The sequence below is a fragment of the Hippopotamus amphibius genome, chromosome 8 (genome assembly GCF_030028045.1).
Source record: "Hippopotamus amphibius kiboko isolate mHipAmp2 chromosome 8, mHipAmp2.hap2, whole genome shotgun sequence".
In the NCBI taxonomy this organism is placed as follows: domain Eukaryota; kingdom Metazoa; phylum Chordata; class Mammalia; order Artiodactyla; family Hippopotamidae; genus Hippopotamus; species Hippopotamus amphibius.
In genome coordinates this window covers 118,706,555-118,778,643 of record NC_080193.1, presented here as the reverse complement: position 1 = coordinate 118,778,643, position 72,089 = coordinate 118,706,555, and positions in this window count along the sequence as shown.

Here is a 72,089-nt window from a genome sequence, read left to right as displayed (position 1 = left end):
ATATCTTCTTTAGTGTGGAGCTAGCATTTGTTGGGTAATGTCAGGTGTAGGTACAAAGAAGTCTAATATTTTTTCTGAAGAATGGTTCCTAGAGTGTGTGGTTCCATTCCAGATATTAGTTCAGTATCAGAGATGATACAGAAATGCTAAGAGGTAGCTGGGCAGGTGGGCAGGTGAGGAAAGCACATTCTACGAGTATTCAGTATTAAGTGACATAGACAGATGGTTGCTTGTCCACAGACTGTTCTTTCTGCTGCTGAACTTGAATTCAGGAGTTGTAATTAGTTTTAAAATTTGCAATAGCAAGACAGAGTCCTGGTATGAGAAGAAGTGGAATATTGGGTACATATTTAAAATAGGGTTTCCTGGGCAAAAAGATGGGCACTGAATTATTGGAGCTTGGATATATTTCTGTAATGTGAGATCAAATTAGAACTGGAAATATCAGTTGACTTAATGCTGAATCATCTAAACTAAAGTTTCTCTTTTAAAAGACATGCTAAATCTAAAGCCTGGGGCATGACTAAGTGGGGATCAAATATCTCCAGCTGTGAATAGAGGAAAGATGTAGGGACCAGGGTACCTGAAAGAGTTCTCATACATCATTATTTATATATCTCACATGTCTAAACCTTGCATGAAAACACTAGAAGAGAAAACCAAACCAACGTAATGAAATAAATCCTACCTCACTGTCTGCATACTTTGAAAGAGATCTGAGAGCATTACAAATTTCCATTTGCCCCTGATTAAGTTAAACAATTTGCTTAACAGAAACTATTCATTTCCTTTAAAAGTGATCAGCTTTCTGCGAGGTGATTTTTGGTGTATTAGACAGAATTCCTGTTTGCAGTATAGATGTGGAGACTAAAATGATACAGGGAACAATAATAGAATAAAGTAACATGATATAGTAGTTTTTGTCATTTATCTGTAAATGTATCTGTCATTTATCTGTAAAGCATTAGTTCCTGAATTGGTTTTAGCATTTAAATGATTGTATTTATAAGGTGGCATGTACACACAGTCATACATGCACATACACTGACACTCATGAAGGCAATAGCTGTTTGTGGAGCTAAACAGTAGCTTTTATCTTAAGAGTTACAGCTTAATTTATTCTGCTTAGGTGGGGGGAATTATGTGTTCTGAGAAGTGAGTTCATTGGTTTGATGCTATTTAATTACTTTATTTTTTAATAAAGAAATAAATGCTATAAAATAAGTCTAGGTAACAAACATAGTTGATTATACCAAATGTGAAAAAAGTAACAAAGAATTTAGAAGGTCAGAAGACTGAGTATAATTTTCAAGAGAAAATGACAAGGACAGGTAGCTAATAAAGATCATAGGTCCCTCCTTCCCACATTCAGCACCCTAAAATTACCTAGGAAGCCTCATTCTAAGGAGACAAAAGACATATATTGTTTGGCCAGAAGAGAAAATGCAGTTTATTGGGAGTCTTTCCTTTCTTTACTCTGTGATAAACTCCTTTCCCAAGATTTTCTGTCATACCATCTCCTGACAAAAGACATATATTGTTTGGCCAGAAGAGAAAATGCAGTTTATTGGGAGTCTTTCCTTTCTTTACTCTGTGATAAACTCCTTTCCCAAGATTTTCTGTCATACCATCTCCTGAGTCAGCCTCTAGAGCACAAATGAAGAGAAGCAGCTGTATTAGCACTGTCACCCTGAGAGGTGAATGGGCTGCCATTTTCAATATTGTTGCCACTAACTTATGTAGCTGAGTGCCAAGATCCATGGGCATCGTCATTCAATGACAGGATTATATACTGCCATGAAGAGACTCGTAATGATGGCGCATGGTAATCTCTTCAAGATTAGGTTTCTGTCAAGACCATAATTCTTACAAAATTGGCCTGAAGAATTATAGTCCACTAAGTTCTAGATAAAGTAATAATTAATTATAGTCAGTAGAGTATATAGAAAAGTGACAGCATTATTGCTGAATACACACAAAAAAGGGAACTTGTTTAATTAGGTGACAGGCGAAGAAATCATGTTTGGAATTTTAATGAGAACTACGATTGAAAACTTTTGGCCTTTGGCCACCTCAGGTAAAGGCAAAACTTGAAGACTTATTTTTAGAGATGAAAGCAGAAGAATTTAGTAATGAGGTAGAAGAAACTGAAAGGGGCAAAAACGACTCATATTTTTAAATGAGGTAGGCTGTATTCTTTTTTTATCTTTTTTCCTTCCTTCCTTCCTTTATTTTGAGTCAATAACAAAGACATCTCAATGATTGCATTGACTCTGTAAGTGCAAAACAGGCTAAAAATTATGCTTGGAGCTATATTCCTTGATCAACTTACTAGACAGTGTAGAGGTATCAATGGCTTAGGTTATGCTGAAGTAATAAGCAACTACCCTCCCCGCCCCCCATATATAGCTTCATATAATGTTTTTCCCCTTTATTATTAGTGCAAGTCCACTATGGGTTTGGGTGACCCTCCGAGCAAGTTTTCCTGCATACTTGGTAATCCAGGCTTTCACTTTTCGGCTTCACCATCTCATGTGAAGTCAAGTGGATACTTCCATTTGGAAATGATGTGTGCCACATACGCTTATATTTCCTGATGAGTCACATGTCCACACCTAATATCTTGGAGGAGGGGAAGAACAGCCTTTCTGTTACTGGGAGGAAGAGATGCAAATTGTTTATTAGGGAACGGTTTTAGTGCTCACACTGGGCGTTTGTTGGATAGGATTGGTGATCTCCTATAAAGGAGATGACTATTGCTCACACTGGGCACTTGAATTATCTTCCTTGAAAGAGAATGTAACGCCGAGATTCTCCATTCATTTCCTCAGGTGTCTATGTAGGATAGTGGGAACTCTGGTTTCCCACAGGATATAATATAAACTACTTCTTTTCAAAAGTCTGGAATCAGAAAAAGTTTAAAGTAAAATTGGAAGAAGTCATCACAGAGATTTACTATCTTGCATATAGAAAAGTAAATAGAGAATTATTATAATTTAAAGAACTACTTAAAATGAGTAAATCTTTCTTTCTTTCTTTCTTTCTTTCTTTCTTTCTTTCTTTCTTTCTTTCTTTCTTTCTTTCTTTCTTTCTTTCTTTCTTTCCTTCCTTCCTTCCTTCCTTCCTTCCTTCCTTCCTTCCTTCCTTCCTTCTCTCTCTCTCCCTCTCTCTCTCTCTCTCTCTCTCTCTTTCTTTCTTTCTTTCTTTCTTTCCTTGTTGCGTTGCGTCTTCATTGCTACACACGGGCTTTCTGTAGTTGTGGTGAGTGGGGGCTACTCTTCATTGTGGTGCATGGGCTCCTCATTGCAGTGGCTTCTCTTGTGGAGCACAGAGTCAATAGTTGTGGCGCACGGGCTCTAGGGCGCAGGCTCAATAGTTGTGGCACACGGGCTTAGTTGCTCTGCAGCATGTGGGATCTTCCTGGAGCAGGCATGGAACCCATGTCCCCTGCATTGGCAGGCAGATTTCCAACCACTGTGCCACCTAGGAAGTCCTTACTATTATTCTTTTAGATACTGTATCAATTTTATAATCAAGGTTGTGCTAAAGTAACAACCCCCAAATTCTCAACAACTTAAGACAACAAACATTTTTTTTAACTTTTTTAATCTTTAATTTCTTTTAATGTTTTATAGTTTTATGTTTAAAGAGTGTATATTTTTCACTTTTTTTTTTTTGTTAAATTTACTCCTAAGTTTTTCATTTATTCTTTTGGATGCATTCAAAACAAAAGTTTATTTTGAAGATATGTAGCTATGAAAAAACCTGAGGATAGGTAGTTTGGGAGAAAAAAAAAACTGATAAAAGAAATTTGTATAACATAAAGTTATATACTGTTGTGGCTTCATTACATTAATATTGGTTAAGTAGAGCTTTGGAGTGTCAAATGGTTTAACAAAAGACTACAAGGGACTTGAAATAGCAAAATACTTATAGGTCCTAGACAGAATACACTGTATGTCTCCAGGGGCCCCACAGGGAGGTCAAAGGAGGATGCAAGCAGAAAGAGTGGCAGGACCTGGGACGTATGGCCTTGTTATGGTCTGTGGGGAGAGTGTTTTGGGGTTCCTGGGGTAAGGCTGGACTGGTCAATTCAAAACCAAACGAGTGGTATTTTGGGAAGCTCTCTGGGCAGCACAAGGGAAAGGCCCTGGGAGGCAGGGAGACTGTATATCACCAGGGCTTTTGAAGAAGTCATACCAGAAATATACATTTACTCATGACTCTACAGGCTTTAGTTAGGACATGCAATTGCATGAGAAGCTAATGTTAGCTTAAGGCCCTGGTGGCTCTCTTGGCCTTATAAACTGGAAGCTAAGGCAGCAATACCATGGAGTAGCTTAGCTAAATTCTCAACACATGCTTAATTCTTCTCCTTCACATTCTATTTACTGATTTTAACAGTTTTTGTTTTTCATGGCAAAAATAATTTGTAACTCAAATTCTTGATATAAAAGCTTAGGCATCCTAGATTCATTTTAGGATTATTTATTTAGTCAAATTCTAAGGCTTTACTTACCAGTTAACATTTTTTTCATGTGTTCTTTCCTTTTAATAAGCATTAGTTTTTAAACACTGATCATTGCAGCATGAATAGTAGTCATTTTCTGAGAAAATGGATATGATGCAGATATTGACTTTTGTTGCAGTGAACATAGAGATTTATTGACCTGGAAGATAAGGTCAATATTTGCCTTGAGGGACAATAAATCTAGGTGTTCAACAAAATATAAAGTCAATATTTATATTAATACCTATGTTTTGAATACCTGTCCAAAATCTCTGGAAATTTCTTTATATAGTAGTGGAATTTCTTGATCCTTGAAAAGTGTGCAATTGTAAACAGACCTTGAAAAGTTATCACAAAGATTGAAACTAAGACCGAAATAAACCAGCGAAGATGTCAAAAGTAGACTGCATGAATTTTGTATCAGTCTTTTTTGCAAAAGAATGGTATTTTCTTTAAAATGTGTAAACTTGAAAGATATGTGATTCATTAGTGTGCAATTTGTTTAGTTAACAGCATTGAACTGAAGTACATTTTAATAGTTACAAGGTATATGTAACAGACCTAGAACTCTAGACTGCATAAATAAAATGTTGCTTCTCCTAGATTCTGATTGCCAAAGTCTTCTGTCTCTTTAGACTTCTAGGGCATTTCTTTGGAATATATCACTGGCTTTTTAAGCACAATACAGTGCTCATAATGTTATTACATTGTTTGTTCCCTTAGGCGCAGCCATTTTATTATCCCAGCCACACGATCGATTAGAGTGCTTCCTCCATTAAGCGACCTGTTACGTGTAGACTGCATGGTATTGATTTCAGAGGCAACCTTTCTAGAAAGGATTTGCAGTCATCAAAACAAAACCAGGTATCTTCCACCAAATACCGTCCCTGTCATCTTTCCTGTCTACCTTCCAAATTTCCTGGACTAAACATGGCAGGATTCATTGACCTTTTTTCTGTCTTTTATCTTCCACATTTAATTTATAATGAATGTCTGAGCCCATGTACTTTATCCTCTCCCTCTGCCATTGAAATAGGCAATGCATATTTTAATAGGAACAAAATAGAACTGGAATCTAACATTAGAAACAAGGCAAGGAAACTCAAAATAACAGGGACTGAAGACAAAGCGAGGCCATGGACAATTAGTATGAGCAAATGTTGAGCTTGCAAATACTTTTGAAAAGTACACTGCTGCCATAGTCCATAAGGAATGAAATTTCTGTGAGATCAGCACTCCTAGCTTATATTTGTCATGGAGGATGTGCTGAGTAAAGTGAAGACACTGCTCCAAAAGGTTTCTGAGGTAGGTGGACATGCTGGTTCAGAAAAGTCTATCCCAGCCAGCTTTCAGAAAAATGATTTAGTATAGCAGCTGAGCTCTGCTTCTTACTACTTGCCATGGCAACTAGACCTGTTACCTTGCAAATTATAGTTTTAAAAGCCAAAAAACTTTTCTTTTTAAATCTGAGTCTGATTGTTCTTTCAGATAATGTTCATGTTTTATCTTAACATCCCAAAGCAGACATGCATTGATCACCCTCTGCTTGTAGTGAACTAAGAAAAAATTTTACACATTTGAGACTCAAAAGATGAAACCAAAGTTAGGGTTCTAAATTATCACAACACAACAGTTATGTAAGTAATGGAGAAAACTTAAATCATCTCTAACTTATAAATGCTACTTGAGAGGTATTTATTCCATCTGATATCAGAAAATATTGCTTTTAGATGGAGAAATAGATTTCTGAATTTAAAACCTCACCACTATCACTACTGCTCTGAATGCTATAATTTATATGTGAGAGACTCAAAAACAAGTAACTTAGAACTGTTAAAGGTGAAAAGGCAAGCAAAAATGTCAGGTTACTGCAATAAACAGGAAATATCAGTGGCAATATAACCTTCAGATAAAATGACATTCAAGGGCAAAAGCATTAAATGAGGCAAGGATAACAGTGGTGATCAACATAGATTTCATAATTCCATCATTATAATCAATCATTTTCTCATATCTTCAAATCTTTTGTCGCTTTCTCTTTCTCTGTTACTGGATTTAACTTCAACCCTGGTTAAATACAGTCTATTCCAGGCCTGAAAACTCACTGCAAGAAAAGCAACATAAAAATATTGTCTGATCTCATGTTAAATTAATAACCACAGACATCAAGGCAGCTCTTTAACACTGCCACAGAATAACCTACTTTGCTCTAGTCGGCTCCTTGTCCTGTTCTCCCAAAGGACTTTTTTCATACCTTTTCCTTGCTTCTCATATCTTCATCACTTCCTCCTCTCTCCTTAGTATCTGCTAATGACCTCACTTCTTATTTTGCCATGAACAAGGAGGCAATTAGAAGAGAATTTCTACTTCAAGTGTGGTGACTTTTCTGTCTGATTCCATGTCTATATACTCTGCATGCTCTCCTGCTTTTGTGGAGTTACCATCTATGATCCTATATAAAGTAGTGATCCCTCCAATTAAGCTTATCTCTAATTCTGGAGTTTAAAGGAGAAGACCAGTGGAGAAATATACATTTGAGAGTTGTCAACATATAAATGGTATTTAAAATTTAAAAAATAATATAGTGGTAGGAATGTTACATAGGGATTATAATATACCATATTCTTTTGTGAGTACTTTGTGTATATTAACTCATTTAATACTGACGACAGCTTTATGAGATAGGTGGTATTATCATCATTTTGCAATGACGAGCCTTGACATGAACATCAAGAGAGGGTGGTGTAAAGAAAAGATATCCAAAGATTGAGATCTGGTATACTCCTCTGTAGAGGTCAGGGAGGTCTAAAGAATGAGAAAAAAGGCCGATGAGGGTAAGCCAGTGAGACTGAGATAGAAAAAAACAGAGTGTATAGTCTGGAAGCGAACTGAAAAGGTGCTTCAATGATGACTATTCTGTCAAATACTGAGGACTGAAAATAGACCCTAGCAAATTGATAATAATTGGTGATATTGAAGAAAGCCATTTTGGTGGAGTGATGAAGTATAAATTGATGTAGGTTCAAAATAGAATGGAAGGTAAGAAATTGGAGACAATGAATGTTTTAGTCTGCTCAGGCTGTAGTAATAAAATGCCATAGACTAGGTAGCTTCTTCAACAGAAGTTTATTTTCTCACAGTTTTGGAGGTTACAAGTTAAGATCAAAGTTGGAAGCAATTTGGTTTCTGGTGAGAACTGTCATCTTGGCTTGTAGACAGTTGCTTTCTTGCTGTGTCCTCACATGGCCTTCTCTTGGTGCATGGGAAGGAGGTAGAAGAGAGGGAAGAAGCAAGCTGTCTGATATCTCTTCTTATAAGCACATCAGTTGCATTGGATCAGGATTCCACTCTTATGATCCCACTGAACCTTAATTGCCTCTTAAATGCCCTGTGTTATATTGGGGTTTAGGGCTTCAAAATATGAACTTTGGGGGAGGGGACATGATATAGTCTGTAGTAATGAGTATAGACAACTGTGTATCATGTTGACAACTCTATTATGTAGAGAATATATCATAGAGGATGAAAGTTAATGCAGGGGTGAGGCTATTACTTTGAGTCTAATTGTGGTATGGGGTCATATGGTGGTATGGGCTTGGGTATTAGCACTGGAAATGGACTCTAGATTGATGAAGGATATATTTTGGAGAACGGGAAAACGCTTTTTCTTAAGGATTAAGTGTTTTCTAAGAAAAACACTTTTTCCTAAGGATGTGTTTTGGAGGCTGGGAAAACACTTTCTCTTAAGGACTAAGTGTGGACAATGGTAGGTTTCACTTTTCAAAGATGGTCACATCATTTCCCATCATACATACTCTTTTGCAATGTACTCGTGCCACTCCCACATCAAGAACTGGCATCTGTTCTGTACTGCTTTACATCTGAATTTTCACTGTGATTGCTTCTATTTAGAGAATATGGGAGAAATGATGCTGTGAAAGCTCTAGGGATAGCCCTTAAATGGCCTCTCAACTTTGGCTTCCTGCTTCATGAAAGCCAGCTACAATATAAGACCATGATTCTGTGAGAAAAGCAAGCTGCTTCATGAAGTAGCCTTGGAGGATGAAAAACCATAGGATGAGACTGGGGTGGGGAGAGTTGTTGCAGAAAGGCGGAGAGAGGCCAAATAGCACCAAGGCATCAGACGTGAAACTAAAGAAACCATTTTGGATTATTTAGTGCTGTCAAGTCTTCTTCACGTTAGTCCTAGCTGCTATCTGGCTGTAATCACATGAAATATCCCAAGTGCACCCTGCTCAGCCCAGCCTAGTCAACCTACAGAATATTGAGAAATAATAAATTTTTTTTTGGGGGGGGGGGGGTTTGTCATGCATTAGTTAATAACCGAAATGGGAGTGGGTGGTGGTAAAGGAATGTAAAATCCAAGAGAGTATCTGTGTTTGGCCTTGAGTAACTGGGTGAATAGTGCTGGGGGCACCTGAGAAGGAAAAATTGTGAGAACAGATTTGAAAGTGAAAACCAGGAGTTACATTTTGACTGCTTGAAGGCTGAAATCATTGTTACTTATCTCTGTGGAGATGTCAAGTATGGGGATGAAAGGAAGGAGTGGTAAACTATGTCAAAACTTTCTGACAGGTTGAATGAGAAAATAACAGTGTTCATTGGATTGATCAATATGGACATTATTGAACTTTGTATAGGTTTCTTTCTCCTCATTCCTGTAATCTCTACACCAATCAAGAGAATCTCAGTATCTCATATCAAGAGCAGCTCTGATCATCTTCCATTCTCCACTCACTCTCACTATTTCTAAGCTATATTTTCCCCAAAATTACTTTTATCATTTCACACTGGTGCTATAGAGTCTGTCATTTTCATGTAAGATAAAATTCTTCATCTTCATTAGTAGATAGCACCAAACTATATGTTTATTCTATCTACCCACTTTATCTACTATATTAAGGGAATATATCTCCAGCCATGGTAGTACTCTCTTTTTACTCTAACCAAATTCTACCTGTTCCTTCTGTCTCAAGTGCCCATCTCATCTTTTCTCCTATCCAGATCCTTTAATATCTAGGCAAAGGCCTTCTTCCATGATGCTTTACACACTTCTCTGGAGCAATGATTTTAAACAATAGTTTGAGATCTGTAGTGGGCCATGAAATCAATTTACTACATCCTGCCTTCATTTAAAAAATCAAATAGGACAAAGAGAAAATGATAGGAAAGAAAATAAAATTTAGTGAAGATTAGTATTGCTTCATGACGTTTTTGTTTCTGGTTGTATGTGTTTGTGTGCTTTTGGGTGTGTGTGGGTGTATACATGTGTTTGTGCATGAATATATGCATTATGCATATATGATCAGGACAAAAAATGTTTCTGTTGTGGGTCACATTAAAAAAATTTAAAAGCAACTTATCTGGTGTATATAACTCTCTTTACCTACTCTCCTATTGGCCTTTTTAAATCTAGTTCATTTTAATAGTTTACAGTATGCTGAATAATAAATTGTTATTTAATTATTTTAAATGTATATATTCCTGGAGAATATTCACTCATCATTTCTCACTGAAAAATATGCATTTATTTCCTGTTATGAGTCATTTTTGTGCTTTTCTCTGGGTCTGTAATGATATGTTTGGTAGACCCTACCTCATGAAGCATATAAAGGGAAAGACATCAATAAAGCCAACAGACAAAGCCATCATTGATAAGATGCAGTGAAATTAGATGAGGAAAACACATAGGGTCTTTTTTTTTTTATAAATGTATTTAATTTATTTATTGGCTGCATTGGGTCTTCCTTGTTGCACATGGGTTTTCTCTAGTTGCTATGAGCCGGGGCTACTCTTCATTGTAGTGTGTAGGCTCCTCATTGTAGCGGGTTGTGGAGCACAGGCTCTAGGTGCATGGACTTCAATAGTTGAGGCACACGGGCTCAGTAGTTGTGGCTCACAGGCTCTAGAGCACATGCTCAGTAGTTGTGGTGCGTGGGTTTAGTTGCTCCGTGACATGTGGAATCTTCCCAGAGCAGGGCTTGAACCCATGTTCCCTGCATTGGCAGGCGGATTCTTAACCACTGTCCACCTAGGAAGTCCACATAGGGTCTTTAGAGCATCTAATGTGGCAACTTGGGCTTACCTGGAAAAGTGATATTAGAACTGACATCTGAAAAATAATTACAAATTAGGTAGGAAGAAGAAGTGAGCTGGGAAAGAGTATTACAAGAAGAATAAATATATCATTTAAGACCCTGAGGTAGAGAGAACAGCTAATTAGAGAAACTGAAAGAAGTGCCCTTTGGCTGGAGCAAAGTGAGTGAGGAAAGAAAGATTGACAGGGAGACTAGGGATGCAGACGGAGAAAATCATCCATAATGTCCCCATAGGTTGTGTAGTTTTTTTCCTTTGTTCTAAAAACAGTGATAAACCTCTAAAGCATTTTAATCTGAGGAGTAACATGGTTAATTCTGCATATTTGACAAACATACTCTGTGGAGAATGGGTTAGAGGGAAGCAAGAGTGGTGGTGGAGACCTAAGGTAGGAGGCTGATGCTCTACACACGCTGGAGATTATAATAAGTTGGGTTGGGATGGTGATAGTGATAGTGGAGATGGAGAAAAGTTGATGGCTTGGAGGGATATTTAGGAAATAAAATTGATATGCTTTAATGGTTTATTGGAATGGAAGGTAAACGAGAGGGATATGCCAAGGGACGACTCCCTAGTTGTCCTTTGGATGGTCTAGATGGTGGACTAATTTAGAAGAAACGAGCATGAGTACTTTTGGATATGTGGAATTTGGGGTTGATTTGAGATGTTTAAGTGTTGGTGGATATTTGATACATGGGTTGATACTCAGGGAACTGTTTTGGGCTGGGGATAAAAATGTGGATTAGAACAACCAAAAAGGAAGAGTAGATTAAGAACAAGCTTTGAAAAATTTAAACTTTTAAAGCCTAAGTTTAAGAAGATGATTTGGTAAAATAAATTGAAAAGAGTGGATGAAAAAGAGGAGGAAATTTTCCCATTGGATTTAGCACCCTGGAGGTTATTGATGAACTTACAGTGATTTATTTGAAAACATAGTGGCGGGGGAGGCATTAACGAGTTGGAAGAGTAAATGGAACATGAGAGAGTAGAAACAGTAAATGTGAATAACTCTTTGAGAAAGTTGGGATGTTCTGCTGAAGATTAGGGGGCATGTGCATTTTGTAGATGCTCAACAAATTCTTGCTGGATGAGAAAATGAACAACTGTTTTTTTTACACAATTTTCTTCAAATGATTAATGTTGGAAGAAGGAATTGACATTGCATTCTTGCAATTTAGTACGACTTTCATTTAATCCTTCTTAGTCCATCCTGTAAGATAGGTGCTATTTTTTTTTAAAAAATCAGAGATTCAGAGAAGTTATGCAGTTGTGCAAGTTCACACAGCTAAGAAGTGGCAGAGCAGGAATATCAACCAGTTTATCTCAGAATCTGTTCTCTCCTAGAAAATGGCAACTTATTTGACCACAAAAGTCTATTTTTCCATAACTAGAGGAAGTCCTAGTAATATACTGTTTGGAGCTAGCTTTCTCTGGCCTAATAGACTATGTGAAGGTCCACTTTAGATCAAAGATTCTCAACCATGGCTGAGCATTCATTCATCTGGAATGCTTTTCAAAAAGAAGGATGCCTAAGTCCCACCTCAGGAATATCTGAGAGTGGTACCAGGGAATCAATATTTGTAAAAAGTTATTCTAATGTGCCATTGGAATTGAGAAAAAATAGATTGTCATCAAGTTACTAATTCATAAAAGCCTATGAGCTAAATAAGATGTTTATTCCGATGGTATTTTGCTAGTTTTGACTCTGAGTAAGTATAAAATTTGGGGAAGTCATGGAAGACACATCAACTGGACACAGATGAACACATCTGGCAGTAACTGCTAAGAATCAGGATGACACCAAAGGCCTCATAAATCTTGGTGCCTCCTTTATGGACCATTTTGATGCAGTAGAAGCATGTCTTCTGGCCCTATTGGTACACTCATGTTCAAGACCTGCTGATAGAGCTGCTTCTCACCTTTCTCACCTGCAGTAAGGAGAAAAGACCCAGTCCTAGCAGAAATGTAGGCTGTTGAGTTGAGCAACTACTGAACCACCCCCCGCCCCAGCCTCTTATTCCCATTAGTGTGCATGAACCCTTGGAGGGGCAAGATTGTGGGCATTCCTGTGGACAGAGATGTTCATTTCTTCTCCTGATTGCCTGAAGCATGATAGAAGTTGGCAGTAAAATATTTCTGTGGTGTTTAACCTGAAAATTTATGTATTTGTATTTTCCTAATTATTAGACAAAAGTTAAAAGTAACCGAAGATAAACTTCAATATCAAGACACAAAATATTTTCTATCTTAGTTCAGAATTCATTTACCATGAAGGAAAAATTCTCATTGGGTTACGCAGGACAGATTAAAGATTTTCCATTTTCAGTTGCCATTCTCTCTCACACTGCTGTGCACTGCAGTGGCTGCTTTGGGACTAGAAGCTACAAAGTTTTACACTTTTCAAAAGATGAAATGTATCTGACATCATAACACAGCAACCACTGTTAAAAATGGTAACTTGTCATCATTCTTTCTTCCAGTTTCAGTAGATTTGAATTATAACCCACGGTGAGCTTGGTAAGAAGATGATGCATACATAATTCACTTTTAATAGCAAATATATCTTTGATTTCCTTCTCCTTATCATTAGGTTCTTAATATACTGTGCATGTACCTTTTGAAGTAGCTGCTACTCTATTGTCAAGAGAATTTTTTCTGTTCTCAGGGACCAGCCAAAAATAGTGCTCATTTCTTTCTTTTTTCTTTTCTTTTTCTTTTTTTTATTATATATTGGCTTCATTCTATTGTAAATCATGGACTAAATGAATCCTGTACTTGGAGGTGGGAAGGTTCAGAAAAGTCTGATTTATATGTTCGTGTAACCATTAAGTTTTTAGCTCTACCACTAAACTTTACAAAGGTTTAATGCATATGAAAGAAAAAGTAGCATTTTGTCTTAAAATTACTTTAGATAGGTAAAACCACATAAATAAAGGACAGTTGCAGAGTATTTATTTGAAATTATACCTTACAAATGAAACCAAGTTAAGGATTTTTTTCAGGATGAGAATTGTCAATGGTAAAATAAGCAAAGAATAAAAAACAAAAATCATTTGGCCTTTATGAGTAGAGGTATTTGGAGCTAAATGAATTTTTGAAAATTGTATGTTTTTTCTTCCCCCTCCACTTTTCTCAGAGGATAGTAAAGAATGCTTAACAGAGTGTTTCCATTTCTGTACAGCAATACGGATTTTTATATGCCCTATATTCCATATTACATATTTTCGTTCAGTGATTAGATAATATCTGTCCTATTGAACTAAGTTCTTTCCTCTAAACTTTTCATCTAATATGTGAATCCATACATTGGCATTATTACAGTAATATGCCAAATCATTCTTAATTAGAGCCACGTTGTTTAAAGCCTCAGAAATTTGGCTGAGTAGGAAATCCCAATCTTAGTTTTAGTAGTTGAGGTTCCTGGAGTCACTGCTACAGCAAATCATTTGATAAAAAAGGAAAGAATTACACAAGGGCTTCTGACTACTGCTTTGATTTCCCTTGTACTGCACCACTACAGTGCTCCTAGATTTTGAATGTTGCCTTTCCTGGTGGCCTTGATTTCCTTGGCAGCCATCCTGTCCTCTGCTAGCATTGCTGACCATAGCTACTGGTGTCACTCTTATTGCTCCACGGACCGTATTTCCTATTGTTTTTCAAACCGATGGATTTTTTTCCTGCTCAGCCAGCCTCAGAATCCTGACATCTAGGTAGTTAAAGGTCTTTTGATTCTCAACTGGTAGGTGGATTTTCTAATGTAAATCATTCATCAAGATTTTTCCTATATAATTTATTTTAAACATTTTATAGTTTTATATTTTACAATTATGTCCTTGTTAAAATTTTAGATAATTTTTATACAAGATGGGAGTTTTAGATTGAGATTCATTTCATTTCTGTATGGATATTGTATAGTTCTAACATCATTTGTTGAAAAGTCTATAGCACAATTGAATGTTTTTGCAGCTTTGGAAAAAAGTAGCTTTATTAATATGGATCTATTTCTGAATTCTTCTTCCATTATCTGTCTATCCCTTTGCCAACACCACATTGTCTTAATTACTGCTGTTAGTGCTTCCAACTTTCTTTTTCTTTTTCAAAATTGTTTTGGCTAGCCTACCTCCTTTGACTTTGCACATAAATTTCAAAGTCAGCTTGTATGTATTTACAAAAAGACAAAAGACTTGTTTGTACTTTGATTGGATTTGCATTCCATCTATAACTCCATTTGAGGAGAACTGACATCTTTACTACACTTGAGTCTTCCAATACTTAATTCATTTATGTCTTTGATTTCTTTCATTAGCATTTTATAGATCACACACACACATTTTGCTATATTTATTATTACTTAAATAATAAGTAGTTTATTTTTAAAAACCATTGTAAATATTATATATATATAATATATATATAGATGTGTATATACATCTGTACGCATATACACACACATATACACTCAATTTCTTGTTATCTTGTATTGTGTAACCCTGTCACCTTGCTAAAACTCATTTATTAGTTCCAGAAGCTTTTTTTAGATTACTTGACATTTCTTATGCAGACAATCATTTCTTTCTATCAATAGGGAGAGTTTTTATTTTTTCCTTTCCAGTCTGGATGCCTTTTAATTCTTATATATATATTATATATATAATATATGAATATATAATATATAAACTGAATTTGTAATTACAGTTGACCCTTGAACAACATAGCAGTTAGTGGGGACAGACCACTGCACAGTCGAAAATCCATGTATAAGTTTATAGTTGGCTCTTCTTATTTATGGTTCTGCATCTGCAGAATCAACCACCTCTGGATTGGTAGTAGTGTAATAGTATTTATTGAAAAAATTCCATGTATTAGTGGACCCATGCAGCTCAAACCAGTCTTGTTTAAGGGTCAACTGTATATATGTTCCCACAAAGAAAACGCCACAACCAAATGGCTTCACTGGAGAGTTCTTTGAAACAATTAAAAAAGAATATCCATTGTATAGAAATCTTTCCAACTATATAGGAGAAGAGAATGTATCCTGGATTATGAAGCTAACATACCTTATAATCTGATACCAAAACCAGACAAAAACACTAAAAAGAAAGGAAAACTATGGATCGGTATAGTTCATGAAAAAATACAATAATTCTTATTAAAGACTAGCAAATCAAACTCAGAAATATATAATGGATATAAACACGCCAAAATCTGGGATTTGCATGAAAAATGCAAGATTTTAATATTAAAAATTAATTGATTTCATTCATCACAACAACAGAATAAGAGGAAATTCTGTATGAGCATCTTAAAGGATGAAAATCTGTTTCACAGTCAAACACACATTCATATTAAAAACTCTCAGCAAACTAGCAGAAAAAGGCCATTTTCTCAACATGATTAAAAATAAAAAACTTCCATGCAAAACCTATAGCTAACAATGTATTTAATGGAAAGGCTCAGTGTTCTTCTCTAAGGCTGGAAACATTCCAATGTTGTCTGCTATCACTTCTTTTCTGTGTTGTGGAAGTTCTGGTCAGGGCAATTATATGAATAAATAAAATAACTAAATAAATTACAAGACTGTGTACATCTAAGGAATCTACAATAAAGCTATTAGGATAAATAAATTAGGAAGTTTGCAGGATACAAGGTCAATATACAAAATCAGCTGTAGTTCTATATGTTAGTGATGCAAATGGGACATTGAGTTAAAATACTTTAAAAGTAGCGTTCATATTTATGAATTAATTAGGAATAAATTTAATAAGATATATGTCAGATCTATATCCTAAAAACTGCCAAACGGTGTGGCAAAAAATTACAGTAGACTTAATAAATAATCGAAGATATAAATCACATTCATTGATCAGAAGGCTCAATATTGTCAACCCTCCACAGATTAGTCAACATATTTACTGTAATCCCAATCAAAATCTCATCAGAGTTTGCTGTATAAATTGAGAAGCTTATTCTAAAATTTCTATGGAAATGCAAAGGACCTAAAATGGCCAAAACAGTTTTAGAAAGGAAGAACAAACTTGGAGGGTGTATTACATGATTTTACATCTTACTATAGGCTACAAAAATCAAGACAGTGTTATATAGGCATAAGGTTGCTACATGACTCAATAGAACAGAATAAAAAGCCAAGACAAATAAAGTGATCATCAACAGAGGTGCCAAGATAATTCTATGAGGAAAGGATTGCTGGACCAAATGTATCTATATGGCGGGGTAGGGGAGGGTAGAACCTTGCCCCCTGTATCTCACTATATACACACATACAAAAATCTTGAAATGGATCATAGGCCTAAATGTAAAAGCAAACTGTAAAATGTTAAGAAAACATAGTTAAGGTTGAGTAACATTCTATTGTATGCATATACCACATCATTTTTTTTTTTTTCCCACAGTCCAGGTCTTTAATTTTCTTTACACCCATCATGCCATGAATTCATAGGGAATGGTTTCCAACAGTACAGGCTCCTTTCCATTGGTTGTCACGAAGTGTGCTTCTTTGGATGGAGCAGGCTGGCACTTTAGCTGAACACAAGTACCTTTCTCTTTGGCTTGCTTCTTTTTCTGTTAATTTTCCTTCACATGGTTCAGGAAGGTATCTTGGCTCTGGGAGTGCTTAATGTACTCAATAGGCACATTAATTGCCTTGGCAAGAATCTTACCTTACCTTGTTTGTTTACAATGATGCCAACAGCATGCTGGGTAACATTATAGACTCTTCCAGTTTTGCCATGGTAACATGTGTGGGGCATTCCTCATTGAACAGTGCCCATTCCCTTGATAGCTACAATATCACCTTTCTTGTCGATTTGCATGTGTGTGGCCAAGGGAACAACTCCATGTTTTCTTAAAGGCCTAGAGAACATATAACAAGTACCCCTCCTCTTTCCCTTTGTGTCGGTCATTTTGGTAAGTTATTGGAAGATGACGGTTGCAGCCGAAAGGCCAGATGGTAGTTCATTGTACTATGAACTTGTAGTACTTGGTTGGTATACACTTTTGTTACACTATTTTTAGTGCGTTATTTGTCAGTATAAACCTCTTCATGAAAAGTAATATGCTTTATCATCATCTTTGTAGCCCTGATCTTAGCTCAATGATTGCACATACTCAGTAAAATGAATGAAATGCTTATCATCTTTACACATTCATCTGTTGATAGACACAGGTTGCTTCCATGTCCTAGCTATTGTAAATGGTGCTGCTATGAACATAGGGGTGCATGTATCTTTTCGAATTAGAGTTTTCGTCTTTTCTGGATATATGCCCAGGAGTGGATTGCTGAATAATAAGTTAACTCTATTTTTAGTTTTCTTTGGAACCTGCACACTGTTTTCCATAGTGGTTGCATTAATATACATTCTCACCAACAGTGTAGGAGAGTTCCCTTTTCTCCACACCCTCTCCAGCAATTATTATTTGTAGACATTTTTTTAAGCTCTTTATTGGAATGTAATTGTTTTACACTGTTGTCCCAGTTTCAGCTGTAGAACAAAGTGAATCTGCTGCATTTATACTTATATCCCCATATCCCCTCCCTCCCGTGTCTCCCTCCCACCCTCCCTACCCCAACCATCTAAGTCATCACCCATCATTGAGTTGATCTCCCTGTGTTATGCAGCAGCTTCCCACTAGCTATCTATTTTATATTTGGTAGTGTATATATGTCAATGCTACTCTCTCACATCGTCCCAGCTTCCCCTCTGCCCCCCATCCCATGTCCTCAAGTTCGTTCTCTACATCTGCGTCTTTATTCTTGCCCTGTCACTGGATTCATCAGTACCATTTTTTTAGATTCCATATATATATTTGGTATTTGTTTTTCTCTTTCTGACTTTGCTCTGTATGACAGACTCTAGGTCCATCGACCTCACTACAATTATTTGTAGAGTTTTTGATGTTGGTCATCCTGACTGGTGTGAGGTGATATTTCATTGTAGTTTTGATTTGCATTTCTCTAATAATTAGTGATGTTGAGCATCTCTTCATCTGTCTGTTGGCTATCTATATGTATTCTTTGGAGAGATGTCTGTCTAAGCCTTCTGTCCATTTTTTGATTGGGGTGTTTGTTTTTTGATGTTGAGTTGTATGAGCTATTTGTATAGTTTGGAAATTGAGCCCTGTTTGTCACATCATTTGCAAATATTTTCTCCCAATCCGTAGGTTGTCTTTTCATTTTGTTTATGATTTCCTTTGCCATGCAAAAGATTATGAATTTGATTAGGTCCCATTTGTTTATTTTTGCTTTTATTTATTTTACCTTGGATATTGACATTTGTAGCAACCAGGATGGACCTAGAGATTATCATACTAAATGAAGGAAGTCAAACAGAGAAAGACAAACATAATGTGATATCACTTATAAGTAGAATCTAAAAAAAAATACAAATGAACTTATTTACAAAACAGAAGCAGACTCACAGACAGAAAATAAACTTATGGTTACTAAAGGGGAAGTGGGGGAAGGGATAAATTAGGGGTATGTGATTAACAGACATACACTACTACGTATAAAATAGATAAACAACAATGTATAGGACAGGAAACTATACTTGTATCTTCTAATAACTTATAATGGAGAAGAATCTGAAAAAGAATATGTGTATATATGTATAGCTGAATCACTTTGTTGTACATTTGAAACTAACACAGTATTGTAAATCAATTATAGTTCAATTAAAAAAAAGCATACTTAAAAAAATTCCTTTGACCTTAGGATAGGCAAAGACTACCTAGATAATGACAAAAGTTAACTATAAAATTTAAAAAAGATAAATTAAACCTCATAAAAATTAAAATTTTCCCTTCTTCAAAAAACACTGTTAAGAGTAAAGTTTCGGAATATGTATGATGAATACATAAAGAACTCTAACTCTAAAATAAGGAGACAACCTGGTTAAAAAACTGACGAAGGCTTTGAACTGATACTTAACAAAAGATGATATACAAAGACCAATAAGCATACAATTAATCTATGTATAATTCCATATTGTAGACTTAAGGAGGTGATGCCTTAAGCATCAAATTAAACACTGCTAGGAACAGCAAATGAGAACTTTTCTGAACTTGAAAAAGATAAGAATTTTCAGATTCAAGAAACACAGTAAGTCCTAAACAGAATAAAGGAAATTAAAAAAAAAAAATCTACAGATAACTTTTCAAGAGAGTCCAGATAGGTAACAGCATAATCACCATATAATATTCAGTAATAATTTTTCCCACCCACCATAAGAATTGGAAAAGTTAAGTTAAAAAAAATTTGATGATGGCTACATGTATCTCTCTACATTTATCTATCTTATCTATCTAATCTATAATGTATGAATAAATAATAATGTAGGAATAAATTCAACATCAGATTTATAAGATCTTTATAAAAATTTTTTAAATATTTGTGAGTCATAAATAAATAATGGAGGGGCCAATATGAAGAGAGATGAATTTTACCGAAAATTGTCTACTAAATCATTTTCAATTCTAGTAAAATTCTTTATAAGCTCATTTGCAACTTATATAAAGCAGGAAAATATACAATATAACAATATACAAAATAATGTGCCACACTAGATATTAATATTTTAAAAATTGTAGTGAATTCCACAGTGTAATGTGGCACAAGTATAGACAGTGGTACCAGCAGAACAGAATGGTAAGCCCAGAATGTATCACTACAAAAAGACTGTGAAAGGCTTGACTAACCAATTAATTTGCTAGGACAATTGATTATATGTTTGATAATAGAAAATTAGATTCCTACTTCAAAATATTTATGAAAATAGGCTCCATCTTAAAGGTTTAAATATAAAAAGCAAACTAACTTTTATGGAAAAGCAATGATTTAAACCTCAAATTCAAGCTAAAACCAAAAATATTACAACTCACATTTTAGTTATAAGGAAATGCAAATTTGTTTAACATCTGAAAATATAATGATCCTCAACAAATCCATAAGAAAAAGTTAAAAATCCTCTAAAAACGGAGCAATGGATATAGTCATAATCATGGAATTTAGTAGTATTAAAGGAATAGTACATTAAAACAAAGTTAAAAGTAAATTAAAATGGAGATGTCATTTTATACCCACAAAGTTGACAAAAATTTAAGAGACTGATTGTCAAGGATGTGGAAAAATGGAAATTCTCATCATTACTGACGGCGTTGTAAATGTTACAGTCACTTTAGAGGAATTTAGCAACTTCTGGAGAAGACGATGTTTGAAGTATGACTATGAAAGTCATCATCTTTGACCCTCAGATTTCATTCAGAAGTAAATCTTCTAGAGAAACTCTAGAGTATCACACAAATAGACCTCTGTTAGGAGATTCATTTCAGCTTTGTTTTTCATGATTTAAAACTGAAAACAACTGAAATGCCCATCAACAGAGAATGGGTAAATATGTGGTGGTATATTTTCAGTGAAATATTACACAGAAGTTAAGAATATTTGAATTATAGCTGCATGTATCAATAAGGATAAATGTCTATGTTTTGAACAAAAATGCAAATTACATATATGTACAGTATTATTTATATAAACTTTAAAAACTAGTAAGCAAAATTGTATATTATCTATGTGTAGATGTATATGTATAGAAAGATAAAATTATTGTATCTTGGGAAGGTTATGCCCTTACTTTAGGGTAGATACTTCTGAGGAAAAAGGGTGAGGAAGAAGATTTGGGAGGAAGTGAGTAGTTAGGCTTTGATATTCTAGTAACATTTATTTTTTACAAAACATATTATAGAAAAATATAGAGAGATGCTGAATATTTTAAAATCTGGTTGATAGGCACGAGCATTTTCATTATTATTCTTTACAACTTTTTATATGGTTAAAATATTTCATAATGTGTTTCATACGAGAAAAAGCGTTATGTATTACTCCAAAGGAAAATGATTTTAAGACACTGCAGAATTTTCAAGTAAATGTGCGATATCTTTCATTCATTTTAATTATTAATGGAACATTAAGCTTGAAACTACTAAAATAACTACAAGGGAGTAATTTTTAAAAATCAGCCTGCACTAGTAGAAAGGTAAGAAAAATCTTCATTATAAATGTAGCTTTTAGCTTTTGGAAAAGTTTCATTTGTGATAGCTGCTGCCTTTACTGAGTTTTACATGGTAAGCAAGATAATAAAAGTGAAATCTTCAGTGTCCTGAGCATATGGAAGTGAGGGTTAAACATAAATAAAGTGCAATCCATCTTGTTCGCGATGATATATAATACTATTTTTACTATTTGATTCTATTTTTTTTGTATTCTTTGAATAGTCTCTTCCCATACTGCTGATATACTTTTCCTTTCATTCTTTATTAGAAAGTTGTAATTTAAAAAGTACGTAGCAACTAAACTTCTTCCCTTTTTTTTGACTTTTCACTTTTATTTTTACAAGATTCGCTAATGACAGTACAGTTTGACACTGAATCTATGTCATATATATCTAAACGTATGTAATTTAGCATTATTTCATGTTGATTTTAGAATATGTATGTTTTGTTTCCTCCTAAATGATAAACAAAATTGCATTACTGTGCCATAAAATAAGAAAATAACGCTGTGCCCATTTTAAGATGTTTGGAAACAAACTGCAAAGGGCATATTAAGAATGAAAAGCACAAGGTTTATAAAAGAGAAATTTGTAGAAATTGTTAGCAAAACAGGAAGAACCTCAATTAATTATGAAACAATTTTTTGTTAACATATTTTCATGAATAAAAACAACACAGAGTGGAAAATGAATATTTCATGGATAAACATTACTTTTCTTAAATATGAGGAAAACTATAACAGTTGTGTTGAGTGTTTATGCCAGACACATGTACCAAATATTTCATCTTCTCTTCGAATTAGGTATTGTTATTATCCCCATTTTACAGTTCAGAAAACAGGCACAATTGATCTCATTAATTTTACCCAGTTTGAAGAGCTTAACAGTAGTAGAAATAGGACTTGGGCTTGGCAATTTGTTTTGAATCCACATTTTACCATTATATTAAGGAAAAAGGGGGTAAGCCCTTCCATCTTCCTTGATGTAAGTTGACTTGTCTTCACTGAATTGTCTCTTGCACATGGTGAAATAGAAACGTTCTGACTGATCAATATTTTGAATTTGATCCCTTTCATTTTCTTGCTGCTGAAAGTATTGCTCTTGTATATCCTCATCAGCCTCTTATATTGTATATTTCAACAGCAAGTATCTGATTTTCATAAGAGATACACAATAACCACTTAATCACTGGTAAATTCCAAACATGAAATACCATTCTTGATTCCAATACATTGAAATATAAATATTCAGCTTGTTTTCTGTTTCAGAGAGTTGAAAAATGTTAATCACTCTTTGCGAAAAAAGGGTACTACAGAGGCCTGATAGAGTCCTACAGATGTTTCAGAACTATTATAGGCATAGTTCTGAATCCTCTCCCTGCTTCAGTAAACTGCCAAGAGCTGACTTTTTCTCTTTAAGACTGAATGTGTGGCCATACATTGTATGATGGATTTCCTACTGTTTGTTTATTTTACCTGTTGCTCTGATAATTGCATATAAGGCACCTATCAGTTCATTTATTCAGACGTTCAACAACTGTTTATTGATCGCGTACTTTGTACCAGTCACAGTGGTGATAACTGGAGAATATAAACTGGGGATACTGTAATGAACAAGGGTGGATATGGGAAAATGTATTATCTCCTACATCTCCTCCATTCTCACCTATTTCTCCAGTGGAAATTAGCTCAATTAAGATACAAATTTTAAATAAACCTTTAACAGCAAATGGTGGCTTTTACCTGAATATTGTAATTCTTGGAAATACCTATGGCAAGAGATCTCCTTGAAAGATAATGTTAGAAACCTTCTGCTTGACCATTTTTTATGTGGGTTGCCATGATGCTGAGAGAATAATAAAATTTAAAAATAAATTAAGGGAAGAATTTTTACTGTTTGGCTTCTAAAAAACTTGGAGGATAAGTGTGGCATAAACCAATTTTCCCTGCTCTTTCTCACTAAGAACAAGTGTGAACTTTAGTAATAACACAAAAGACAACCAAAGGGGACTCTGAAAAGTGGTAGGAAAAGGACGAGGTAGTTTGGGACACTCAGGACTGGAGGAACAACACAGTGGCAGGACATCTAATGTCACTGCCCCACTGAACAGAAGTATGCTATCCAGACATGGCATTTCTTGACCCCCAAACTCATTATGGAAGGTAGCCTAGGAATGTAAAAGTAATGGAAATATGCTCAATAAAAGAGAAAATTTTATGTAGACTGAAAGCTGTATTTGCAGCTCATTTATTTTACAAAATATTTTAAGGTGTGCACATTGTATGTTTTATAGCACAGAGTGAATTATATATACTTTGTTGAACAACTCTATATTCTCACTGTATGTTAAGGAATAAACTGATTGTATGGACGTTTACCAGTGACTCTGGTTTATGGGGGGGTTTAAGGTACAAAATGGAAAGCTACATGGATTATCATCTTCAATTTGAGTATAAGCTTTAGTAAAGCTACCATTTCTCTCATATGTATACTTTCAGACTAGTCTATTTTGATACAGTAAGCTTCTGTTATATTTATTTTTGATAATATTCCATTTTTACTGAAAATTTCAAACTATAAATGTCACTGTGATTGATTTTAAGCTAAAGCTTAATTTTTTTAAATTTATTGCTTCTACATCATGCTCATCACACATAAATTTATACTTTGCTTGTTCATAATGTATGGATTCTAATGAGATGTGAAGTTTATGTAAATTTTGTCTAATGTTTAATTTTTGTGAGAGACATAAGGGTGCTTTAAAGATTTTGAAAGCATTTTTCTTTTTGCATTCTTAACCAAAATTTTTTATATTGCTTACCTTCCCTAATATTTTTTTTAAGAACTTTTATTGAAATATAATTGACATATAATAAACTGCATATATTTAAAGTGTACAATTTGATATTTTTTTCTTATCAGTAGCATATATATGGCAATCCCAATCTCCCAATCCATCCCACTCCTACCCCCCCACCCCAATGTTTTATTTTTCTATTTTTAAATTAATTAATTAATTAATTAATTGGCTGCATTGGGTCTTCGTTGCTGTGCACCAGCTTTCTCTAGGTGCAGTGAGCAGGGGCTACTCTTCATTGTGGTGTGCGGGCTCCTTTTTGTAGTGGCTTCTCTTATTGCGGAGCATGGGCTATAGGCGTGTGGGCTTCAGTAGTTGTGGCACATGGGCTCAATAGTTGTGGCTTGTGGGCTCTAAGTTCAGGCTCAATAGTTGTGGAGCACGGGCTTAGTTGCTCTGCAGCATGTGGGATCTTCCTGGAGCAGGGCTCGAACACATGTCCCCCGCATTGGCAGGCAGATTCCTAACCACTGTGCCACCTAGGAAGTGCCCCTAATGTTTTAATATATAATTTCTAGAAGTAAATTTGTTACTGAAATTTATTCATCCCATTATATGATTGAAGAACTGGAAAGATGAATTCAAAGCTTGATTAAAAATCTTAAAGATAACAGAGAAGTGATTCTCAGAAGAAACCTTAGGAGCATGGGCTTTTCTCACAATTTTTGGTAATTCTTCTTGGTATTTGAACACCTTAATTTGAAATTCATTTTCAAAGGAATCAAATTAGTTTAGAAAAAGATGGAACGCCTAGGGGATTTTTTTGTGCATCATTATTATCAAAGCACAAGAAGAATGTGGACACATTCACATTGAATTTAAAGTACGTTCTTACTTAGATTGTTTGCTCTCCACTAACCCATGCACAGTTAAACAGCATGAGATGGGACAGCTGGCAGAAAACATGGGCCTTTCTCATCCTTTGCCTTGATGCCCCAATTCCTTGCATTCCCTCCATTAATTGGGTTAATGTTAAGTTAAAAGGAAAATTGGTCTCTGAGATAATACAATATGTAATGACTGATTCAGGGATCTTTTTGTAATCCTGAAAAGCTGAGAGAGCTGTTGGTTGTGGCGTGTCTTGGAAAACGTTAATTTGTGTATATGGAAGAATCTCACGCTAACCTGAGATTTGTCCCTAAATCAAATTCTGTCTTGAAAGAACTTGAAAGGATTGCTGAGAGAGGAACAAAGCAGGCAAGTGACTTTCTGCTTTATTATTCCCATGGCTAGATTTTCTCTGCTTTAAACAGGATTTTTCCATCTTCTTTTTAGAAGGGCATTCCTCAATAAACAGAGCGTGCTGAGCATAATTTACCTTTTTCTTGATGACTCAGGCTCATCATAATGAACATTGGTTAGCACACTCAACTGTATTAGAAAGATGCCCCTAAGAGCTATTAAGATATGCAGTACTGTTTGTTCCGACTAAACTAACTGCTCCCAGATGACCTAAATGTTCCAGACTGCGGTAGCTTCTCGGTACAATGTACACTAAATAGAAAATATGTTTTTGTGGACTGCAGGGAGATATCTGTGCTGTGGGGCTAGATCTGAGCACAATGCTGTTATGCCTGCCTCCGTTCTTTGAAGTAAAGACCCTCCCCAAATTTTACCTGCTGCGTGAAGCTCTGTGTTACCATTCCAAATTTATTGGGCTAGGCGTCAATGACCATTGCCATGTACAATAATAAGATAATTGGGTTTGAAGACCAAATTTAATATATCCAGTGGGACAGGATCACCAAGATGAAGGACCTAGTGCTCGCAGCTTAAAGGGCACTCCACAATGAATCTCTGCTTCCCCAAATTGTAATCTTGATTGGAAATTTAGTTCTTCATTGTGACATATTGTCTGAGAAAGTAGTTGTCGAAAGTCCTCCTTAAAAAAGCAGACATTAAATGAAGGGTTAAAAGTCTGTCATTTACTATTATGAAGTAGATTAATTGAATTATTTTCATACTGATGCCTTCTGAAGTCCAACTGTATGAAGGGACTAGGATTTTTGATGGATGGCAAAGATCAGGGGAAGAGAGAGTTCATTTTGAGAGTTCAAATATTTTGGGAAGGGGATAATTTAAAAAGAGATGTCGCAGTGGAAGACTTTGGACTTCCATTAGAAGGTGCCGTGAGGACATTGGCACTTGAGAAACAAGAGGAGTAGAGACATAGGAAGGAGGAAGCAAGAAAAAAAAAGTGAAACCTTAGTGTAGTCTTTTTTTCAATTTATGAAATAGACATATTTCAGAGTATACAATTTTTATGTAAAGTATATGCACATTGCAATTGAATAAAATAGGTCATATTTGAATACATTAAAAGAATTCTTTGAAGGATCTCCACATTTAATTTTTATAATTCAATAATAATTTATTATCTAATTAAAGAAGTTTTCTTTGGAATATCAATGTAGGAAGTTTTTTCAAATGATGGTACTTTATATACCTATTTCAAAAAAGTTATATATCTTTATTAAAGTGGTCAAGATATTCTAACTTTCAAATTGGTTACTATTATAGGCTTTTCTGATTAGTCTTTAATTTTTCTAATGCATTTGTGCCATTAGTTAGAAATAAGTACCTTGATATCATGTTGAATTTTTAAAATGTTGAGAAAAGATAATTAAAACAGTGGTTAATGTCCTGAATGAAAATAATAACAAAAACAACAGATCATTGAGAACACAATTCAACAAAATCTTACATTTGTATAACAGTTTATAGTTTTGAATGTGAATTTACAAAATATGTCTTTTGATTTTCATAAAACCTTGGGATGTGGGAAAGGAAAACCTTATTTCTCCCATTTTTATGGGAAAAGGTAACTGGGCCAAGAAAACCAAGTTTTTGTTAAAGGTGACACAAGTAGTGAATTGTACATTTAGAACTATAGTTTAATTCTTACTTTTAGAACACTGATCTTTTATTAGAGATGAATCAAAAGACTTGGTCTCTGGATGCTTTTATCTGTACCCTAGTGCATGTTGCTACTCCTAAAGCCAGTAACATTAGTACATAATTTGTAGAGCTTTAAATGTGAAGAAAAAGTTTAAATACAAAAGTGTGCAGTGTAAGAAAAGGTGGGAGGAATATTACTCATCTGTTGTTAAAAATACAAACTGATTGTTACTATTCTGTTTGCTAATTACTCTAAATATTTTAGGTAGCTTTACATTTGACACATCTATTAACGGCAATAAATCATTGTTTTTATGTTTGATGGAAAAAAGTAATTATTCTGTTCACATGCTATTTATGTTGCTTCTTTTAAATCTGTTTCTAGCTCAATGCCTAGAAACAATGGTGTTAACTGTCATTGTGATGCTAGTAAATAGATTGGTCTATTGATATTCATTCCAGATGTCTACTTATTATTCATTCATATCCCAATAACATATATTCTTCAAAGAATTATACAGTCAGTATAATTTGAGTGCTTTTGACATAACTAAACGCCTCCCCCCGAAAACTTGAAAATTTATTTAAAACTAAATCTAAATCTATGTTGTCTACAAGAGACCACAGCAAAAGACTAAAGTAACTTAATATGGCTAAAAGTAATAGGATGAAAAATGATCTGACAAACAAATATAAATAGAAACCAAAGAATGTAGACAGAAAATTCAAGCAAGAATAGTTAAAAGGGCAAGGTTTGTCATTTTTGTATGTTTATTCAGTCCTTTTATACTTCTGAGGAAGAGATTTTCATGCAGTGTACAATTGTTCTAGAACACGAGTTGGCAAACTGTGGCTTGTGGGCTACTTGTATTTGTAAATAATTCCTTGGAATGCAGTCACACCTGTTTATCTGCATATGTACTGTCTATGACTGCTTTAGCCCTCCAGTGACACAGTTGAGTAGTATGACAGAAAACAGGACAAGTAGTCCTAAAATATTTACTTTCTGGTTCTTTAAGGAAAAGAGCTTAGAGGACTAAGGGACTTTTTGTATTAAGAAGTTATATATCTGATAAGAAAATCTAGTCAAAGTGACATTTAAAAGGTATAGACCAAAGCAGACAGTAATTCATGGCTGGCCAGCATCTTTGCATGTCTTTGTTTTCTGTCTATTTCTCACAAGGGTGAGAAATAGACAGAATAGCTGAAGTCTTACTTTCAGCTATTCATTTCAGCTATCCATTTTACCAATTCAGTTAGACTAGTGTGAGAGCTGAATGTGAAAGAACTTTCCTTTGTAACTAAGGGCACTAATTGATAAATAAAGCAATCATATTTATGAACATAAAGGAAAAATTCTAAAGCAAATATGATTCAGCATATTGTTAATGAATAATTACAATTTGATCAAGTATTACAGAAATCAAGTATGGTAAGATCAAATGTCTCCAAAAATCCAAAGATATTTTAATATCAGTACGAACAAGAGAAGGACATGACTTCAATATGATCAAGAATATACCTCGGGAGGGGGGGTGGATCTACTTTGTAATGAAACTCTGGAGGCATCTCTACCATGATCACTAAGGCTGTAAGAATTAACGTTATTCTTACACTTTAATAAACTAATATGAGAATAAAATAACAGGTGCATACATTGGAAAGGAGGGACTGAACTATCAAAGCTGATGATGATATGTTTCCAAGAGAAAACCAACTGAGACATCAATAGAATGGTTACAAAGTTTAATAAAGCAGGAGGTCAAAATGCAAAATTTTTAAAAAATTATATTGTGTATGTATCAGTACATCAGTGAGAATTCTATCAGGAAAATAGAACCATTACAATTACAGGAAGACAATGTTTAATTTAGGAATTAGAGTTTACATGATGTGGGAGAGATGGAAGAGGATGGAGTGGGTGGGGGAGGGATTAGAGGAACAGCAGCTAATCACAACCCCCTTGTCGACTATAAATTGGCACTCGCCATCTCCCTCTACTACAATGATTAAATCACACGGGCTGCTGCAGCTGCTGACCTTCAACATCCCCCTGAAGGGAGTTCAGGATGGAGACCAGGAGTGAGGCACTCTGTGCTTTGGAAAATGGGCGTAACAGATCTTCGGATAACAGATGCTTTCAGGAGCTGATTTGATGAGCCCAAACCTTTCATCTCCTCATATCTAGAAAAGCGCTAAATCCCTACATAGTGACGTCTGCTCCTCCTGACTAGCAGAAACCCCCTACAAAAAAATGTATTTGATTGCATGTACTCCTCCTTTACCAAGGATACATATATACTAATCTTCCCCCCTGCTTCTTTGGAACAGTTTCTCAGAGCTATCTGGGGTGCTGTCTTCTGGGCTGCAGTCCTAGTTTTGCCCCAAATAAACTCAACTTGCGACTCTTACGTTGCACTTTTTTTTGTCAACACCTTTCAGCACTAGCATGAAAGAGTAAGTGAGAGCTTAGGGAAAATCTGAGAAGTTGTGTGTGACTGGACACCAAAGTGGATCGGCCAAAGGGGAACTTTTACGGAGGTCTAGGAACAGCTGCCTGCATAGAAGTTGTTGTCTCTTTAAACCATCTGTCTCTGGAGGAACCAGTGCTTCTCTGTGGGATGTGTCCTCTCTCTGTGGGCTTGTGTAGGGTAGTAAACATGGGTGGTTGGCCAGGCAAGCAGTTGGAAAGATGAGAAGGGAAGAGAGCAAAGACAAACTATGTCTTTCAATGAGCAGTCATCACTGTGTCTGTCAACCATGATCTGTCAGTGAATAAAGGCCCGTGCTTCCGTTCAGCTTTCAAATCTCATACACAATCTTGTCTTTAGAAAATTTTACTTGGAATAATATAAGGAAGGGGTCTGGGGATTGGGTTTCCCAGACTTATTTTGAAACAATAATGCCAGTTTGACAACAAGCAATCCAGCAGAGTCAGCAATAACACAATAGAAAGTATAATGAAACGAATTTTTCTTCCTACAGAGAGAATTGCTGGTCCAGATGGCTTTACTGGTGATTGATGTAAAATATTTTTAAGTGATGTAAGAGCAGTACATAAAAACTTTCAGACGATAGAGAAGGAGTTGATACTTCCCAAATTCATTTTATGAGTCATTAGCCTGATACCAATACCAGACATAGATATTACAGGGAAGAAGGGGACCCCTATAATCCAATAACTATCATGAACAGAGGCACAAAAATCTTTAACATATTAACAAGTTCAACCCAGCACTATATAAAAAAGATAATACATTGTGCCCACATAAGGTTTTTTCTTCCAGGAGAGCAAGACTGGTGTAACATTCCCATTCAAGCAAAGTAATTCACCATATTAACATAGGCCATTTATATGATCATCTTAATAAATTCAGAAAAACACTTCTCAAAATTCAACACCCATTTATGTTTAAGAAAAAAAAAAACCTCTGCAAAATAGGAATAGTAAAAAACTTTTTCAACCTGATTAAAAACATCTATAGAAAACATTTTTTTTTTACTTCATCCTGTAGGATAATGAGTACCATATGCTTCACTACTTTTATTTCAAAATTGTACTAAAATCCTAGTTGGTGTAAAAAGGCAAGAAGAAATGAGAGGTATACAAATTAGAAAGGAAAGAGAACTGTCTTTATTCATAGGTGGATAGTTATATATATAGAAAATTCTAAAGAATGTATAAAATTATTAGAACTAATAAATTAGCAAGGTTTCAGGCTATGAGATCATTATAAAAAGTCAATTTATCTATACCTAGCAATAACACTTGAAAATTAGATAAAATACCATTTACATAAGCATCGCAAATACTTAGAATTATACTTCGTAAAGTATTTGTATAACCTATACACTAAAAATGGAAAAGCTTTGATGAAAGAAATTTTAAAAGACCTAAGTAAGTGGAGAGAGAGAGTATTTTCATGGATTAGAACACTCAGTATTGTTCAGCTGTTACAATCTCCAAATTGATATGACTTAATTCCATTCAAGATCTCGGCAAACTTGTAGAAACTGCCAAGCTGGTAATAAAATATCTGGTAATGTTAAGGGTCTTAATAGCCAAATAATTTTGGGGAAAAAAAATCAGTTTGGAGGACCTACACTACCTATTTGCAAATTTATTATAAAGCTATGATAATAATATTGTATTCTCATAAAGATAGACTTGCACGTAGTTCAGGGAAACAGAACAGAGATTTTAAAAATTATGCACATATAGTTAATTGATTTTTGTTAGTGTCACTGAAGCAATTCAGTGGGGAAAGGGAAAGTCTTTTCAAAAAACTCTCCTAAAAAAGCAATCATGCGAGGCGGGAAATAACTTGACCTCTGTCTCAAGTTATAAACTGTATTTATTAAAGATGAATCATAAAAATTCAAAGTATAAATTTTCTAAAAGTATAGGATTATATCTTAATAACTTTGGAGTGGTCAAAGGGTTCTTGGGATACACATGCACATAAAATATTAAACACAAAAGAAAAAACTTAGATTTCGTGATAATTAAAAACTTCTGCTTATCAGAAGACACACTTAAGAAAATAAGCCCACCACAAATTGGAAGAATTGAATAGGGCAGCCACAAACTTGTAGTTTAGACTCTCATACGTTGCTAATGGGGATGTTGCAGTTGTAGAATGTTTTTCAAAACTGTTTTGTCAGATGCTTTTAAAAGCAAATTTTAAACATTGCTTTTAAATGTGTTTTCTCTGTAACCCAGAGTACAGTAGGAAGAAACTACACAGTGATTTGAAGAGGGAAAGCTTAATAATGGGCTTGGAGCAATGGCGTTTGGCTGGTGAGAGGTAAAGAAAATGTTAAAGAGTACAGGAATAGCAGATACATGGAACAGCTGTTTCCCCTAAGGCTGAGGTAACACCAGAGAACCCCTGTCCCCTCCCACACCCCCCAGCTGAGATCCTGACTTCACTGGGGAGCACAGCCCTGGCTCACAGGATGGCAAGAGACATTTGCCGAGGTACTATGCCAGGGGAAATCACTAGAAATATGCCCTTTGGAGCACCAGGAGGAGCCTTCCGCAGAGAGGTCCTGTGTTTTGGAAGTATGCTGGGAAGACTTTGCAGAGAGTGCTAGGGGAAGCTGTGTGCCCGTTGTCACTGCGCACTGCGGAAGCCACGTGCTCTGCAGGTGCCAGACGACAGGTGCTCGCGGGAACCATGGAGAGAAACCTTTTCTTCAGTATCCTCTACTGACACACTTAACTTGGTGCCAGCTGGCAAAGGACCAAATATTTGCAGGGTCCTGCTACGTTATTGCAGACTTGGAAATGAAGGACAGTAGGAGCTGAGCGGCAATAAATTGATAACTGGCACAACAGCCATTTTACTCCTAGATAGTTATCGAAGAGAAATTTTAAAAAATGACTTTACAAAGATGACTTATAGAAGAATGTTTGTATCAACTTTATTCTGAATGCTCCCAGATTAGAAATGTCATACGGTAGAAAACGACATAGAAATAAAAGGGAATAAAATTCCACTTCTCAACATGGATAAATCTTGAAAATATTATGTTGAATTGAAGTGACCAGACATAAAGGATACAGACTATATGATAAAAATTTCAAGTATAGAAGAGGCAAAAATTTATCTATGGTGTGCAGTTGGTGAAATGGATTTCCCATTTATTGAGATAGGAAACACTGAAGAAGAGAATTCAGGGGGAAAATCAAGAAATACAGATAAGAATATGACATCTGGGTAAGAGTATTTTCATGGCAAGAATGCTGTGGAAGAAATTATGGAGGAAAATATTGGTAGGATTTTACTACATTTCTGAATTATTTTAGGAAAACACATTTCTTTGAATTTTGTTGGATCAAAAATAGTAGGCACATATTTTGAGAACTTTCTTGCTGTGCTCTTTCTTTAGGACTTATATGTGTGTGGGGGTGAGTGTGAGTATACACATGTGCATACTTTTCTTATACATCAAAAACTGAGATATTGTAGTAAAGATCATGTTCCACTTACAGCAGTGCATTTAACAAATGTCTTCTTACTTAATGAAAGCATTTCAGTATCTTTGCAAGAGCATACTACTACAGCATAGTAACTTGATATTTGGTGAACAGCACAAATAATTGTTCCTGCAGTGAGAGCTTTTCTTCAGCTTTCTTTGTAGAATATGTGGTAAAGTAGTCCTATGACTTCACCCATCTGAAATATGCCAGCCCAGTCCAGAGCCTTAAACAGAGATCTTTTCTCTGAGCTGGTTTCTTGTTTAATGATCTGTAAATGAAACTGTTATTGCTTCTTTGCCTCTCATTTATGAGCACCATTATTTCTCACAGTGCGTTGTCTTTGTCAGACAATAAAGGTAGAAAAAGTTTTTAAGCTTGTCAGGGGATTTATTGATATAAATGAGAGAGAAGTTCGGTCAAAATTAATGACAGTGGTTTTCCATGTAGGGAAAGGAGAACACTTTTTTAAAATGACAGCTCTTTTTAAGATATATGACTCTGCCTTGGAACAATATCTTCCTTCTATTACTGTACTCTGGGTTTCAAGTTTTCACATTCATTTACTGCAGTTTTTGGCTATCTGTAAGACAAGTAATAAGATTTTGAGTACATAAACAAGCAAAGGCCATCTATCTTGAAATTCAGCATTTAAAGAATTTTGTAGGTGGTATTCTATGATCATCAAAACATAGTATTTGGATTAAAAATATCTTGTTCATTATCAAGATGAACGGTGGTGGAAGGCATGGGCACGATAAAATGAGCGATTATCAGAAACCAATCAGGTTTGCATTGTTCATAGTAATTTTAGCAAATACTCCGTTTGAAGGCTTATTGCTCCCTTGTCTCTCATCATCAGAAGAGAAGGAAATTGAATCTGCAGAAAACATAAGTTTATTTGATACCTCAAATTTTAAAAAGCCCCTTTGGAGTAATTTAGGTGATAATAACCAAATTTCTCTAATTGAAGAAAAATCACCACTTGTATAGCTAATTAGTCTGAGAAATATTGTTGATGTTTGAGTTGAAGCAGCAAATATTGACTGGGAGAACTGTGTATCTGCTAACACAGAAATACTATAATCTCTGGCATATTAAATCAGTTTGTGACCTACATTCATATTTCTTTTCATTGTTACTCGTGTGATCAAATTCTAAGTTATTTACTTTTATCTATGTTCTTCATTTTCCTTGTTTATAGAAAAACTTTTTGATCCAGACTTTATAACTGATAGCATTATGGCATAATGCTTTAATAGCTTTCAAAATAAGAAAGAGAGGAATAAAAGTAGAGTAAAATGCATTGTTGGTTGAAATGCCACTTTGGAAGATGGAGTTTGATTTATTTCAAGGATAGATTTAGTGAGAGTAAGGGAAAGTAGGCTTAAGAGCTAAAACTATTGTAATGATTCTTTAGCAACTCCTGGGTTTTTTTTTTTTTTTTTTTTAGTGGGAGGGTGGTTCTCAGGAAGTGATTGCATGCTGAGAATTTTGATGGCTGATCTTGCCATGGCAAACTTTGCAAATTTGAGGGCCTAGAATTTACCTTTTTCCCTAGCTGCTGCAGTTGCTGTCTCTCACTTAGCATCCACTCTGGTGTTTCTCATCAGTATTGACAAACGTGTTTATGAGACAGAGTGTTGAGTGCAGCTTAGATAACTCACACAAAAAACTATAATACTTTACTTTCGTGCTGTGTGACTACTGACTTACATTTCCAAGATAATTAACTTCAAGAAAAGGTAAATATCAATGTGCAATTTGTTTTGAATTTTTGTTCAACTAATATAATTAACCAGTGAAGTGTTAAAAGTGCTGAAAGATAGATTTTTAAAACAGAAGTTAAGCTATTTTAAAAGCTAATTTGATGCCTTGTAAAAAAAATTAACGCCTAAGTTTGTGGTAGAAGAAAAAAATGAGATTCTTTATTATGCAAAGTATAAAAACCAAGGAGCCAATTTCTGAAGTTTTATCCAGTGAACTGTGTACATGCAGTAGCCATAAGCAATTGTTCATATGTGGTTTGTGTCACCTGTACTGTTGGCAAAATTGATTTTTATTAGCTGACCTCCAGACCTTTAACATAAATTTGATAACTTCATTTTACTGTTAGGAAAAGGATAGTGTGATTACACTAGAATTATAACATATTTGTTATTGCTAACAAAGAACAATGAAGAAGTCAGTAGCAGTTGCTGAATTTTTATACTTTGTAGAAACATGAGTTCTGAGTTCTGCCTTGGGTAGTTTTCACAAAGTAAAATTAGGTAATACATACTGTGGTTTTCAGACTGGAAAGCTGTACTGATTGATGAGATGCTCCAAGTATTTGGGAGAAAATTGAATGTCCTGATGATTTTAATCCAAAATATCAGTTCAGAGTCTCTACCTCTGACTCCAAACCCCTTTTTATTCCCCCAAAGCCTTCTTTGCACAAATAGATGTCTCTGCTTGGAATTACTAAATTCTCATGTGGCAGTGAAGACTCCAGATGAGGATAAATGAAGAAATCCTATTAAGTTAGAGATTTCAGCTATTGAGTTTCCCATGAAATTCCGTTCCAGGTGTTTTTGAATTCCCTTCTTTTAGTTTTGATAATTGAATATAGTTTTAGCAATCTACTACAACAAAATATTATTTTAAATGTATGTTAATATGTATAAATTTGCCTTGTTATCAAATGGCTGTATTTTTCTGTTCATCTCTTTTCTCTTCCTGGTTTTACATTTCTTATGTTACAGGAATGGCTCACTTCACTATAAAATTCTGTTTAACCAGAGAATATCATTATTAATTTTGAACAAGATTGTTATAAGAACCTGAACATTTTAGACTTTAGTGGCAGGTATGCAAGTGTGGGAGTAAGTTACATTTTAAAACAATGGAGTCTTCTTTAAAAGCTCCAGATGGAAACAAAGACATATATGTATGATTTTTTAATTTTTGTTATGCATTATATCCTAAACAAAAGGCACTTCTCTCCCTTTAAAAATATCATTTTTTTATCAAACTTTAAAAAGTTTACATGTGTATTTTAGTAAAACTGAGACATATGAGAAACGAAGAACACAAAATCATCCATAAATGTAAGGAGTTTAAAGTTTGATGTGTCTTTGTGAGTCCTTGTGTATGTTCATACACATAACTGAGCATACATTTTTATGAGGCTGAGCCTGTATAATGTGTATTATGCTTTTTTCACGTTATGAATATTTACTAATTTAAAGTCCCAAACCTATGAGCATTTTGATAACTAAGAATACACTTTGCCAAGTCAACCAAAAAAAAAAAAGAAACGTAATCCTGTCTTTTATAGAAACAGAAGTTTCATAAAGACAAAAATAGCAACAGGCCTCTGGATAAAGATGGTAGAATTACATTAAAATACTGCATTCCCTTAATGCTCAATTTAAAATGTAACATAAAGCAATAGAATACAACAGGTATAATCCTTCTGAGAGAATTCATTATCAGATCTAGAAATTAAATATTATTAAATATAATAAATATAATAAATATATTATTTAATATATTTAATATATTAAAATATTAGCAAGAAAGGGTTTCCATCAAGTTATTTGAAAGTGTATTACAACCATAAGGGATACATTCATGCATTAATGGGTGTAATCAAATTATAAACATGAACACAATTGCATAATCCCTTTCCTTGTACTTCTAGCTCTCTGCTGCCAGCCCAGTGAATAAGCCCTGAACTATCTACTGAGCTGGTTTAACAATTCTTTGTTCAAGATGCTTCTTTCTCTATATAACAGTATTACAATTATAACAAAAGATATTTAGAAATTGGTTGATCCACAAACGCTTTTTCTTGTTCATTGCCACCTTAAGAAATCTAAAACTATTAGATGTAAATAAGGACTGCACATTGTCCATAACAAACGTAGCTATTTTAGAAGATACCTGTACAGAGAACTGTGGTCTATATTGGCTTATAGATATGAATATGCTAGCAAAGAGCTATTCCCTTCACCTTTCTTCTTCCTCCTTCACTATCCAAATGACTAACTATAGAAATATGTCCCACTTCAAGAGATTGATTAGCAAAGAGTATTTCCAGAAAAACAATCTTTTCTATCAATGAACAAAAATATATTTATAAAAGGGTTATTTCACTACCTTTGCTTTTGGTCGCTTAGGACGTGTCTGTGTTATACATACACAGCAATATTAACTAAAATACACATAAAGACTATGGCTAGACATCTAATCTTGTCAACTCCTGAACACAGAACTCTTCCCTCCTCACTTCTTTCCCTTCCTTCGTGCCTGCCACTCAGTGAAGTCACTGTGCTGCTCCCAGAGATCAAATTCAACAGTCCCATTCCCAAACGATAATCATCCTGTGGATCCTTAAGAAAAATATGTGTTCTTTTACATCTTCTACTTTTAGCATGTGTTGTGTACTTCTAAGCAGCTAGGAAGACTAGGTATTTAAGTAGGACTTAAGTTTGTCCACTACACATATTGTAGCGTTGATAAACTGTACACATGGAATAAAGACTATAATACTAAAACATCTGGTAAATAGGAACATTCTGACTTAGATGCCTTCTTCTTGCTCCTAACAATCCACTGCACAAGTATAAGCATCTGTAATGCTCAGAGGTGATTTTAATAATTTCACTTCTACAAGTTGTTTTCAAGAAAATGAATTTTAACACAACGTATTAGTTTACTTTTGTTATTTGGTGGCAAACTCTTAAACACCTAGAAAGCCCGGGTGTCGTAAAATTAGGTCTCATTTTTCTGTTACATTTTTCTATGTATATAGCAAGTACACAGGCATAGGGGACAGTGGTTAATCTTGCCTCCTGGGAACACAGTGGCATAGAGCTTTTGCATTCCCTTCTCCTCCCACCTCCCCTGAAACCCGTGCACAAATACAATGTACCTCTAACAGGTGGTTGGCCCATTCCTTTTCCAAAAGGTAGTATTTCACATGAATTTTAAAAGAGTATTTATAAAATTGCTATATTACTATCTCCACTTTTAATATAATCTGTGTACTTCTAAACATCTAGAAAGACTATATGTTTCAAATAATTACTTACAAATGTAGTTATTCAACACTACAATATGCCTGGTAGTGTTGAATCAACTGCACACGTGTGATTATTGATTATAGTTATATCTGAAAGTGTCTTCTAAATAGGAATATTCTAGTCTAGTACCATTCACTTCAATTCTTTCTTTCACCCACCATCCCCAGTGGTTGAGTATAGGGACATGTGTCACATAAATGTGGTTTTACAATTTTATTTTTAAAAGTCATTTTCAGAAGACAGCCTTTTGGTGAATTTGAATACAAAGTGCACAGAATGTATTAGTTTACCAACTCTACTTCGGTCTTATATTGGCTACCTCTTTAATACCGAGAGACTACATACTATAAATTTAAGACTCATTTGTGTAGTGTGTACATCATATATACAGTATAGAAAAGTTAAAAAATCATAATTTATGACATTGAATAATCAGAAAATTTATAGTATGTACTAGAAAAAGAACTTCTGCAATTTCTTCCCTCCCACCTTCTCCAACCCAATGAACAAGTAGAGACAATATACTACTCAAAAAGGTAGTTAACAATTCCATTTCCAAAAATAATTACTTATCAATTTAAAAAATCTATTTATAAAATGTTATTTTACTACCTTCACGTTTATTTATTAAAAAAGATTATTGATGTATAGTTGGTGTACAATATTATATAATTTGCAGGGGTACAATATAGTGATTCACAATTTTAAAGGTTATACTTCATTTATAGTTATTATAAAATATTGGCTATATTCCCCATGTTGTACAATATATCCTTGTAGCTTAATTTACATGTAAGAATTTGTACTTTTTAATCCTCCACCCCTTTATTACTCCTCCCCCTCCCCTTTCTCTACTGGTAACCATTAGTTTGTTTTCTATATCTCTGAATCCGCTTCTTTTTTATTCACTAGTTTGTTGTATTTTTTAGATTCTACATATAAGTAATATCATACAGTATTTGTCTTTGTCTAACTTACTTCACTTAGCATAATACCCTCTAAGTCCATTCATGTTGCTGTCAATGGCAAAATTCCATTCCTTTTTATGGCTAATATTCCATTGTATATACACACATAAGATGTGAGATATATATGATATTCATATATATCAACCATTCATCTGTTGACGGACACGTAAGTTGCTTCCATGTCTTGGCAATTGTATGCTGCTATGAACATTAGGGTGCATGCATCTTTTTGAATTAGTGTTTTTGTTTTTTTCAGATATATAGCCCAAAGTGGAATTCCTGGGTCATATGGTAGTTCTATTTTCAGTGTTTTGAGAAACCTCTATACTGTTTTCCACAGTGGCTGTACTAATTTACATTCCCACCAACAGTGTACAAGGGTTCTCTTTGCTCCACACCCTCCCCGGCATTTGTTGTTTGTGGTCTTTTTGATGATAGCCATTCTGACGGGTAGGTAAGGTGGTAGCTCATTGTGGTTTTGATTTGCATTTCCCTGATGATGTTAGCAATGTTGAGCATCTTTTCATGTGCCTGTTGCAACTTTACTTTTTAAAATACATTTTGCACTAGTAAACATCTGGAAAAATTAGGTATTTCGAATAGGAACTTGTTTACTCTCTAAGCAGTACTATTAAATAAAACTACACACATAGCAATGGGTCTAACTGGCCATATCTTTTACATACTCCCTCACTTCCTTCTTTCTACCACCAACACAGTAAACAAGTCCAGACATCTGTAATGCTTACAGGTAATTGAGCAAATTCATTTCCAAAAGTCAGTTACAGGAGGAGGTAACTTTCCTATAAAGTTCAAAACAAAGTGCGCAAAATGTGTTCATTTTTACTAAATCTATTTTGTAATATATCGGTAACGTTTTTTAATATCTAGTGGCTACATGTTCCAAAATTAGGACTCATTTGTCCACCGTACATACTACAAACACACCAAAAAAGATGTATATAACATACAGAAAAAATGGTTTATATGAAACTCTCCATCTATAAACACACTGGCAAATTATCTTTTGTAATTTTTTTCCTCTCCAAACCATTGAACAATATCAATTGTAGTATACTGCTCCTTTAAGTGGTTTAGCAATTCCAAGACATTTTCTACACATTTTGGCAAAGAGATATTTATAGTGATGTTTTTCTACATCTGTTTTTAACATAGACTAGCTATTTGAAATAAGAACTTCGTTTGTTCTATCTCTGTGTATGTATATATTTATATATAAAATAATCTTGAATAAACTGCACATATGTAATAATAGTTATAATCTGCAAATGCCCTTTAAATGTGCACATTCTGGCTTAGGACCCTCCCCTTCTGTCTCTCCTCTACCAATGCAATGGTCTATATGGCTCAAATTTTCAGAAAACAGTCTTTCCTGTGAATTTTAACACAAAATGTGCTAGTTTTCCAATTCTTCTTTTGTCATATGCTGATGAACTCCTTAACCATCTAGAAAGACCCAGATATTGTAAAATTAGGACTCATTTGTCCATTACACACACTGCATAAACAGCCAACTAGAACCCAATGCACAAACATATGGGACGGCGTTCACTCTAAACACACTGGTGTGGAGCCCTTCATGCCTCATTTTCCTCCCTCCTCCCTGGACAGCGGTATTCAGGTGAAACGTGTACTGCTCCAAGAGGGGGTTTGAGCATTCAGTTTAACAGCAGTATTTTGAAGAACTTTAATAAAAAATACTTTTAAAATGTTTATTTTACTACATACTTTTGATATACATTTTAGAACATCTAGAAAAACTAGCTACTTCAAAAAGTGCTTTGCCCCATTAACTACGTGTAAAGTAGTGAGGAATAAAACACACTGCAGAAAGATGGTTATAATGTAAATATGACTTCGGAATACGAGCAGTCTGGCATAGAATCTTTTTCCCTCCTCATAGCAGAATCATCTCTGAAGAGTCTCATTTCGTTTATGTGTTTGGGTAATACCAGAATATATATTTTTCTTCTGTGGTGTTTATAATTATATAGATTTTTATGAACCTAGGTATTATACTAGCTTTTAGCTCCCTTACATATGAATTGAGTATACTAGGCATCCTTTCTCCTAAGTCAACATACACCAATTATAGATGAAAAATGCCTTCAGTTTTCTAATCAGCCTCTTCACGGCCTTCTGCCCTAACCCATTGATCAAATGTGGAAATGCCACTTATGGAGATGGTCTAACACTTCCATTTCCAAAAGACATTCCCAGAAGGTACTTCTTTTCTATGCTTAAGTTTTTCTTTCCTTTCTTTCCTTGTACAAAAGAATATTTACAAGCCAGGTGATTTTTAACTCTGCTTTATTGTATGCAGTTGACTTTACATCTATAAGGCCTAGATGTAGAAAAATAAGTTGAACTTTAGAAGGTTGGCAGGCAAAGTTGAGAGCAGCTTTTTTTTTCATATTATATACACAAGACTGCTATAAAGAGCAATGAATCTTCCCAAGCAGTGGTGTGAACTTTCTGTTGGCCAAACATGGCCCATTATTCTTTCCTGTCGCTCTTCCAATACCAAGGTCTAGCTGACCATCCCCCAACTTCCCCTCATCTTTCAGGGCTCCACACACCTGCTGGGCTGCAAAGCCTTTGCCTGTCATTGTCAGGATGGGCTAGCATCTCTGCCAGGTGGGACACAGGTTCCTAGGTCTGGAGGATTCTGGCCTGGGGCAGCCAAGTTCTTCTTCATGCCAGCTGACTTTCTTAGCCCGAGATGCCCCAGGCTTTCAGAGGCTGCCGTTCTTCTTGCCTCTCCATCCCATTGCCATCTGGTCCTAGAAAGGGTATTGAAGGCTGCCTGGGCAAGGCTGCTGATGGCTGTGGAAGGCTCAAGTCTGGCCTTTACTCACCCACTCGGAGTGGGAGGCATGGGTTAGAGCTGCTCTTACTGAATTTCTCTTCCTTTTCTTGTTATTGAAGTTTCTTTCTTTTCCCCCCAGCTTTATTGAGGAATAAGTGACAAATAAAAAATATACTACCAACTGTAAAATAGATAGTCAGTGGGAAGTTGTTGTATAACAAAGGGAGTCCAACTCGAGGATGGAAGATGCCTTAGAGGACTGGGGCGGGGAGGGTGGGGGGGACTCGAGGGGGGGGAGTCGAGGGGGGGGAGTCAATGAAGGGAGGGAATACGGGGATATGTGTATAAAAACAGTTGATTGAACTTGGTGTAACCGCCCAAAAATAATAAATAAATAAATAAAATAAAAAAAATTGTATATGTATATGACGTACAGTGTGATGGTTTGATATATGTATCGTGGTAAAATGATTACTAGAGTCAAGTTAATTCACACATTCATCACCTCACATAGTTACCTTTTTTGAAGGTGGGTTGTGGTGAGAACGCTTAAGATCTAGTCTTAGCAAATTTCAAGTATACAATAGAGTATTTTTATTTTTTTCAGCTTTATTGAGGTATAATTGACAAAATGTAAGATTTAAAGTGTACATTGTGTTGATTTGATATATATATGTACTGTGAAAGGATTCTGCCTACCCCACTGAGTTAATTCACACATCCATCACCTCACGTATTTACTTTTCTTGTGCGAGAATATTTAAGTTCCACTTCCTTAGCAAATTTCAGTTATGTAATACAGTGTTCTCAACTACAATCATCACATTGTACTTTAGGTCCTCAGACTTTATTCATCTTATAACTGAAATTTTGTACCTTTTTATTAACCTCTCTCTATTTCCCTACCACCCAGGCCCTAGCAACCACTTTTCTATTGTCTGTTTCTATGAGTTTGACTTTTTTTTTTTTTAAGATCCCGCATAGTATAAATTATACCACAGTGAAGTATTTGTTTTTCTCTCTTTGGCTTATTTCACTTAGCATAGTGCCCTCCAGCTTTGTCCATGTTGTCACAAATGATAGGACTTCCTTCTTTTTGTGGTTGAATAATATTCCTTGTGTGTGTCTGTCTATATTTGTGTGTGTGTGTGCGCGCGCGCGCGCGCACACACACACACACACACACACTTTCTTAATCCATTCATTCGTTGACTTAGGTTGTTGCCGTACCTTGACTATCATCAATAATGCTACAGTGAATGGGGGAGTACACATAATCTCTTCGAAATAATGACTTCTTTGCTTTGAATACATGCTCAGAAGTGGAGTTGGTGGATTATGTTGTAGTTCCATTTTTAATTTTTTGAGGAACCTTCATACTGTTTTCCAGAGTGGCTGTACCAATTTATATTTCATTAACAGCATACAAGGATTCCCTTTTCTCCACATCCTGACCAATGTTTGTTATTTCTTATCTTTTTGATAATAGCGATTGAAATAGCTGTGAGGTGATATCTCACTGTGGTTTTGATTTTCATTGCCCTGATGACTAGTGATGTTGAATGCCTTTTCCTATGTGTGTTGGCCTTTGTATGTCTTCTTTAGAAAAATGTCTTTTCATGTCCTTTGTTCATTTTTTAATCAGGTTGTTTATTTTTTTGCTATTGAGTTAGATGAGTTCCTTATATATTTTGGATATTAACCCCTTATGGGATATATTGTTTACAGATATTTTTCCCATTCCATATGTTGCTTTTTTATTTGGTTGTTTCCTTTGCTGCGGTATTTTCCTTTTTAAATAAATATGTTAGGCATGCAGGTATCTATTTAGTAGAATTCTCCAAATAATAGATACATTAAAATTGAGACATTTAAAAAGCCTAAGCCTTTTTATGTTTTTCTACTTATTCACAATCTTATATTAATTTTATAAGGCTAAAGAAATTGCTTAAAGCCTTGGAGAATTTCATGAGAACTATTCATTTAAGAAATCATTAATAAACTATGCATTAGAAAAATATGATGAAATATTTTTAAGCTTGAACATAACAACCTTTTGATATTTTGTAAAGTAAAATTTAGTCTCTAAAAATATGTGATTCAATATTATATCCAGATGACTTAATTTCTTTATAGTTCTATTGTAAGTAAACCAAGTTTCTATGATATCAATGAAGCTGCATGATCAACGTACCTGGGAAGCTAGACATAAGAGTCTACAGTACAGTGTCTAAAGTTTCGTTATTAAGATTTTTGAAAATATTCATATACTAGTGACATTTGAAGAATCTATAAATTTGTCCTCAACAATGGGGCAGTATCAATGGCCCTGCCAGGCATCTATCAATTATTCCAAAGAACTTAACAGAAAGCATAAAGATTATTTAGTCCTTGAATAACATTCATCACCACCTTAGTAGCAAGCTCTTATTTAATGTCAGCTTAGAATATTTATTTCATTACAGTGGAATGCAGCGAAGATAGTATTGGTGTGGATTAGGGGGATGGGAATAGAGAAAATTAGTTCATTTTGTCCTGAAGATAGGTTGGAAATAATAATAATAATAATAATAATAATAATAATAATAATAATAATAATAGATGGAGTAAATATTGGATGCACAGAGAAGCAGCAGCCAGATCTTGTAGGGAACAATTTTGTATCCTGTGACTTTACCTAATTCATTGATGAGTTCTAGTAGTTTTCTGGTAGCATCTTTAGGATTTTCTATGTATAGTATCTGTAAACAGTGATGGTTTTACTTCTTCTTTTCCAGTTTGGATTCCTTTTCTTTCTTTTTTGTTTTTCCTCTGATAGCTGTGGCTAGCACTTGCAAAACTATGTTGAATAAAAGTGATGGGAGTGGACTTCCGTGTCTTGTTCCTGATCTTAGAGGAAATGCTTTCAGCTTTTCACCGTTGAGTATCATCTTAGCTGTGGGTTTGTCATGTATAGCCTTTATCATATTGAGGTAGATTCCCTCTTTGCCCACTTTCTGAAGAGTTTTTATCATAAATGGATGCTTAATTTTATCAAAAGCTTTTTTCTGCATCTATTGAGATGATCATATAGTTTTTATTCTTCAGTTTGTTACTGTGGTGTATCTCATTGATTGATTAGTAGACATCGAAGAATCCTTGCATCCCTGGGATAAATCCCACTTGGTCATGGTGTATGATTTTTTTTAATGTATTGTTAGATTCGGTTTGCTAGCATTTCGTTGAGGATCTTGGGAATCTATATGTTCATCAGTGATATTGACCTGTAGTTTTCTTTTTTCATGGTATCTTTTTCTAGTTTTGGTATCAGGGTGATGGTGGCCTCAAAAGGACTGCTTTCCAGAATGGGTGCTTCCTGCCACAGCAAGATTTGAAGATGGGTAGGAGATGGCTTGACCGAAAAGAGGATAAATTCTTAGGGAAGAGGGCAGTTTGAGAAAGGTTAGAGTGTGGGAAAAAATTCCTGGAACAGTAATATGTCTTGAGAGTCCAGAAAGAAAGATGCATGTTGGGAGTTACCTAAAATAAGTGTGATTTTTGTGTTAATGAAGTATACAATGAAATTGGTCTGAAATGATAGAGAAGTATTAATTAAATGAGAATATAAAAGCTTCATTTTTTTAAGCTGTGATTGAAGCTATAAAGGAAGCATCCCCATTTTGAGGTGCTATAAAATATAAAGCAATTGCAGTCACAAGCCCTGGATGTCAGAAGTTTTAAGGGCAAGGGGTAGACATCAGGACTCCTCCTGGCAGCTCTGCACGCCGCAATTTGGCTTCCACTTAGAACGGACCCCATAGTGCTTCTCTGGAAATCCCAAGGCAAGTCTTTTCATGTTCTGAAAAGATCTCGTGGCTGTCTTTGGCCTTTATTGACACTGTATATATTGGGAGAAAGCTCCCAAGGAAATCAGTGACCTCATTGATTTTCTGTACATTACAAGTTAATGATATGACTGTAGTTTGCTTTTATCCTTTTAAAACATAAGGAAATTCTGGCTGAAATAGAATTTTTTGCTCATGTGGTCTTAGAACACAGAGAGACAGATATTCTATTGTTTATAATTTGTGGCTTCTATGCTATCTTTGGAAATTAAAAAAACTTCCATATACATATTGTTAGATCTGTGTGTGTATGTATGTCAGTGGAGGTGGCGACTTAGCCTTTGAAGTATCAAAGTCAGGCATTAATACTGTAGAAGTAACAATTTCATAAGCACTTCAAGTATGTAAATAAAACCTATGCAAAGAGAAGATTAACATAATTTTTCGTTGGTGAAATAAGCAGTGCTCAGGGTACATGGTTGGCTACTACTCCTGCCTTAAATAAAATGTATGTATCACACAAGCTCCATAGCCCACTGGGACTCATTTCAGGTTCTAGAACTCCATTTGTTCTGACATTCTCGCATTTAATGGAAAACTCTGTCCTCTTATTTGACTTAGAATATTGACTGATCCTGATGTCAAAATATCTTTGCTTCCATTGAGGGGGAGGATGTTAGATTCACAATATCACATAATCTCATTTGCTAAACTTCTCTCTTAGCACACTTCATATTGAAAGTTTTATGCTTCTAGGACCTGCTTTTTCATATTTTTGTCTCATTGCTAACGAATGAGATTCTAGTTATTTTCCTAAAAATTTTATGCCATCTTAATTGCTGATGAAAACAAATATCTCAAACCAAAAATTAGGTGGTATCCTTTTTTACTCTATAGTTACGTAAAAGCAGATACCTTTTGGTAACCCAAAAGTAATTCTCGTAAAATGGTAAAGTGATAATGTCATGAAAGTATTAATCTTACTCCCCTATTCATTGTGGAAATGTGTAAAAATGAATCAACTTTCTTTTCTGTTTTCTTTGTTAATAAAATTATCCTTGGAAGTCTAACTTGTAAAAAAGAATGCTGTGAAGAAATCTGTGGAAATTTCAGAGTTGTTGCTATGTCCTATGAAATATAACCAATAACTTCAAAAAATCTAATTGGTGATTTCATTATTTTTAAGAATGTTTAAATTGACATCTTGGTATTCTAGATGATGTCAGGTATAGGTAATTGTGAGGTTCATTTCTAAATCCAAAATAAATTCTTTATTTATTTATTTATTTTTTTTATATTGGCGTTATACTTGCCCATATTTTCTTTTTTTTTTAAGCTCTTTATTGGAATATAATTGCTTTACACTCTTGTACCAGCTTTTGAGGTACACCAAAGTGAATCAGCTGTATTTATACATATATCCCCATATCCCCTCGTTCCTGTGACTCCCTCCCGCTCTCCCTGTCCTGGCCCTCTAAGGCATCACCCATCATCGAGTTAATCTCCCTTTGTTATACAGCAACTTCCCACTAGCTATCTATTTTACAGTTGGTAGTGTAGAAATTTATTTTTTATTTATGCAAAAAGATATAATAATTTCCACTCTTGGATTCTTTATTCAAAGAAGGAGTTTTAGAATCTTTTACTCACTTAACTAACTAGAGCAAATATTTTATGCAAAGACCTGTAGCAGTACCTGAGGAAACAGAGTGAAGACTTACTTAATCTTACAAAAATAAGTTGTCTGACTATATATTTGGCAGAATCTGATCTGTTTTATATATTTTGAAGCAATGAATGAATGGCAGGATGTGGAAGGGTCATATGGATAGGGTGGTCACGTATTTGCCTGGGACAATTCTGGCTTATATTTTTGTCCTGGGAAGATTATTAATAATACCCTCTTTCTGTCTCAGAAATGTCTCCCTCTTTGGATGGTAAGTTAGATGGTGTATGCATAGTTCCCCTCTCTGCCTCCCTCTGCTCACATTCTTCTGCTCTCTTGAGACTTCCCAGTGTTTGAGAAGAAAACATGATAAGAGTTGAATAGCCAAATTGGTTTAGGTCTGTTCACAACAATGGTAGTCCAGACATGTGAGGACTACAAGAATCAAGGAAGAAGATATTTCTTCTTACTTTTAAATATAGGTTCCAATTTACTTTGGCCATCCTTTGGTCAGGGTGGTACCTCAAGTTTGAAAAGTTTTTGTCTTCACTTCTAATTGGAAATACTATATTATCCTTTGAAGGTTAAATTCCTTAAGCATGATGCAGTCTCTGTCCAATCACGTACTCCACGCTAAACAAAAGAATGACTTTTCTAAAAGGCAGATATAGCTATGCCACTGTCTTGCTTAATAATATTTCAGTGTCTCACTATCATCTTTAGAATTAAGCCTGAACTACTGAATATTATTATTTAAATCATTCAAATCATTTAAATCTCCAAGGTTCCATCTCCTTTACATTCAAATGTTCAAGTGTCTCTTCAATATCCCATTTGTATTCGTCCCACAGATACCTCAATACAGAATATGACGAACAGATCTGTCATCTTTTCCCATAGACCTGATCTTCCATCTGTGTTATTTCAGATGTCAGCACCACTATTAATCCATATTCAAATATCCAGTTGTTTTCCTTTATTGTCATTTCCCAAGGTAATCCTGCTGTGACAACAAACTCAGAGTGTGTACAGGCATACCTCAGAGATATTGCAGGTTTGGTTTCAGACCACCACCATAAAGCAAATATTACACACATTATTGGCTTCCCAGTGCACATAACAGTTATGTTTACATGATACTGTAGTCTATTAAGTGTGCAGTAGTATTGTCTTAAAAAACAATGTTAGTACATAATTAAAAAATACTCTACTACTAAAAAATGCTAACCATCACCTGAGCCTTCAGTGAGAAGTAATCTTTTTACAATATTAACCTCAAAGATCATGGATCACAGATCACTATAACAAATATAATAATAATGAAAAAAATTTAAATATTATGAGGATTGCCAAAATGTGATACGTAGACATGAAGTGAGTAAATACTGTTGGAAAATTGGTGCCAATAGACTTGCTAAACGCAGATTTGCCACAAACCTTTGGTTTGCAAAAGAAAAAAAAAATTTCTGTGAAGCACAATAAAATGAGGTATGCTTGTAGTCATTCATACGTAATAGCAGTTGATTTCCCATTCAATGTAAAGTCTTAAATGGTGGTACATATAGGCAGGGCCATCTCTTTCAAGAGGTGATTTAGAAACCAGTCACTTTCCATCTCAGGGTTTCTTTATCTTCTATTACTAGTGGGAAAAAAAAAAAACCCAAAAAACAAAAAACCATGGAGGATCAGGCATGGTAGGAGTGGCCTGGACTAGGACAGATTTTAGTAACACGGATATACCAAAGTCATGCAGTCCAGCTGAGTGCCTAGGAAGAGGAGGAAGTAGGTTTGGTGAAGAGCTGGCTCATAGTCTTTGCTATATTTCTTTATAATCACCACGCTGCCCATTCAACCTTCTCCCAACATCAATTTCATTTCTGAAGTATTTGTTGATTCTGTCTGTCTGTATGTCTCACTACTGCTGCCTATCATTGTCTCTCTCTATTACTGGAATAATAGTCTCCTAAATCAAACACATCAAATGAAATGTCCTGTTTGGATGATCTTCTCCAGAAAGCTTTCGCTGAACGTTCTGGCTCAGCTAAATGAACCTCTTTCTGTCTCCAAAGTACTCTGTTTTTATAATGTAATGCATAGTATCGTGTTTAAAATATTTGTATGGTCACCCTCCTTACTGCACTGTGAAATCTTAAAGGAGATGGATTCTTTTTTTTTTTAAATTTATTTATTTTTATTTATTTATTTTTTTAAGAACTTTTATTGAGATACAGTTAACATACAATAAAATGCATATATTTAGAGTGTACAATTTGGTATCCCAATCTCCCAATTCATTCCCCTCCAACCCTCCTCACTTTCCCCACTTGGTGTCCATGTTTGTTCTCTACATCTGTGTCTCTATTTCTGCCTTGCAAACCGGTTGATTTTTACCATTTTTCTATACTCCATATATATGTGTTAATCTATGATATTTGTTTTTCTCTTTCTGACTCACTTCACTCTGTATGACAGTTTCTATGTCCATCCATGTCTCTACAAATGTCCCAGTTTCATTGCTTTTTACAGGTGAGTTAATATTTCCATTGTATATATGTACCACATCTTCTTTATCCATTCATCTGTTGATGGACATTTAGGTTGCTTCCATGTCCTGGCTATTGTCAATAGTGCTGCAATGAACATTGGAGTGCATGTGTCTTTCTGAATGATGGTGTTCTCTGGGTATATGCCCAGTAGTGGGATTGCTGGGTCATATGGTAACTCTATTTTTAGTTTTGCAAGGAACCTTCATACTGTTCTCCATAGTGGCTGTATCAACTTACATTTCCACCAATAGTGCAAGAGCATTCCCCTTTCTCCACACCCTCTCCAGCATTTACTGTTTGTAGATTTTCTGATGATGCCCATTCTAACCAGTGTGAGGTGATACCTCATTGTAGTTTTGATTTGCATTTCTCTAATAATTAGTGATGTTGAGCAGCTTTTCATGTGCCTCTTGGCCATCTGTATGTCTTCTTTGGAGAAATGCCTACTTAGGACTTTTGCCCATTTTTGGATTGGGTTGTTTATTTTTTTGATATTGAGCTGGATGAACTGTTTATATATATTTTGGAGATTAATCCTTTGTCTGTTGATTCATTTGCAAATATTTTCTCCCATTCTGAGGGTTGTCTTTTTGTCTTGTTTATAGTTTCTTTTACTGTGCAGAAGATTTCAAGTTTCATTAGGTCCCACTTATTTATTTTTGTTTTTATTTCCATTACTATAGGGAGTGGATCAAAAAAGATCTTGCTGTGATTTATGTCAAAGAGTGTTCTTCCTATGTTTTCCTCTAGGAGTTTTATAGTGTCTGGCCTTACATTTAGGTCTTTAATCCATTTTGAGTTTATTTTTGTGTATGGTGTAAGGGAGTGTTCTAATCTCATTCTTTTACATGTAGCTGTCCAGTTTTCCCAGCAACACTTATTGAAGAGGCTGCCTTTTCTCCATTGTATATCCTTGGCTCCTTTGTCATAGATTAGTTGACCATAGTTTATCTCTGGGCTTTCTATCCTGTTCCATTGATCTATATTTCTGTTTTTGTGCCAGTACCATAGTGTCTTGATCACTGTGGGCTTGTAATAGAGGTTGAAGTTAGGAAGCCTGATTCCACCAACTCTGTCTTTCCTTCTCAAGATTGCTTTGGCTATTTGGGGTCTTTTGTGTTTCCATACAAATCATAAAATTTCTTTTTCTAGTCCTGTGAAAAATGCCATTGGTAATTTGATCGGGATTGCATTGAATCTGTAAATTGCTTTCTGTAATATAGCCATTTTCACAATGTTGATTCTTCCAATCCAAAAACATGGTATGTCCCTCCATCTGTTTGTGTCGTCTTTGATTTCTTTCATTTGTGTCTTATAGTTTTCTGAGTACAGGTCTTTTACCTCCTTGGTTAGGTTTATTCCTAGGTATTTTATTCTTTTTGTTGCACTGGTGAGTGGGATTGTTTCCTTAATTTCTCTTTCTGATCTTTCATTGTTGGTGTATAGAAATGCAAGAGATTTCTGTGTGTTAGTTTTGTATCCTGCAACTTTACCAAATCCATTGATGAGTGCAAGTAGTTTTCTGGTGGCATCTTTAGGATTTTCTATGTATAGTATCATGTCATCTGCAAACAGTGACAGTTTTACTTCTTCTTTTCCAATTTGGATTCCTTTAATTTCTTTTTCTTCTCTGATTGCTGTGGCAGGGACTTCCAAAATTATGTTGAATAGTAGTGGTGAGAGTGGACATCCTTGTCTTGTTCCTAATCTTAAAGGGAATGCTTGCTGTTTTTCACCATTGAGAATGATGTTTGCTGTGGGTTTGTCATATATGGCCTTTATTATGTTGAGGTAGGTTCCCTCTAAGCCTACCTTCTGGAGAGTTTTTATCATAAATGGGTGTTGAATTTTGTCAAAAGCTTTTTCTGCATCTATTGAGGTGATCATGCGGTTTTTATCCTTCAATTTGTTAATATGGTGTATCACATTGATTAATTTGCATATGTTGAAGAATCCTTGCATTCCAGGGATAAACCCCACTTGATCATGGTGTATGATCCTTTGAATGTGTTGTTGGATTCTGTTGGCTAGTATTTTGTGGAGGATTTTTGCATCTAAATTCATCAGTGATATTGGTCTGCAATTTTTTTTTTGTAGTATCTTTTTCTGGTTTTGGTATCAGGGTTATGGTGGCTTCATAAAATGAGTTTGAGAGTGTTCCTTCCTCTGCAATATTTTGGAAGAGTTTGAGAAGGATAGGTGTTAGCTCTTCTCTAAATGTTTGATAATACTCACCTGTGAAGCCATCTGGTCCTGGACTTTTGTTTGTTGGGAGATTTTTAATCACAGTTTCAATTTCATTACTTGTGTTTGGTCTGTTCATATTTTTTATTTCTTCCTGATTCAGTCTTGGAAGGTTATACCTTTCTAAGAATCTGCTCATTTCATCCAGGTTGTCCATTTTATTGGCATGTAGTTGCTTGTAGTAGTCTCTTATGGTGCTTTTTATTTCTGCAGTGTCTGTTGTAACTTCTCTGCTTTCATTTCTAATTTTATTGATTTGAGTCCTCTCCCTCTTTTTCTTGATGAGTCTTGCTAGAGGTTTATCAATTTTGTTTATCTTCTCAAACCAGCTTTTAATTTTATCGATTTTTGTTATTGTTTTTTTTTGTTTCTATTTCATTTATTTCTGCTCTGATCTTTATGATTTCTAATCCGTCTACTAACTTTGGGTTTTGTTTGCTCTTCTTTCTCTAGTTTCTTTAGGTGTAAGGTGAAATTGTTTATCTGGGATTTTTCTTGTTTCTTGAAGTAGGATTGTATTTCTATAAACATCCCTCTTAGAACTGCCTTTGCTGCATCCCATAGGTTTTGGATCGTTGTGTTTTCATTGTCATTTGTCTCTAGGTATTTTTGGATTTCCTCTTTGATTTCTGCAGTGATCTCTTGGTTATTTACTAGCATATTCTTTAGCCTCCATGTGTTTGTGTTTTTTAGTTTTTTTCCTGTAATTGATTTCTAGTCTCATAGCGTTGTGGTTGGAAAAGATGCTTGATACCATTTCAGTTTTCTTGAATTTACCAAGGCTTGTTTTATGACCCAAAATGTGATCTATCCTGGAGAATGTTCCATGTGCACTTGAGAAGAACGTGTAATCTGCTGTTTTTGGATGTAATGTCCTATAGATATCTATTAAATCAAGCTGATTTATTGTGTCATTTAAAGCTTGTGTTTTCTTATTAATTTTCTGTGTGGATGATCTGTCCATTGGTGTAAGTAGGGTTTTAAAGTCCCCCACTATGTTTGTGTTACTGTTGATTTCCTCTTTCACAGTTGTTAGCATTTGCCTTATGTATTGATGTGCTTCTATATTGGGTGCATATATATTTATAATTGTTATCTTTTCTTCTTGGTTTGATCCCTTGATCTTTATGTAGTGTCCTTTCTTGTCTCATAACATTTTTTATTTTAAAGTCTATTTTATTTGATATGAGTATCGCTACTCCAGCTTTCTTTTGATTTCCATTTGCATGGAATATCTTGTTCCATCCCCTCACTTTCCATCTGCATGTGTCACTAGGTCTGAAGTGGGTCTCTTGTAGACAGCATATAAATGGGTCTTGTTTTTGTATCCATTCAGCCAGTCTGTGTCTTCTTGTTGGTGCATTTAGTTCATTTACATTCAAGGTAATTTTTGATATGTATGTTCCTATTACCATTTTCTTAATTGTTTTGTTTTTGTGTAGGTCCTTCTTTTATGTTTCTTGCTTAGAGGAGTTCCTTTAGCATTTGTTGTAGGGCTGGTTTGGTGGTGCTGAATTCTCTTAGCTGTTGCTTGTCTGGAAAGCTTTTGATTTCTCCCTCAAATCTGAATGAGATCCTTGCTGGGTAGAGTATTCTTGGTTGTAGGTTCTTCCCTTTCATCACTTTAAATATATTCTGCCACTCCCTTCTGGCTTGCATAGTTTATGCTGAGAAATCAGCTGTTAACCTTATGGGAGTTCCCTTGTATGCTATTTGTTGTTTTTTCCTTGTCACTTTTAATAACTTTTTTCTGTCTTTATTTTTGTCAATTTGACTACTATATGTCTTGGCATGTTTCTCCTTGGGTTTATCCTGCCTGGGACTCTCTGCGCTTCCTGCACTTGGGGAGCTATTTACTTTCCCACATTAGGGAAGTTTTCAACTATCATCTGTTCCAATATTTTCTCAGGCCTTTCTCGCTCTTTTCTCCTTCTGGGGACCCCTATAATGCGAATGTTGGTGCATTTAACGTTGTCCCAGAGGTCTCTTAGGCTGTCTTCAGTTCTTTTCATTCTTTTTTCTTTATTCTTTTCTGCATCAGTGATGATCACCATTCTGTCTTGCAGGTCACTTATTCGCCCTTCTGCCTCAGTTAGTCTGCTATTGGTTCCTTTCTAGTGTATTTTTCATTTCAGTTATTGTGTTGCATATCTCTGTTTGTTCTTTAATTCTTCTAGGTCTTTGTTAAACTTTTCTTGCAACTTTTCGATCTTTGCATCCAGTCTTTTTTGAAAGTCTTGCATCATCTTCGCCATCATTATTCTGAATTATTTTTCTGGAAGGGTGCCTATCTCCTCTTCATTTAGTTGTTTTTCTGGCATTTTTATCTTGTCCCTTCATCTGGTACAAAGTCTTCTGCCTTTTCATTTTCTCTTTCTGTCACTGTGGTTTTCAGTTCCACAGAATGGAATACTGCTAATACTGCTTGATACTGCTGTCTGCCCTCTTGTGGAGGAAGCTATCTAGGAGGCTCCTGTGTACTTCCTGCTGGGAGGGACTGATGGTGGGTTGGGCTGGGTGGGCAGAGTTCAGTAAAACTTTAATCTGCTTGTCTGCCAATGGGTGGGGCTGTGTTCCCATCTTGTTGGTTGTTTGGCCTGAGGCTATCCAGCACTGGAGCTTACAGGCTCTTTGGTGGGGCTAATGGCGGACTCTGGGAGGGCTCACGCCAATGAGTACTTCCCAGAACCCCTGCCACCAGTGTCCCTGTCTCCTCGGTGAGCCATAGCTACCCCCACCTCTGCAGGCAACCCTCCAACACCAGCAGGTAGGTCTGGTTCAGTCTCCTGTGGGGTCACTGCTCCTTCCCCCTGGATTCTGGTGCAAACACTACTTTTTGTGTGCCCTCCAAGAGTGGAGTCTCTGTTTCCCCCAGTCCTGTGGAGGTCCTGCAGTTAAATCCCACTGGCTTTCAAAGTCTGATTCTCTGGGGATTCCTCCTCCCTTTGCTAGGCTCCCAGGTTGGGAAGCCTGATGTGGGGCTCAGAACCCTCACTTTAGTCGGTGGACTTCTGTGCTGTAACTGTTCTCCAGTTTGTGAGTCACCCACCCAGCATTTATGGAATTGAGTTTAATGTCATTGCGCCCCTCCTAAAGTCTCATTGCAGCTTCTCCTTTGTCTCTGGATGTGGGGTGTCTTTTTTGGTGAGTTCCAGTGTCTTTCTGTCGATGATTCAAGATGGATTCTTTTTAACTTAATATCTTCAATGCCTTGTGTAATTTTTGCGTCGATAATATGAAGTACTTATTTTAATTGAGAAGGAATGGATTGCTCTGCTGACATTACTGCTCCTGTGCGGGATGAAAAAAAGGAGTTCATTAAAATAGATGGTTTCTGGATGTTAACTTGAATTCTGAGTAAATTCTTCAGTTCTTATCTTTCATCTTTTGTCTCTGTTCTAAATGGTCTTAGTCCTTTTTCAAGCATTTTGACTTTATCTCTTACCTACCAGCCCAAGGAATCTTTTCTAGTCTCTAAGAAAGAAACTTTGTCCTTACTTCTGGTGTTTATCTTCATTGTCTCTGCTCAAGTCATTATCAGACCCGTATCCCTGAGTGATATTATGTCTATGATTTTCTTTGAAATATTTCAACGTGAACATTCTGTCCTGAGGTATGTGCTAGCCCCTTTAAGTTAGTCTTCAAAGACCTTCAGTTGGACTCATCTAAATATACAACCTAGGAGTAATCAGTTTATCTTTAATCAGACCCAGAGACCATCCTAAAAGTGTTTCAACTGTCTTTACCTCCCATCACGGTCAGAGATGTCTTCATTTTCATTATGAATGTTAGAAATAGGTTTTTATTGGTGAAAGAAATGACTCATTAATTAGCAGAATGGTTATTGGAAATGAGTTTTTATTGATGAGGTTATTAGATTGGCTGCAGTATTATAGGTGGTAGGTACACTTTTTTTCTTGCATAAGAGGAATAGAAAAACTGTCATCTGTTCTGAAGTCTGTGTCTTTTAGAATGGATCTCTAGGGGTAATCCATAAATGGTGCTATAATCCTGCTCCTAGTGGGAAGTTTTCTTGATCTCCTACTTAACAATGACTACATCTGATACTAGAATATTGTCACCTTTGTCTCAGATAAACCTTCCGTACAAGGTAATTTTAGAGTACAGAGAGGGACAGGAAGCTGAGACAGCTTCAAGTGTTCAGTGTGTGACTTTTGTGTGTGTGTGCTAGGTTGCCAGTAAACAGTGGTGTATGTGGTAAAATTTGGGCCGAGATTTACTTCTGTTATGCAGAATAGTCAGTTCTTAACTATTTCTATTACAAGCCCCCCAACTGAAGAGTATGTATATTCAGATTGAAGTAGACCAGTTTACAACACTAGGCATTTGAAATTCTAAAGTCAAGAATTGATCCTTTTTTTGTTTCTTCTTTGTCAACCTTTATTTAAGACAATTAATGAGAATTTCTAGACCCTTGAATGGGGAAGCAGTAGAAAATATAAGGAAATACCAAGAACACAAACTATTGCTTAATAATTTAAAACTATAACCCCAATACAAATATTTGCTGATATGTATCTTATAAAGACAACCTCCTATGTTATCTATTTGCCAGGTAAAATCATTTTAAATATTTTTTTATAAGTTAAAAGGTACAATAACTTATTCCAGTTCTCAACCTCTCCCAATTCTTTCTCTTAATGCTTGGATTTCTCAATCTCTCTAATAGGCACCTTTAAAGTCAGAAAATATATTTCTGAGGGATTCTCTCATTTATTTCCTTATCATTCTGAGAAATGTATAATATATGAGTGCTCTCACACCTATGGTTCAGGTTATGCCCTGCAAGCATTATGGCAACTGTTGTTTTATACTTGGCCTCCTTTACACATTCGCATTGCCTGCTTGGTCCCTGTAGACAGTGGAATTAGCATACTTGCTCAAGAAAGTTACCAGGCATTTCAAATATATTACAGTCATTTTAATTGTGAATTATTATTCATTTTTAATTTAAAATAAATACACTGTACAAGGTAGGGCAAGAGCTGAGATTGGAAAGTCACTGACTTTAGGTTCATATATATCTATTGCAGAGAATTCTTTTAAATACTATTCTCAGAACTGAAGAAAATCTTCCTATACATTGAACTTCCCAGCTGGGGAATGCCATACACCCCACCAGGCAATGCAAATGTTTTTTCATCATCATAGTTTTAATCTTGTATGCAATATCCTGGTATGTAATATTAGTGGTTTTTTCCTGATTTAGCAGAAGGTCATGGTTTGTGTTATTCCCTTAAACATTTAACATAAACTGAGCAACCTCCTCCTGCTGTTGGCATCAATTTAGATTTTTCATGCTCATTTCTGGTACGTGTGCTGCTAATGCACAAGGGATGAGAAAAGATTCAATTTCCTCATCTGTAAAATGAGGGTGATGTTATTAGGTACTCTCTAAGGTCCCTTCAAACTCTAAAATTTTATGGTTCTAATAATGTAAGTTTAAACCACATTAGTAAGAGTAATAGCTTTTCTTAGCCTAGTCTGTGGCACAGTTTTCTTAAGTGGCCTACTTTGCTTAGAAACAATCCAGTAAGCTACTTTTCTTACCCAGATTAAAGTGTGTTACTCTAACTCTCCAGTCCTGAGAGTCCAATGCTTTGTAGAATATTGAGAATATTATTTATATGTGTAGCTGATACCCCCCACCACAGTAAATAAGCCCCTTGAATGTAATTTGTCTAATTTACCTTCAGTTCTTATAAGATATTGTCTTGTCCCTAGTAGATGTTTAATAATGCCTGTTAATGAATGAATGAACATATAACTTTTGTATCTCACCATACAGTTTACAAAGTGTTCTCGTTGTCCGTTATCTAATATCACAGAAGTATGAAATGTTCAAGTTGAAGGGATAGCTCTAATCCATTGGTTCCCAAATGGGAAGATTTTGCTCCCAGTAGACATTTGGCAAAATCTGGAGATGTTTTTGATTGTCTTAACTGAGGGATGGGTGTTACTGGCATCTAGAAGGTAGAGACTAAATGTTGTATACAATTCATAGCATGGTCTCTACAACAAAGAACTATACATCCAATATGCCAATAATGCTGAGATTGAGAAACTACCCTCATTTTATGTGAACTATCTGAAATCCTGAGAAATCAAGCAAATTCAAGATAATTCTTCAATTCTAGTGCTTTTCCCTAACAAGTTGGCTCTCAATAAATCTTGCAAAGAAGATGGAGATATTTTCCCATTTCATAAGTGAGAAAACTGGAGGTCTGGAAAAAGTGATAGTCAGTGTCACACAAGTAGCAGGATTGAGAGCTGGGACTAGTGCATGTCAGCTCTGTATTTAGGAATATACTAGGTAGGTCCATTGTGACTCATAATATGCAAAGAAAGAAATTTCACAGTATTTTACTTTTTTCTAAAGGTCCTGGTCATCACTCGCCAAGCTAGGGGAAATTCAGTATCATCCATTATCAGCAATTTGCAATCATCAGACTATAGAAGAACTTCATGATCTATATAATCCTGGGAAAACTGGGTAGGCAGGTCTGCTTTTACTACAGAATGCCTGGAATGTAGAAAATACTCATTAAATAATTCAGTGAATGATGGTTACCTTCTGTTGTTCTTCAGCTTGTAGCTACTGCTCTTAAATTATTGTGCTTTACTACCTTAGGCATTGATTCTCTAGGAAAGCTGAGGTGTGGCTTCTTCTCAGAACATCACAACCCAAATAAGCACAAGATCATTCACAGAAATCTTTACTGAATGCCCACACATGACATTTAGTGACCAGTTCTCTTATATACCCATACAGGCTTTTCCATCAGAGGTCTTGCCTCTTCTGCAAGAATACACTAAGTCCGCAGCAGGGACTTAGTAGTGCAGAACCTATAACCCCTGATCCGTTCCCAGTCTAAGAGAAGCATAACCACTCAGTAACACGTTTCATTCTCTCTTCATTTTAGCTATTCCTGCCTTAACCCTCTTAGATAAATGCTTTTGAAAACAAGAGATCTGTTACCTCTCTCGTGAGGCAAGGGAAATCCAGATCTCAATGACACAGCCCTGGATAACGTCTTGGGATGGATGCTAGGAAAAGGGAATTTCCATTATTTTGCAGTGAACCCCAGCCCTCCACCTCCTAAAAAAAGGATGTGGCCATATCTTTGCCAGATTATTTTGTCACATTCATCTTTCAATAAATCATGGGAGAAATGAATTTAAAGAAATATCTTGGCAATTCAGGTTTTCTGTTTGTTTTTGTGTTTGTTTTGGTCATACTACTTACAAGGTCTACAAGCTTAAAGTTGTACTTCTATGTGTATAAAGCCTGACTGTATTATACCTATATCAGAGTCAAAAAAAATACTGTCTACATGGGTAGATATCTACTCTCAGACTGCGAAAGGAAGCTATACCGGCTTTCAAACTTCTTTAATGACAGGAAAAAAAAATAGTACAGGAAGAGTGATAAAGTCTGTGAAAAAATGTAAAGAAAAATTTTGGAGTAGGTGGTAAAGAAAAAAGGACTATTTCACAAATACTTAGCATTTCTATACACTTTGAATTATTAAGAAGCTTTTTTTTTATTAGACTTAAGGAAAATACCATTACAAGCAACCTTCCTAAAACTACATTAATGATATTTTCTTGAACTCTAAAGGTATCTTGGAGCAAGTATATTATATGTACATTTGCGGATAACCATATTTATCCTCAAATATTGAGAGAATGTCTTTCTTTGTAGACAAATGTTTTCTTGTGCCTTCATGTTTTTCTTTTTCTTAAGTTTCAATATATGATTTTTATATAAGAAATTATGTTAAGGGTCCAATACTTTAGATTATACTAATCAGTCTTAAAGCCAGAAATTATTTAATTCCTTATAAATTTATTTTAAAAATAATAATGTACAATTTCCCTAAATATTTTTTTTTTTTGTAAATCTTTCTAAGTAAATGTTTTTTCTATGCTTTTGTTCCTGTGTGTTTCTATAACTCAGGTGTCTTTTGTTTTGTTTTCTCTTCTGGCATTTTATACAGAAAATCTTTTTAAAGTGGGCAGTGAAGAAGAAGAAAATAAGAGAACATAGAAAGCACATTAGACGTGAATAACGTTCCATTCTGTCAACAATGTGATTCTTCTAATACTTTTCTAGGGCAAAACTGAAGTATTTAATGGAGGCATAATTATATATTATTGGCACTAGAAGCAAGCTGGTATTTTTCTCTTAAAATTTTATGATGGATACAAGTGGAGGGATAGTCAACAATAAAATAATACATTTTATTTGTGCACAGATCTCTTACCTATGCTTTGGTTGATAAGTACCTAGCATCAAGCACAAGACGGGCTTCAAGTAACCATAGATTAAATGACAGGCAGGCAAATTTTTTTCTTTCTCTGTTTCTCCCAGAACATATCACTAAAGTATTGATTGCTCAGTACCTACCAAGATATCAGGCATATTATCTCACAGGCAATATGTTAAAATGCTTTATTTCAAAGGCAGTAAAATTTTTTTCATCAATAATATTTCTTTTAATAGCCTTTATCCTTATATGTTCATATCATTAAAAAATCCAGTCTTTCACATAAGAGTGAAGATTCCTTAAAAACTGTGTTTTATATGCATTATCTTTGAAAAAGCAAGGGCAGCAGAGCTATAGTTCCATGGTTTTTGTAGGTCCTATGCATGATCCCAAAAGCTGTACAGTTATATGGATCCTTCAGTTTATTTACAACCTGCCTCTTGTGATATCTTTTTTGGTAACAGATACGTAGCACAACTTTTCTTAATTGAAAATTTCAATTTAACATAACTTAAAAAACATTTAGAATTTGCATTTCAAAATAATGCAGTAAAGTCATTAAGATTTCTCTTTTAGCTATCCCAGTTTTAACTGGCAGTTATCTCAAGATAGATACTGAACAAAAGCTCAGACATGCATGCATTAGTGATTCAGTAAGGTTTTTAAATAAAAATTGTTGGTATGTTGCCCAGCTTTTACCTCCCTGCTCACCCTCACTTTCCTATCTATATTTCAATTTTTTCAGGCAGTCAAGCCTTATCCACTCTTATCTAGTCCAAGTCTCCACTATCCAAGGGAAACCCCTTGGTACAGGAACCCAGGCCCACACCTATTTTAATGGGGAATTTTCCTCCTGTCAAGATGTTAGTTCAGGAATGGGCACATGCTTCTACATGAGTCAGTGAGCTTCAAGGGAACATTTACTGGAGGCATCTGCCAGTAATAGTACTCCACTCTTAAGGGAGAATTATTGGACAAGATGTTTTCTCTTTATATCTGGGTATTGCTGCATGTAGATATCAAGCCTCTATATGCAAAGGCAATCTTGCTACTGGTCAGAGAACAGAGGCAGTAGGCAGAGGAAGACAAATCTAAGAGCCTTCAAAGAAATAAAAATTACTCCTTGCCTTGTCTTTTTGTTTGTTTGTTTGTTTGTTTGTTTTTGGCTGTGCAGTGGCATGCAGGATCTTAGTTCCCCCTCCACGGATGGAACTCACGCCCCCTTCATTGGAAGTGTGAAGTATTTAAAAAACAAAAAGGTGCAGTTTCAATGTATTTTTGACTAAGTGTGGACTTATTAATTTTTCATTATATTTTAAGAGGCATATTTTTAATCTTTGGTCTGTGGCTAATATATATGTCTTAACAGAATATAATTGAGATTTATGCTAAAAAATAAGATAAAAACTTATTAAATCATGTCTAATTTGAAACTTTTTTCAATCACATAAGCCAGTAATTTTCCTTTATTTTTTGAGTCAGTCTGAGTTGAGTTTAGAATTAAAGTGACATCTAAAGTGGAACTTGTGGGAATTTGTAACTTGTCATGATATTTCCCTGTGCTTAGCTGAATTAATTTTGTCATTGGTTATTAAATGGATTTTCCGAGAACATATAACAATGTTAATTGTTGTTGAGGGCAGCATTGCTGCGTGTCAAACTGAGGATGTTGGACTTGGGAGCCCACACTGGGGTGAATGCAATAGTTCTGAAGATAGGGCAGGGCTGGCTTCATGGGCATGCAACCTATAGGGTTTAGAAGAACTCCATACTTGGTTTAATGCTTTGCTGTCATCATCTAGAAATTCTTAATTTTTTTTTTTAACAAAAGGGTCCCACGTTTTCATTTTACACTGAGCCCTGCAACTTATGTTGCCAATTCTGCACAGGTTGCTACCTAAGCTCTTGTTATTCTAGGTGGAACACAGATATATGTCTTGATAGGTTGAAACAGGAAGATCTCTATTTTTTAAAAAATGTAGTCAGTTGGGAAATGACAGGAACTGCTTCCTTGCGATCATGGCTTGAGGAAGAGAGAAGCTTGCTGATTTAACTACTGATCTTAATAATAAGATTTTTCATGTTCTTACCATTCAGAGCCCATATTGGGCTCAGAAACTGAGGTTGTCTGAGGTGAATATTTTTCTCTGAAAGACAGAGGAATCCAAGAAGAGAGAATCAAGTAGGTCATTAAAGAATCATTTAGAATATATAATTTTGCAGTTTAGGACAGTCTATATTGTGGCATGAGAAAAGAACCTGAAAATTTAATCTGTTTTTTAGCTAAATTTTGCCTTGACAAAGACTCAGTTTCTCTAATTAAATGTGTGTGTATGCATCTTACATTTGTAAACCGATAGTTTTAAATGGACAGTGTCTAAAAGTACACTATGGAGATTTTCCCATTAAAAAAGTGGGTTTTAATGGGTATGGGTAGTGGGCCAAATGGTAACCCCAAAGATATGTTCATAACCTAATCGCTAGAACCTGTGAGTATTACTCTATATGGCAAAAGATGAGATCAAGGATCTTGAGAGGAGGTGCTTATTCTGGAGTATCCAGGCGCCCTAGATGCAGTCACATGCATCTTTGTAAGAAGAAGGCAGAGCAAGTTCTGACACAAACAGAGAAGACGGCAATGTGAAGATGGAGCAAAGAGATGCTGCCACAAGTCAAGGATTGATGGCAGCCATCAGAAGCTGGAAGAGGCAAGAAGCAAATTCTCCCCTCAAGCTTCCAGAGTGTAGTCCTGATGACACCTTGATTTGCACTCAGTGAAACTCATTTTGGACTTCTGAACTTTTGGCCTCCAGAAGTATGAGAATAAATTTCTATTGTTTTAAGCTACCAAACTTGTGGTAAATTTATGGCAGCCGCAGGAAACTAATACAGTATGCTATTGCTAATGACTCACAATGATGAAATTTAATGTTTTATGTAAAAAAGGATAAATTGTTGATAAGGTATGGGATAGGTATGGTAGATGAATGAAAGTTACTATTAAAAGGTCAATACCTTGCAAGAAGCCTGCACATTCTAAAAAGCATCCATTTTAAAGTCCAGGACTTATACGCTTAGCTTTGCTAAAGGTGAAATGTGTACCACGTTCTCAGTTAAGGGATCCAGTCCAACACCAGAAGCTAATCATGACTCACTGGCAATGGCAAAAAGCTTATTAGATGTAGTAAGTGTTTTCAGGATAGCTATACAGAAAATTGATAGTTATTAATATTTAATGATTTGTTTCATGCTTGGCAGACTACCCACTGGATATAGAAAGTTCACCCACAGAATAGTTTTTTCTCTTGAAAATATTTTTGTTGTTTTGTATGTGGGTAATGGAATAATTTTTAACCAAAAAATTTGAAGCCCTGATTTTGTATAGACATAGCTAGTCTGAAATATTTATATCAGTATCCATTCTTACAACCTCAAATAAATAGACATAATTAATTTAATATTTAGATTTCACTTTATTGCATCATGAAATTGAAATGATTAAGATATCATAAAACCCAATATATTGTTTTTAAACTGCACATAAAAAGAAGTAACTGATAATTGGGAAAATGCAGGATTTCTTTTCAACACTATCGCAGTTTATATAACACAAATGCCCTAGCCATTTAGGTGATTTTTCACATTCTTTCACACCTTATCAAATTGTTCTTTTAGCTAGTCTATTTGCTATGAAACTAAACTTATTTCTATGTATATTGCTGCAGTTCTATCAGTCTTTTCTTTTTTAAATTATAAAAGTGGTAATTGCAGATATTCCTAAGATATCAGGGGAAATAATATTCAGATAGTGAAATGGGAAATAAGACAATAGGTTCAAATAAATATCTACTTGGTAATACCTTAAAAGAAAAAAAAAATTAGTAAGTATTTATTGAGCATCTAAAGTATGTTGGCAACAGAGATAAAGAAATGAACTAGAAATGAACAAATCACTGCCTTAAAGTTCACAGAGCAGTGAGTGGTTGTGGGAGAGGTGAAGAGGGTCAACCAAACCAGTATAGACGCTTGGGTTACCTCCCTGATATTGTTTCTTACCACACTTTTCTCACACATCAGGCATGCTAACCTCCTTTCTTTTCCTCAAGTATATCAACTATATTCCTTCTTCATCACTTTGGTAACTGCCATTCCTATGCCTGGAATGCTCCTTTCCCGGGTCTTAGGTCAGGTTCTCCCATAGGTAGACCCAGAGCCAAGGATTCAGGTACAAGTAATGCATTGTGGGAAGGAAGACCCTGGGGAGATGTTCTTCCCCACTGGAGCATGAATTGCATCTGAACAAAGGTACTGGACTTTTGTATCCTCACACCATTCAGTAATTGGCTTTGGATGCCTGAAGGAGAGGAAGGGGTCAGTAAACATGATCTCACCAGCACTTGGCTGTCTACACCTGAGGTGTGACAGTGTAACTTATAATAAGAAATATATATTTGGTATTCGTTACTAGTCCCTGTTCCTGGCACAGAGTTGCTAAAACCCTTGGAATTTCCTAAATGATAAGTGTGATAAAGGTGCCTTGATATTCACAACAAACCTTGTTCCACCACATCTGAATTCATGTTAATGAGGTGACTTTTGGAAAGTAGGGCTTGAGGCTGGTCATCAGAGGAACCAACCATATAAATTAGAGGGTTATAACTTTCAGTTCTACCAACCTCCAGGGACGGGAAAGAAGCTGGAGGTTGAGTTGAAGCACCAATGACCAATGGTTTAATCAATCATGCTTATGTAATGAAGCCTCCGTAAAACCCCAAAAGGATGGTATTTGGAGAGCTTCCCGGTTGATGAATATGTGGAGATTCAGAGTGGCTGGCCAGAGAGCATGGAAGATTCGACCCCCTTCCCACATGCCTTACCTTATGCATCAATTCCATCTTGCTTATGCATCTCTTCCATCTTGCTTATGCATCTCTTCCATCTTTTAGTAAGTAAAATGTTTCTCTGCATTCTGTGAGCCATTTTAGCAAATTGTTAGAACCAAAAGAGGGAGTCACTGGAATGCCAGTCTATAACCAGTTGGTCAGAAGCACAGGTGACAACCTAGACTTGTGACTGGCATCTGAAGTGGTGGTGAGCATAGGGTGGGGAGCAGTCTTATAGGACCTTAAGCTATGGGATCTGATGGTATCTCCAGGTGGATTGTATCAGAATTGAGTTAATTGCTTGGTGATGTGGGGAAACATAGGAATTGGTGTCAGTCTGGGAGAAGGTCTCTGCTATAAGCCATATATGATAAAGTGCTACGAAGCTGGGATCTGGGCCCGGATCCAAGGACACTATGCAGGTCTGCAGGGCACACACTCTCACTGCCTCTGGTCTCTGCTCTACATCTCATAGAGGATTTCTTTTATTCCCTTGCTAAATGTACCTGCTCATACTTTTATAGATTTACCTTGCTTTATGTTTTCACAATGGTGCTTTTTGGGGAGGAGGAAATTTTCCTCTGTCCTTTTAGGTTCTTCTACTGGTCTGAGATTAGATTGACATGAGACAGATTAACAGGAGAAAAATGAAACTGAAGTTGAATAACATATATACATGGGAGAGACAAAGGAAAGCTGAGTAACTTGCCAAAATGGCTGAAACCCTCATTATACTATCTTCACAGCTAAAGTCTAGGGAGGATGTTGGGGGTAGTGGTTTGGAACTTCAAAGCGGGGCAAGGCAATTCACATGGAGATAGAAAAGCAAGTGTTTGGTAAATAAATATTTGCTGGTCCATGAAGAGACAATAGGACACAGAGAGAAATTTTAACAGATTTTGCGAGGTTCTTTCCTGTCTACAATCCCTAGTTCATACTATAGTTATCTATAATGATACCTCCCTTCCTGGAATAGATCCTCTATCTACATTCTTTCATGCAGTTAAGGGGAAGGTCAAAGGTTCTTCCTGAGTCTTTTGGGCCTTAAAAATAATCAACTTAAATTAATCCTCATGCCAAAGAGGCATATTTTGGGGTGGCAAAATTTGCTCCCTTACAGACTCATATAATCTATGGCATTATTTTAAAAATTTATTTTTTTATTTTCTGTGTCCCCCATCCCTGCCCCACCCCGAAGCTCCTTACACACACATACTGTAATATAAGCTCCACAAGGGTAAGGATTTGTTTTCTTCACTGTTGTATATGCAATGCCTAGATCAGTCTTTCTAAAAATTGTTCAAAAATAATTGGTGGATGAATAAATAAATGGACTGTGGTGGCACAGAAAGTGGCACATAACAGTTTTGAGGGTAGATTCAGTGTTGTTACAGAAAATTTACAAGCTTCTTCTGAGTTTAAGAAATCAGAGAGGAATAATAAGTAGCATATTTAACTTTACAGAGAAATAAGAGACACCATAGGACTGTAAGTAGTCTGGCATGGGTGGAGTGTAGGACTCATCAACTCATCATCCATCTTATCCATAAGTATTTATTGAGTATTCATTACATAAAGATACCCCTGTACTCAAAGCCAGACATGGTCAGTCTCTATCATCTTGAAGCTTAACTTGTAGCAGAGCAGATATTTTCCACTAATCATTATGTTAATGAAATTTGTAAGGCAGTGAGGACTATATAGGAGGGCTTTTGATGAGAATAACAGAAAGAACTAAACAAAGACTGAATATGGGGATGTTTAAGAAAGACTTGCATGAAGAAATGTCATTTAAAAGGAGTATTTTCACAAGTGCTAGGAATAGAGCAGTAAATAAAAAAGACAAAGGCTGTCCTCCTTTAGGGCTTGTGTTCTAGTGTGATGAAGGACACAATACATATATAAGCAAGTATAAGTCTGTAGCGTGGCAGCTGGTAATAATTCCCATGGAGGTACACAAAGCAGAGGAAGTGAGATAAGGAGTCCAAGACGGTGGGCCTTAGCTTGCTTTATCACTTAGTCTTGTAGGAGAAGACTCATTGATGAAGTGACATTTGAAGAGAAGATAAAGTAATACCCCATGATTGAGGGACCATGATAAAAAACCCAGAGGTGGGATATGCTTAATGTATTTGAGGAAACAGCAAGAAGGCCAGTGTTGTTGAACTGAGGGTGAGGAGAAAAACTGCAAGAGAGTAATTGAGTCAGAGAGGAAGTAGAGATTTGTGAGCTATTATAAAGGCATTAGCTTGTAGTCTGAGTGAGACAGAACATTCTGAGTGGAGGAAAGACATCTGGCTTATTTAAAAACAGTTTCAAGCTGCTGTGTTGAGAATGTTGGCGAAAGGATAGGAACAGAGGACTGCTTAGAAGGCTATTGTCATAGTCCAAGAAAGAATTGATGGACAGGGTTTGGCAGTACAAGTGGTGAGTAGAAAATAAATCCTAGAGCCAACAGAAGTTGCTTGCCAATAGAGGAGTCAAGGTTATCTGCAAGTTTTTGGCTGGAGCAACCAGAAGTACGAAGTGACCATCTATTGAGATGGAGAAGGTAAAGGATTTCAGGTAGAGATCAGGAGTTCACTTTGAGGCATGGTTTAAGTCTGTATTAAGTCCAAAAATTAAGACTAAAAGAATTATCTGATCTTTAAACAGAGGTCAGGACTACTAATAGTAACGTCCGGGGAAGAAACCCCAGCTGGGAACACAGTGTATCTCAAGGACCAATGGCAGAAGATTATGTAAGTACATTATGTACTTGCTGCTTAGTCCTTGTGCCCCAGAAGTTAAATGCCCTGAGACAGCCTAGACCTCTAGCAGGGTTCAGTGATTGGCATGTCATATGTGTAGGGGGTGGGCCATGGTAGGGATGGATTGTCCTTTCTGCATTCCTCCAGCGCCAAGACACAACTGGTATTGAAATTGGATTGATATTGTTCAATTTTATTGGAAATACAGAAAATCTGAGGCAGGCCAGAATGAAATGGATCTAGTGTTAACACATAAACCAGGACTTTTGACGGCAGTACAATGGGAGGATTTGGTAAAGTACATGTGATAGGCATGGAGATGTTCCTTATATCATCCTACATAGTTTAAGCTTTTTAAAAAGTATTTTCTAAAAAAATACAAAACCGTTTGACTTGAGATGTTTTCAGATACACACACACACACACACACGTTTTGTCTTTTGAAAAGTAGAGAGAAAAACTTCTATATCTATGTTTTTTCAAATCATATAATATCAATGAATTATTTTCTTGTCAGTTCTCTACTTTTATTTCTTTTTATTTTAACATATCTTGGGTCACTAAAAATGTACCATGTTTTGTTTTTCTAATATAAAAAAGTCATGCGTATGTGTATAAGCAACAGTCTTCACCAAAGTTTTTCTTTGCAGTGCCAACCATATCTAATTCTCTTAGCTGTTCTCATCTTACAGTTGCCAGTGTCTACTTACTAGGATGCTGGTTCTTTATTTATTTGGTCATTAGCTACAAAGAATGAGATTTGGCTTATTTATATAATACTCCCACTTTCCCTTCCTCTCATCCCCAGTATATTTTTATCATTATTTTAATTTCTTAATTTGTCTTTCTATCTTCAAAAAAATCTGAATACCTTTATTTTGTGTTTCACTAACTCAAGAGAGTTTCATCTCTTACTCTGAAGTAAGAGGTCATTAATTTTCTTCTGTAAGGACAAATACAGATTAAAAATAAGAGGCTTAATTCTCCCAGTTGAATATAAGGGAAGAGCTTTTCTCACCGCCTTCTATTACTCAGATCATTTACTTTTTTTTTTGTCTTGCTTCTCTCAGGTATTTATTTATTTCAGATCATTTACTTTTTTTTTTTTTAGGATTTTATTATTTATTTATTTTTGGCTGCATTGAGTCTTTGTTGCTGCACACAGGCTTTTTCTAGTTGCAGAGAGTGGGGGCTTGTCATTGTGGTGGCTTCTTTTGTTGCGAAACACGGGCTTTAGGCTTGGGGGCTTCAGTAGTCGCAGCAAGCAGGCTCAGTAGTTGTGGCACACGGGCTTAGTTGCTCTGCGGCATGTGGGATCTTTCCAGATCAGGGTTCAAACCCGTGTCCCCTGCATTGGCAGATGGATTCTTAACCACTGCACTACCAGGGAAGTGCCAGATCATTTACATTTGATCACTGGCAGTTGTAAGCACTTTGTCCTCTCTTTGAAATGTATATAATCTGCTTGGAAGACTAGTTTGGACTTTTGTAGGCTTGTGACCTAGGAATGTCTTTCTCAAGCACCTGGTAGCCATCTTTTTGAAATGTAATGATCCGTATCTCTCAGTTTTTGTGTCAAGGTAGGAGTGTAACTTCAGTGAGCACCTTTCTCCAAACTGCACAATGGTCTACTACCATAAAGATGTGAGAAGTTGTGGTTTTCCCCTCAAAGCCAATTAATTAACACATCGTACCAGGTAAAGTTAGGATGAATTATGTGTTACAAATGGTACTGTCTCATCCTCTCCCTTGAGGACTAAGTTATTTATCTTGAAAACATGTATGTAGTGGGTTGTATCTCTTCACCTCTATAGGAGGGTGAGATTTCTTTTTGTTTTTTCATTCTCTTCATGGATTGACTATGGTGCATATTACATTCGGGGTTATTACTTATTCAATAACAAAAGTATGTGTGTGTGTGTATTTCCTACTGCCTTTGTGGAGAGGTTTCTAAGTTTGGAGAGCATTTTGTTTTTAATTATATTTTTCAAAACTTCCTATTGAAGTTTTCTCCTTTCTCTACTTAATTTCCATTATGTATGACCTTACCTCTGTATTGTGAGGGTTGATAACAGTTATATTATCTTAATAATCATAATGAAATCTTCTGTGCTTTAAATATTTGTTGATTATTTCAGTTAAAAAATCTATTAAGTGTCTTCATTATTGTGATTGTGTAAATAATATTCACAGCAAAGCACAGCTCACTGATTTTTTTTTGTGCTTAAAAATACTTATTTAGAATTTGGAATTGTCATTTTCCCCCTACTTACATAGCCTCCATTTTCCAAAATTCTCCATTCAGTCTTTCTGTAAAGCTTTACTCACATCCTCCCTTTCAAGGCCCCACGTTTTCCTGCTCTGATCTGACTGCCAGCTCCACAGAACTGCTGCATGTCCCTCAAGCTGGATCATGCCTTTCCTGTTTCCATTTTTCCTCTTTTTGGTTTTCTCTCTCATTTTCATTGGATTTCACCCTTAATATGTTCTAAAGAAGCATGTCTGGAAGGCTAATCTACTGAGTCCTCTCATGTATGAAAATACCTTTATTCTAACCTAATATTTAATTTACATTTTGGTTGCAAGGTTCTAGATTACATACAATTTCTCTTAGATCTTTGGAAGCGTTGTCCCATCTTCTTGTATCATTCTGTGTTCCTGCTGAGAGAGCCATTCTCCTTTGTAGTTGCCTTCTTTTTTTTTTTTTTTTTTTTTTTTTTAATTCTTGGGGAGATTTTAGGTTTTTTTAAAATTTCTTTGGATTTTGAACTCTCCCTTCTGATTGATGAGAAATGGGCTTCCTTTACCCCCATTATTTGCTAGTTTCAGTACAGATTCTTTAATTTTGGTGACTAGTCTCTTATGCTTCTGCTTTAGAAAACGTTGTGTGTATGTGTCTGTATTTTTATGTGTGTGTTTGACAATTTCCTCCCCTTAATATACTCTCTTATCTCTTTTTAGAATTCATATTATAATATTACTGGATCTCCTGGGTTGATCTATTACCTTCATTGTCCCTCATATTGTCCAACATTTTGATGTTTATTGTCCTTTCTGGGAGAGTTTATTGATTTCCAACACTTGTATAGAAATTTTAATTTTGGAAAATACACTCTTCATTTTTAAGAGCTCAGTCTTAGTCACTGAGTTTCTGTTTTATAGCATCCTTTTCTTCTTATATGAATGTTCTAAATCATCTCTGAGGATACCAGTGTGAAGTTCTATCTTCTCCCTTTGTTTTTTTCTTTTTTCTTTTTTTTTCTGTTTATCTTGCCTCTTTCATTTTAAAGAATTTCATGAAAGTCTGACAGTTCTGATGTCACTCACAGTTAAGGGTAAGACATTTAAAAACTGTTGAAGTTATCTTGTCAAATGGCAAGTTGCACTTTAGACAGTAGAGTGAAGACCAGCTATTAATATAGACACATCTAAGTTCTTACGTAGAGAAGAGTCTTTCCTCTGGAGCCCTTCAATTCCACTAGAGAAGAGCGGCCTACCCTAGAATTAGGATCTTGTCTGCTCAGTATTATGAATGGTGCTGGGGTATGGGGGTGATTTTTCCATATACAAACTCTCAGTTAACACCA